Genomic DNA, 71,610 nt, shown 5'->3' with positions numbered 1-71,610 from the left:
ACATGCACGGAGCCAGTGTTTAATTCTACTCCTCCTGAAAAGGCATGTGAGGTTGTCTTAATGATTCACCGGCTCTGTATGTTTGCTTCCGTCTGCCTTCTCTTCTCCTCTCCCTTATCCTCCCTCTTCTCCTTTCTAACCTCTGTCAAGGATGATAGTGATGGGGCCCACACAGCAAAACTCAGCCTCAGCAAGCTCTTAGATTAAGCCTCTTAATATCCGCAACTGGATTTTTGAGGCTTTTAAATTCCTCCGAGACTTAAAGCGCCACTGCTCCCACCCACCCCCCCCCCCCCCCTTTTTTTTTTTTTTTTTAGGGTGGGGGTGGGGGGGGGTTGCTCTAAGCTACGCTCTTGTTATGTTACTTGCTGTCCCTCGATTCGCTTCCTCCTGAAACGCATTTCCACCTGCCTCCACACTTTCATATGGTAATTGGGGCATCGTTTGACACCTCTGCATTTTCATTGAGCTTCACGCCAAGTCACTGTGATCAGAGAACATTATACAACTGCTGCCTGAAGGGAAAAAAAATGGTGTTACCAAGAGGACTCTCCAAAGTTGGGATTAGAGAGGGAGAGAGAGAGAGAGAGAGAGAGAGCTGGAGTTAAAGTGCCGTCTCAGCTGAGGCTCAGCTGCCTTCTGCTGCCAGTCTGTGGGCCCCGAGGTGGACGACACTGCATCATTACTTCCAGTTAGGCGCGAGAGTCTCCTCCACTCAACAAACCACAGATGTACAAATATAATGAATGCACAAAGCCGCGGTCGGACGCAATTCTTCTGACACCGCCAGGGACAAGTTTCAGAGCTGTTGGTTATCCGGGCTGCAGCCGCACTACACTTCTCCCAGCGACACATCCTGACTCAGCAACTCTGCTGAATAAATGTATTTGTTTTAGATGTTATTGTAGATAAAGGAAGGTTTTTGAGGAAAGGTTTCCCGGCACGTAGTTCTAAGAAATGCAGACGTGCAGTTTGTACTCTTTCCAGCCGAGTTGCTCCTTAAGTTTGTTTGTTTTCAAGGGAGCTGTTCTCTCCTTCACCTACACCTTCATGGCTGATGAAAGAGGCTCATCCTCTGGGGCCGGGCTTCTAAATTATGAGTAACACAGCGGCTGTGGCTTCATCCATCACGACAACACCCTGATACATGGGCTGGCATTTGCATCTTCTTGCAAATATCTGCTTGAGTGTGTTTTACTTGAACGTGACAGACGCCACTATGAGCTGGAGTTGCACAGCAGTGACGTTTGCGGCTCCCCAGTGAGTCTGCACTTCAGTGTGGCGACTGTTACTGGCACCGGGTCAGGCAAAAATTCTGGCAGGCAGAGAGAGCCACTGGCTGACCGGAGGACAGTTTGTGTCTGTGCTGCAGCAAAAAGAACCTCAAATCCCAGGAAGTAAATAAAGCTGCGGACCAGATAGGAGCGAGAGGAGCAGAGGCGTCCTCTGAGCAAAGACAGAGTCGATTCCATTAGGGAAAAGTGTGTGTGAATGTGTGTGTGTGTCAGCGTGCATAAATCACAGTGCGACTGCAGTGTATAATTACCCTATTAATTTAATCTCTCTTTGGGGGATTTTCTTACTGTGTAAATCAAACAAATCGCTGCATGGTGCAGAAGAGTGACAGCGTGACCTGCAAACGTCTGTGTGTGTGTGTGTGTGTGTGCGTGAACAAATGCATGTTGGCGCTGCTTTGCGAGATGTCAAAGCCATGCGGCGGAGTCACAGCTCGTAAAATTAGATTCATTGCCATTATTTCAATTGCATAAATGTTGGGCAACATGAGAACGAGACGAGCAACGACGACCCCGCGAACGGGAGCCGGCGTTTTCACACGTCAAAGTCGCTCTTTAAGATCAAAGCACAAATGGAAAGCATGCAGTCTGGAGTTCAAATTGTGGGATTAAAACAAAACAAAACAAAAAAAATTTTTGGGGACATTTCAACCATCAGTGGGTTACAGATGAACCGATTTAAGAAAAACAAGGACTGAATCGTGCTGCATGCTATATGGCAGCATTTGCAAGATAAATATTGCCAAAGATACTGAAGTGGAATAAATTAGAATTCCACTAACTGCCAAGACATTTGGTCATTCGGACGGACTTCTTTCATGCAGGCAGGAGGAGCTGGATCCATGCAGACGTCTGTCAGACAGCCTGATGGACGGGGCAGCGTGAGGGATCTGGGAGGACTGGCTCAGTGATGTGGATGTTGTTTAAGCCTCTGACGTGCCAGGAATCCTTCCAGGCTCGCAGGGGTCACCGTCAGACCTCGTAAACAGCCTGCGGGACACAGGCAGAAAGCTCGGGGGCTTGTTTGAAACGAGTATGCGAGCCGTTCGACTTCTCTGCCGGCCGCTGTGACTGTCGTGCCCTTGGATAGGAATATCAGAAAATGGCGAATTTGCAGGTAAAGGCAGAAAAGAAGCGGTTAAAAAAAAAAGAAGGGCTGCAGTATGGAGCGAGTGAAGAGGGGGATGAGAGAGAAGGAGGGTTAAAACCAGAGGAGAGATCAAAGGCGAGAGCCACTGATTCTCCCATTTGCAATAATTCGCCAGCCTGCGCCCCCCTGATAAATCTGCTATTGGCCACTTTCCCGCCTCCACTTGGGAAATACATATATACACACTCACACACAAACAAATCTCCCCAATCCCATTTCTCCATGTGACACATTTAATTCCCCAACTTTATGCGCCTGTCGGTGTTTGGTTTGAACAAGTCGAGGGAACATATTGTAGGAAAACACTAGAAGAGTGCAAATAACAGACGGGGCCGGAGAGCAGGCTCGTACGGTCACTGCCTGGCTGGGGTTGGTTTGTTTTTGTTTTTTTTGCTTCTTCCTCTGGCCGGATTTATGACACAATGAATTTATGATGCCAGGGTAAATAAAAGCCTGCAATCTAATTGAGGCTTTTAAATAATCCATTATTTTAAAATCATAAATCAGATAAATGAAATAAAAAAAAATAATATCGCTTAGGGCTGCTGTTTTTTTTTAGGGGGGGGGGGCTGGTAAACTGTAAAAAAATAAATTCCATCAATATGTTTTTATCTTAATGCTCTTGCAGGTTTTGTTCGTACCAGTGAATGTTCAGAAAGAATTATATGAGTAAACACCATGGGGTGTTTTCCTTGCGTATATGCTTCAAAACAAAAAAACAAAAAAAAAAAGCCGTTTCCAGAATCTAGGCTAAGAGAATCTTTTCATGTCTTGAGATTATCTAACCGGCTGTGTCGGCTGAGCCACGCTGCGCTCAGTCTTCCTCCCCATGGGCGTTGGGTGCATTCAGGAGAGAACAATGGCAGCGGGGTCCCTGGCACCAGCCACGCCGGACCGGCACAGATGTGCCAGGGCTGTTGGCAGCGGAGGCAGGGGGAGAAGGAGGTGTTGCGGGAGAGGCTGCCAGCTTGGCTTTCTGGTGCTCTATAAAGCGGGCACCTGTCCCCCCCCCCCCCCCCCCTTCAGGACCACGCACTCCATTTACAGCCCATGTGTTTGATGTTGGAATATCACCAGCGCGAGCGTCGACGGTATTCAACACACTGGATCTGACTGAGATTAACATAATGTTACAACAGCTGAGAAATCCTTTCTTTTTTATTTTTATTTTTTTTAATTTCTCTGGCATCTCAAAGTTTAGTGTCAAAGCAAGGGGGCTTTAGTGATTAATATGGAGCGTTCATAATTTACTCCATCGACCCGGCGTGTGCGGGGCGTTGAGATTTCAGACTAACTGCTGGCTCTAAATCCCGAGAAAACCTGCCCTGGGCTTATGTATACATTATTGAGAGAACTGTGAGTCAGTGAGATGATTTAAAGAGACCGGGGTTGTACCGGGAGCTTCCTCAACACAACCCCAACGTAGCTTTCATCAAATCTGCTTTTTTCATTTCTCTTTTTTTTTTTTTCTTCTTCTTTCCTCCCGCCTATGCAGACGTCGCAGACTCTCAAACACCATTAGCAGCTCCTCAGTCCCAGTCTGACAGCTCGGAGGACGGCTGCTGCTTGTGCAATGACTAACTCAAACCGGAGCTGCCAGACGAGCTCGTGGCGAGTAAAACAGGGAAGGTGGTGACCTAAGACGACTACGATAATCAGACAAAAGCTGATAACGGTGCTGCGCGCAGCGGTTCCATGTATGGAGATCTTGCGGTTCCTCTCGCCGGCCTCCTTTTTCTCAGGCCATCTCTCTCTTGCCTCATCTCTCACTTTGATTCCACCTTGTCTCCCTCGTGATAAACCCAGTGTGAGTCCTGCGCTGCACACAGCTGGGCCCAGGTACAGAGGGATCGCCAGTTCATTTCAGGCGTGATGGAAGATGCAAGGGGGACATGGAGGATGAAGATTTTGACCTTTTTTTTTTTCTCCCCCCCTCCCCCATTCAGTATTTCCTTCCAGTCTCGGGCGCAACAGGACACAGTGGCTCTCGTTCACCTGACCAGAAGTGTAATCAACAGGATCTCAGCCGCCGGCCAAAAGCCACCCCCCCCCTTTACAAATCACACCAAGGTCAGCTGATTCTCACACACACACTCACACACCGACATCACATTCATTTACAGCGTTGGATTGGCACGAGTCACGTCCAGCAGGACCTTAACCCTGGATTTGTGTCGCCCGGCTGTATCCTGAGCCGTTTATCTGAAGGCTCACTCTGCAGACAGCGGCGTCAGCTGTGCGGCAGAAGTCCTTCCCTCCACGGAGCCTCCTCGGCCCCCCTGTGAGGGACGAGTCATGGCCCTCGGAGCGCCTGACTCGCATGCAGCGGCGTGGCTCCCATAGCACCGGAGGTCGCGGGGTGACGTTCCTCCACCATCATGTCAAGCATGTTAAACATGAGCGGACGTGGCCACAAGAGTGTGCTGCTGAGCTCCAAAGATTTTAATGTATTCACCAAAAAATAAAAAAACAAAATAAAAATAAAAATAAAAACAAAATATATATATATAAAAACAAAACACACAAGTTCCTATCAGCTCCATCATTTCTTATCATGATATGCTAATTTCCCCCCATCCTATGAAGATTAATTCATGTGCATAAGGTAGGATGTGCAGAGATAAAGATCTGTTTGGTTTGCTGCCTGGAACCGTGGCGTTCTGCTTCGCTTTAATGGGAGGATTACGCAGGGGGAAGCTGGAACCTGCTTCATTGCCACAAACAAGAGTTTGGATGCCCTGTTTGTGTCGGTGTTGGGTGTGTAAGGTGTGCATGTTCGTGTGTGTGTGTGTGTGTGTGTGAGAGTGTTAACTTGCTAAGTGAGGGTAAAAATATCCTTCAATAGCATAGTTCAGGTGAAATGATACAGTGGTTGTTGCTCAAGATGTCAGCTGAGAGCTTCAGTATCAGTCCGAACATGTCTGGGTCTTTCAGCCGAAACGTGGCCTGTGCAAGGCAGCGAGACATTTCACACACACACACACACACACACACACACGCACACAAATCAGCAAACCATACAGTCAGCAGCGTGCAGAATTAGAGGTTTGACTATATGTTTGGATTTGCAAATGGGGCGCAAGCTGCCTTTGTTCCCGAATTGTTTAGCGAGCGCCAGCGAGGCCCGACTGCACAGTGTTTGTGTCTGTGTACATTTTTTCTGCATTTGGTGTTAGGGGGTTGAACTCTCTGCTCTAATTGTAGGCCTCTTCGATTCTTGCCCAACCTACCAATTTGGAGAACAGCTATTTCACTTTTATATTGCGCTGTAAAGTCCTGGTAAAGTACAGGCTTCGGCATGTATGGCATTACGCTGAATGGCTGCAATTAGAAATAAAAAAAATGATCGTGGCAGCGAGACACAGGTCACACAAAGTTAAGGGCGACATGCGAGGGGGTCTCGTGTGCATAATTCACATTTTTTTTGTAAGCGAGAGTACAAACAATCACTGGTTGATTTCACCTCCCGTGTGCAAACAACAGAACTGGATACCTAATTTCAGAGCGGTTTGACGAGCAGATTCTATTCCAACTTATAACGTATAACAAATAACAGCAGACGCACAGGAGTGAGTTACAAAGCACACACTCATATAAGCCTACATCTCTCCCGAAGGGGAATATTGTGCTTAATGACAGAGTGGATGGGTCGGTAATGACACCCTTGTGAGATAATATGACAGTGGCAGGAGTTAAAAAGCCCCCCCCCCCACCAGAAAGATCCTACCTTGATCTCTCCTAAGTAGCTGAATCAAGGCTGGGAGGATTTAATTGCCAGTCTGTCTCCCCGGCAGACACAGAGGAGCTGGCTGGGGATTCCAGGGCAGACGGAGGGAGGAAAGATGTGCACTCGGGGAGGAGGTGCAATGCAAAAATAATGGGATGGAATGAGGTGAGGACAGCCTGAATTTGACACCCCGGCCTACAATCCCCTGGCTGTCAACCTATGGCTGAACGATACGCGGCGTCCAGAGCTGGCCAGGATACAGACGGCTGCCGGTGCACGTGCCACGAGCCGGAGAAGCAGATGAGCGGCCCTTTAATCCGTCAGATAAATCTCCTGCTGGCCCCCGCCGACTGAACTTTCGGAGGCCGTTTGTGTCTTGCGGGGCGGGAGACTGCGCGCCGCTATAATGCACAAACAAACACGCGCTTCCACATGCAGAAAGTAAATTGACATTTTCACAGTCAAGTCCTTTCGCTCAGAAACTCCTGGGTTTTCTGCCTCACATACATATATATATATATATAAAATATCCACCCCGGGGGCAGTAAAGGTGGGCCGATAAAATGACATCTCTTTATCACTTCCCACATGACTGATTCATCGCGAGTCTCTGGTTCCACCTTAAATCAATGACAGCACTTATAATGATGATGCTTTGGAGGAGTCATCCTGCGCCGGGCTTCATGTTTCAACCTGCAGCAGCCCATACAGGACAGGATTAATAGACTTAATGAAAATATGCCTGAATTGGCCAGAGACTCATTACATTCCAGTGTGATATTTATCTCCACAGCATCGAGGGTGATAAAGGCACACCACATAATTAAGTTTGAACTACAGCACACGGGGACACGAAAAGGTTTCTGCAGCGTAAGCTGCGGCCCGTGTGCATTTGCATTTATGTGTGTGTGTGTGTGTGTGTGTGTGGTGACGGTGAGCGTTTGTGCTGTTTTGAGGTCAATCGTGACAGACAAATAGCTGTCAGGGTTAACGGGGGGGGGGGGGGGGGACAGGCAGGGAGAGGAGAAGCTGGAGACGAGGCCCACCGCGATGCTACAGCGCTCACACAGAGAGAAGGTCACAACCAGCGCAGGAAGCAAACACAAATATAAGCAAACACAAACCCTCCCCCTGTGTGCCCCCCCCCCCCCCTTGTCAGGCCATCGGCTTACATTCGTTTGCTCCCTTCAACTCTCGGCACCAACGGCGTAACCTCTCCTTCTTTATTATTATCATAACTGGAGGGTAAAGAAACACGCAACTTAGCAGTCACTGCTTGTAAACTTCATAAAGTGCGGTTTCTTAAATGTGTGTGCAAACGATATACTTGGAATGTAAAATGTATATTTTCAATGCGATCAATATTATCCGTAACCTTGAGCTCAACAAGCACGACCAAAGAAACAATACGCTGTACATGATGAATCCACTGAATGGAGCCTGAAAATATAATATTTCAGTTCAAGTGGGAAACCACGCTGAGTTATGACACAGTGAAAGAAAAATGCTAATACAATTTGGGGCCCCTGAAATATTGCCTACTTATAAATAAATGAAGAGATTAAATGACATTGTATTGTGCCTTTTTTTAAGTTAAAATATTTTACACCGGTCAGGAGCGATTTCACCGGAAGAAACACAGCAAAGTTAATACATTATTGAAAAAGGTGTGAAAACCAGGCTCTTTGATTTATTCTTTCTTGGAGGGAAATGAGTTCTGCGGTATTGTTTAGTGGTATGAGAAGTTCCAGTGGACATTTTTCTTTCCTTTCTTTTGAGCAAAATCCCTCTGAAGAAATATTTGGTTGTACAAATAATTACGAGCAAAAAAACAGACTTTCAGAAAATAATGTAAACGATTTTCATGGAAATGATCTTTTCTTATTTTAAGTGCATTCAGAGGAATCATTAAGCTCAAGCAAGCAAAAGTCTGAGTCTGGATGTGGAAGAGGAGTTTTATCTTCCTGAGGTTGTTTTTTTTTTTGGCGATTTTCTGGTTCTTCTCTCAATTTTATAGGATTTAAAAGTGCCATGAGATCACAAAGTTGTAATTGTTACTATATGAATCAAACTGGTTTGGTTTAAATGGTAAAAACCAGCAGTTGCAGCAACCACACTGCAATACAACTTAAATAATTTGACTTCATTTTATTAAATGAAAATAATTAACTGAAAAGTGAAAATGCACTCAAAGATGTTTTTGTATTTTATATCTTGTTTCTTGTCAAAAACTTGATTTTTCACAGAAGATACAACCATCCAATGGGTCATATTTAAAGATTTTAGACCCTGGATATTAAAATAAAGACATAAACAAAAGGCCTGTTTAATTTCAAGATGAAGAGTTTACTTAAAACAAAGTCGAAATCTGTTAAAATATCAGCAGTTTCTGTCTTTTATCAAGATATTTTCAATATAAAACGTAACGAATATACTTGGTGGGATTTAGATTTTTGATCTTGTAGCCAAACCTTCCCATTTTTATATGTTTTAAACGTTATAAGTTCAATAAAGTAATGCAGTCGTCTGCAGTTTTCTGCCTTTATATATTTCCTGTTCGTTTTTTAGTGTCTTTTCTTCTCTCGCCACACCTGAACTGAAGCTGAATTCAGACACGTTCATGTTGAAACAGGAGAAAATAGTCCGGCAAAGAAAATGTCACAGAAACATGGAAGTGGTCTTTCAGTATAACTGACGTTCCCGAGGTCCCACTGCCGGACGTGAACCCGGTGACGTCCTGCAGACCTTCAGCAGAGGACCACACGCTTCTCCCCCCCGTCCTGTTTCACATTCTCTGCTGTCTGCTCTCTTTCTATCTCGCTCAGGTTTCAAGCTTTTTTTTTTTTTAAATGTATTTTCCTTTTGTAACGACTGCTCCTCCCTTGGCCGGAGGCCAGCCAGGTGAGTAAGACGATCACAGCCACTGTCCGCGGGAGACGTGACTGAATATCGCTCGCTGCGGGCCACGTCCCGACTCGGTGATGGAAGGGACATCAGGAATGCGATGGAAGGGGAACAAGGGCACCACTTTGTTGTTCCTGCTCAGAGAAAGTGAGTCTCTGTGATGACAGGGGAGCCGCTGCTGCGCCGCGAGAAAATCCCGTCCGGCGATGGCGACGGATGGACAAAAGCAGCGAAAACCAGCAAGGAGGACAACGGAGGACAAGGTGACATTCTTGGTCTGAAAAGGCAGCACACTCCACCCCCCCTTGTCCACCTGTCCTTTTCTGTCCATTGTTTCCCCTCCCTCCCTGCAGCCTGTTCAGACCCCCCCCCCCCCCCCCCCCCCCCCCCCCCACCAATCTCCTCCCAGCTTGGAGACGGCGGTCACACGCCCAGCTGGGACAATAGTCAGTGGCTTTATTCCCATGCGCCTCCCAGAGGACCGGAGCCCTCAGGTGTGGAACTCAATCACTCCACAACAAACAGGTGGATCAGCCCAAATACCCTTTGGAAAAGGGAGCGCCACAAAAGGCAGCAGATTCCGCCCGAGATTAGGCCCCTACACACCCCCGGGGGCCCGGGGAGCAGGGGGAGCCAAGGTGGTGTTCGTGGGATTTCATCAAATGTATGGCTGCCTGTCGCCACAACGTGCCCCCCCCCCCCCCCCCCCACAACTGTTTGCCAGTACATTTCATTGACTTCCACTCCCCCAAGGATTGTGGAGGGCAATATGCTATCAGCCTAATAGAGAGGAGGAGGAGGAGGAGGAGACTTCATGGGTTTGACAAGCACTGCTTTTATTTCAGCCCCTGCAGTGTGTTGTCTATGAATATGGAGTACCCCAACACACGAGCTTGTCCTCTAACACACTGCCGCCTGTCCATCCCTGGGCTATCCTACCACGGCCCAATTCGTTTAAGTGCTACTGGGATGGGTGGGGGTTGGGGGGGGGTCTCTCCTCCGTAATGTCATTTGTCAGTGGGGCGGCCACAACTGGCTGTTTAAATCAGTGGCCAACACCTTCCCTCCTTCGCGCCGCAGACAGCCGAGGAGGTATGCGTGCTTAGTAAATCAGGACAGGCCAAGCAGCATCTCTCAAGGTGACATCAAGATCGGAAAATTAAAAAAATTAAAAAACACAGGCTTCGACAATACGTTGTGATTCGCGAAATTCATCGCGTACTATAAGTGCTCCGCGAGGACGGCTCAGCTCACGAAGCCTCCTCGAATCAGGCTCATTCGTCAAAGCGGAGAGGAGCGTCCCCTTTCTGTTGTCTCATGTGTGGAAGTTAAGTCGAGAGCAAGCTTCATGCTCTCTCATTTTTTTTCATCCCGCCTCCCACACCTCTGGAGCCCAGCTGAGGCCCATTCAGCAGATTTTTTTTTCCATGATAGCGCGTGATGCATTATTCAGTGAGTTCTGGTTGATCTTGGCTGTAATAAATCTCTGGACTATGGACATGTGAGCCACGATCCAGCACACACACACACACACACACAACCACACACACACACACACACACACACACACACACACACACACACACACACACACACACACACACACACACACACACACACACACACACACACACACACACACACACACACACACACACAAGCGAGACGACGACAGAGGAGCTGAGCATCCATGAATCTCACCTCCGTGGAGAGATCTTAAACAAAGCGCACCGCGGATGAAAGGAGCGCTTGGCTTTTTGAAAATCTATCCAAAGCACAATGGTAATGAGTGTAATAAGGGTATCAGACACCGAGCATCGTGCAATGTGCTTGTTAAATGTGACGGCTGAATTACATCAGTGTCTCGCCCCTTGTGAGGCGAAACGCAACCCCGGCACTCAGCCTTCACGTTCCACCCTTGACGTTGGCATTTCGGGAGAACCTGGGCGACGGTGTGTTTACAACAGAGCACCACGACTCTTGTTTTACTCGGATTGTAAAAACAGCAAGGAAAATATATTAACAAAAGAACATTGAAAGAGAGTTCTGCTTCGCCGACTGGATCATCCAGTTCAGAAACGTCAGGGGGAGTCGAATGAACAGATTATGGAGTTACATTGCAGATCAAAGTGTTCTGGGCCTACAGACCAAAACTTACTTTAGCAACATTCATTTTTAACATTGTGAGAAGGTATTTGTACTTTGTAACTGTATTCAGGACGATTTTCCAGTTATCTGTACTTTGAGTATTTATTTTTGTTGCAAAGTTTTACTATCACTCCCTGCATTTGCTCATAAATCTCTTTACTTTTCCTCTTTAAACTGGTTGATTACTTGTTTGAATCCCTATCTGGAGGATTCAGGGTTTGCGTAAAATGATCAGCGCGTCTGACAGTAACAGTTATTACTGAAGTTAATCAATTTAAAAGTGGATAAGTTTGATCAGAAATGGTTGAACGTCAATACTGCTAGTATTGGAAGGCTACTTGTCTCTTTAGCAAATGCTTCAGTTTCAGACTGAACACAACAATACAAGTTTGATCTGATCTTTGCTAATGATCAAGCTGATGTAACTTTTTTAAACTGTTTTTGTTTTTTTTTTAAAGAAAATGTTTGGTTTTATACAAATATCTATATTTTTACCTTTATATTTGATTAAAGATTGTGATTGAGGATTTTTTTAAACTGATGAAACAATACATCCATGGGTTTTTGGGAAGCTGGTGTGCATAATTTAGATAAGCACCTTGTGTACTGAACAGTTCCTGACTGTAGCTTGACAAAGAAATGTGTGTGTGTGTGTGTGTGTGTGTTTGTGTGTATGCGCACAGTCATGGACGTTTTAATGGAGACTGTGAGCAGAGGTCACATGAAGAAGACTGATAAAGCGCGTTGGTACAGAGTGCTGACTCAACATAATTTTTTTGGATGGAGATGATTCGGGGACTGTGCACCCTGTGTTCCCCCCCAACCCCCCCCCCTTCCCTTCGCTCACATCCATCCCTGCATGTTCAACGGCGCCATTCGGTGACTCAGTGAGTCTGAAAATCGGAAGGAAATGAGGCTACGGGTCCAGGAGGGGGGGGGGGATGGCGGCCAAACAGAGTTGTTTGGAGAGAGAAGAGAGGAGAGGGGGGAGTTCAGTGCTGAGGCCGAGGTGCTGCTTGCTTTTGCATTGTTATTATGATTTATTTTTTAATGAGCAGCGCTGCCCTCCCCTCTGCCACACAAAGCCCTGATTGAATCTGGCGTTCCATTAGCATGCTAAAGAGGCCCGGCTTCATCTGAGCTGCTGACTGACAGTGGGTATCATCTCTATAATTGCTCCATATACTAGACCAAGAGCCAGCCAGAGAGAGAGAGAGAGAGAGAGAGAGAGAGAGAGAGAGAGAGAGAGAGAGAGAGAGAGAAACTGGAGCTGAAGGAGAGGAAGGGTTGAGGAAAGATAAGGCGGGAGGGATTAGGATTTAAAAGTGGGGGGATGCAGGAAAGAGGGGGCGAGTTTGATGAGAGAGCCTCGTGGATCAAGCGATATCTCCATACATCTCAATTTACCACGGCCGGAGCTTCCCGCAGAGAGCCGGGAATAGTCTGTTTGAATAAGTTTTCTTTTTTAAAGCTGCACAGCCCGTGACACTTATCAAAGCGTTGAGCGGCGCCTGTTGTTTCACCACAGAAATCCCCGGCACAGGTCTTGTGTTGCGCTCATTAATGTTTAAGTCTGAGCAAAATGCGTCCAGGGAGTCGTTGCCGCCGCTCACGCAAAAACGACCACGTGCCCCCTCGACGTGTTCGTGTGGCGGCGGCACGACATCTCGCCCTGAAAGCCCCCGACCTCCTCCCGACCTCCACACACAGTGCTTCACACCAAATCGTTCACGTCTTCGTCCTCATCCCCTGCATCACTGAGCACCTCCTCCTCCTCCTCCTCCTCCTCCTCCCCCTCCTCCTTTAATGCTCTGGCTATTCTCTTCCACTGTTCCCTATTCCGTCTTTTTCTCGGTATCTCTCTTTTGCTCTGCAGTAAATGGTAATTTGAACAAACTGTGTGGTGGAGGAACGCTGCAGAAAAGATGGTTATCCTAAGTCCACATGCCGTGCATTCAAAATTAATCTCTCTCTCCCCCCCTCTCTCTCTCTCTCTCGCTCTCTCTCTCTCTCTCTCTCTCTCTGACAGTGTGACATGCATACACTTCCACAGCATTCTGAGTCTTGAGTATTAATATTGGAAGACAGCCCAGTGAAATCGAGGTGTGTGTGTGTGTGTGTGTGTGTGTGTGTGTGTGTGTGTGTGTGTGTGTGTGTGTGTGTGTGTGTGTGTGTGTGTGTGTGTGTGTGTGTGTGTGTGTGTGTGTGTGTGTGTGTGTGTGTGTGTGCGTGCCTCACATGTGCAGCGCCAGCACATTTCCCGTCCTAAGAAGGAAGGTGACAACGAAAGATGTCAAGCATGCACAAAAAAGTCCGCTTATTCCAAATCTGCACGCCGTCATCAAAACAGAAACCCTCGGTTTTGTCAACATGCCACATGAGAGCTTAACTCATTGAAAGAAATGCGACAAATGGCTCCTTTTTGCCGTCACAATGAGTCGAATTGAACTGATAAGTTTCATCAGAACAGAAAGAAAAGAGCAGTCGTGTGTGTAATTGGAGTTAATGTGAAATTCCGTGGTGACAAAGTGTGTTTTGAAGTGTTTGTTGACATCAGGGATGTCAGGAGATGAACTTGAGTGGTAAAATAGTGCCGTCATAATATGGACATTTCATTTTAACCTCGATTATCCACACCCAAACACCAAAGCTTGATCAAAAGATGGACAAAAATGTTGTGATATTATTATTTGCTTGATTATTCTGAACGGAATAAGCACAAGAAGCTCCACACTGGAGTTGTATTGGACCGACACAGCATCACAGTATCATCGCTTATTATTTCAGAGGGTTGTATTTTTACCATAAAATTAACATGGCATTCATTTTGTATGAGCAAGCTTTTCAAAGGAGATATAATGTGGTGAACATTTTTTGAAAATGTTTGTATTACAGGGTGACAAACCTTAACTTTAACGTTTTCCTTTACTGTATGCGCTGTGCTAATCTATGCAAAACAGTTACTAAAGAAACACCAATTACAATCAAATTTAGTGAAATCTTCTGGTGTAAAAATACAGTGAAATGTCCAAAAAAAAGCTTCTCCTATAGCTGGTGAGTTACGTAAACTCACGCTGACAGCATTGATTTGAGGCTAATGCTCGTTTGTTATCTTTCATGGCAGCATCACCGACATCTCAGCATCAAGTTGTGTCCTATAATCTTAGAAAATGTGTTTATTTTTATCTAATTTCTACCATTTGTTTGCTCTTGTGGTCTGGTTCTGCTCATTTATATTTGACACCCCTGGTTTCGGAAATTTCCTCCCAAAACGTTAAAAACCAAGTCTTCAAACCACTTCATACCAACGAAGCACCGTTATTTCATTTAGATTTAAGCTTGGTGAGTCTTACCTTAACTCGCTTAATGTAATCATTTAAATGTCAGGTTTCGTGGCAGAAGTATTTAGACTTTCACACTCTAAAGCTAAAATCATGAGTTAGTCTTGGGGAAAAAAAGCAAGGAGGGAAAAATAAGCCTTCAAAATGGCTGTAATGGTGAATAAAATTCAAGGAAGAGGAGGCAATAATGTGTAAATCTTAACAACATACATTTAATCTCAATAAATAGAAAACATATTAGTTAAGTGACATTTTATCCTTCTTGAGCGTCATTAGTAGAGCAACATTACATATTTGATGTATGCTACGGTACTCATATAATCCGTCCAGTCATCCTCTTTAAGGCTTTATTTCACAGTGGGTTTCTGACTATAAGCAGCGCAACCTGGACGACACACCGGGGCCACAAATCACCCTCAAACACATGTTTTTAGACTTCATAAAGAAACTGCAGTACGACCCACTGCTCCGCTGTTGACTTCAGTAACAATTAGTAAAAACAAATCAATTACCCAGCAACACATAGGAAATGTTGTAATATATGCATCATCCTTTCATTCATCCGCCCCACAACTGACGTCACACGCTCCTGTGTGAGATTCTTCTCTTTTAGGAAACGGCGTATCAAAAAAAAAAAATGGATTCTATTAAAAGGAAAACTGTTTCCCATCCGGCTAATTTTATTTACCTTCGGCCAGAAAACCGGATCGATATAAATATTTGCTCTGCAGAATTAAGGAGGAACGCTGCAGCACATCCGGCTAATTTTATTTACCTTCGGCCAGAAAACCGGATCGATATAAATATTTGCTCTGCAGAATTAAGGAGGAACGCTGCAGCACGTTTTCTAAAAACAATGACCTTGGTTTCGAGGTTTACATGAAATGAACCAAGAACCACTAAAACCGTGCAAATATTTTCCACTAAAGACCCGGATGCACTTTTTATTCCACCTCCTCTCACTTTGCCTCATTTATAACCCCCAATTATGATCTTCTGAACTCTTACACGCCTTGCACAAGGGCACACAGTCACGCACGCGCGCACACACACACACACATGCATGCAGCACGGTCCTCTTGTGGCCTCGGGGCGCTCTGGGCTTCACTAACACGCCATGAAATCTCGAACACTCAACACATTTACATGCCATTACCACAGTGGCTGCTGCAAAAAAACCCGGTGCCTGTGTGTGATTGCAAAACAAAAGGAGTTTCAGCAGTAATTTTACAAATGCTGGACCTAAAAAAAAAAAAAATATATGATTGCGTGTAGGAAAAAAGTGAATTGCAGAGGTATTCCAGCCTGCTTGTCTGATTGTAATGATCTCCTCTGGTCTCCTGCGCGTTGCTCCAGGATTAGCATGGTAATCACGGAGTGTGTGTTGACACACACCGCTGGATTGATGTGTTTGTTTGATTGGTGCAGGGAAACACGGTGACTGACTACATTAGCCACTTGCTACTAATCTGGGAGTTAATGGCTTCGCCCAACGATGTCGTTTGCCCGCGCGCGATGTTTTATTCAAACGCCAGCCCGGGTCCGTTTGTAGGATGTTGAGATCTATCACTGTTACATTCCCTCACGCAAACACTGCATCCAAATCAATGCAGCCATGTCTGAAGAGGTAGTTTATCACCAACAATTATCCTCCAACAAATACCCTCTCGTCTCTCCCTCAAACCGAGCAAATGGAACAGGTCAGATTTTCAGATTCAATGAATGTTGATGCTGCCCCCCCCCCCCACCCCGAAGCTGCCGCTGACATATGTATACGTTTGTGCGTATCCTGGTAAATTCGTTGCGAGAAAACAACAACGGCACCAAGAAATAATCGTCTCTTTTCTCCGTCTAAGTCTCGGTTTTTACGTGTTGCGGTGGCTATTCTGAACGTGCCCAGGCTGTAATTGCAGATTTTGGCAAGATTCACGGTTTTGACCACTGCTTTATATAACTAAGGCATCAGAGGCATGATTTAGATCAGCCTTATAGCATTTAAACCTCCCTTTATGTCCCTATTTCGGGAATCTATGGCACGCAAAACTAAAGCCAGCAACCCTGGGCTCCACTCAGCTGCGCTTATGCGCCATGCAGCTATGGCTCGCAAACTTGTACATGCCAGTGTGTGTGTGTGTGTGTGTGTGTGTGTGTGTGGGAGGCCACTGACTGGCGATGCAGTTAGTGTGCGTTTGTGAGCTTGGCCGCTAAAAGGACGGACAGACGTGACGCTACAATGACGACGACAACAAACCATCATGCATCCCTTCCCGGCTTCTGCGTCCTTGCGTGCTGCACACCTCCCACCCTCCCTACTCTCATCTCCCTCCACGACGCGATCGGAGGCTCAGACTGCGGCAGAGCGGCGCAGTGAGACGGAAAATACAGTGATTGTTTCTGACGAAAATAGAGGGGCTCAGTGAGAGGGAGACGGAAAGAGAGGAGAGGCAAGACGGGCGAGAGAGAGAGAGAATTAGTGCGGAGCATTGCTGAGGTCACTGTGGATACGCAGACGCATGGAGACGGTAACGGCTCCACTGAGAACCCCCGATTTGTCTGTATCCTTCTGGAAGAAAATGTGGAGGAGAGAGAGAGAGAGAGGGAGAGAGAGAGAGACGGCCGTTCCACCAAGAGTCTCACCTTGTTCTGCACCATGCACACACAGCACCACCAGCTGTCATCCAGCGTTCGCTCTCTTTCCCCATCAGGCCCAGTGGGGACATGCATCATTCATGAGCGCACACTTATTTGGCTGCGTCATCTCCTCACATAACTGTCAATAACTTTTTCTGTCTCTTGACTTCACCTTTACTCTGACAGCAGGGCGCACGGACGCCGCACATCTGAAACTCGAAACACCACACTGTACCAGAGACACCGTGCAACGTGAGGGAAGTTGCATATGTAGGGCAACCAAAAAAAACAACAACAAAAAAAAAAACCAACCTGAATGAGCTTTAGTTTTAACAAATCAAAGCTAAAATTAAAGCCGACGGGGGTGAAAACGTTTAGATCTCGAGCAGCCGCACGTCAAGGGTTGGGTATGAAAGGGTAATTATCTAAGAACCGTCGTGTCCTGCCCCCAGCATCCTTTTTGTCCAGGCGTCCTCTTCCCTGAGTGCGTGGCAGCCTGCTGCGAGGCAGCCTGCTGTGAAGGTCACCCTCCCTGCAGCGATGGATTACACAGGCCCGCACCGTCAGGCAGAACACGATACTGCCCTTGAGGGGTGGTCTGAGGCTCCGGCTGGCTGAGACGAGCCCTATACAACCATTATTATTATTATTATTATTATTATTATTATTATTATTGTTCATGTCATGTCAAGTGATGTGGTGCAGGAGGAGCCGGAGGATGGATGAAGGCAGGGAACCCCCCCCCGGACAGGTCACAGTCCCTCACGCAGAGAGACGGCCAGTCAAGTACAATCACAATCATAACGGGCGATTCCAGAGCACCAGTCAACCTCAAACCAGTTGGACTGGTTTCTAAATAGTCCCGGAGCCACGATGTTCTTTAGCTTGGAGATCTCCAGCTGCACCGTGGCTCTCAGTACTGCAGCAATTCAACATTATAACAGGACATGAGACCGTAATTGTTAAAGGGAAGAATGGGAAACCCTTTGTTTAGTTAAAAATAGCTGATCATCTGGGAAAAACAGGTAATATATGAACTTGACCATGTTGATTTTTATCTTCTGAAGGTAATGTAATGTAATAAAGTATCATCAGGAGGTAAGATGTGGTATCAAACATAAGGCCCGTGGTCCAGAACCGGCCTACAAGAGGCTCAAGTCCAGCCCAGATTTCACAGAAACCATAGATGTTTGGACATTGAATAACATGTCAAGATGTTTGATTGGTTTAGCCACTGAAAGAAGTTCTTTCAATGCAACAAAAATGTGAAAAACATTGAGGCGATCAAAAAGTGATCAGCAGCTATAAAACGGTTTACAGATTCGAGCTCTCATATCGTTTTTGGAACAGAAGAAATGTTGCAATTGAAACCAGCATCTTGTTAATTGAACACGAGCGGCCAGAGAAAGAAAACATCCAATGTTGCATCAAACGTCTCTTTTAACTCGAACTAAAATCTCTAAACGCAAGTCCAAGAAAACTAAAAGGCCCCGGAAGAGACGCTTCCAGGCAGGTTTTCATCAGGTCATATCAAAAAGCCCGGGAAAAGCCATTAATCACCAACGCTCTCTAATGTGAATTCAAAGACATCAAAGGCACCGTTTGTCCTGCAGAATGGTGCAACGATGGTCAGAAGCCATTTGACAAGCGCTCTCTCAGGAACCGTGCCACCGTTTAGAGGTCGGAGAGACAAAAACACATTTTTCTACACACACACACACACACGCATACAGGACGGAGACACTTGGCAGCTCCTGTTGTCCTTCACTTCTCCCTGCTGTGACCTTAATTCATTTTGTCTTGAATATGATTGCCCACCAGGCGACTGATGCACCTCCGGGGAACAAGCTGACAGCGCGTGTGAGCCTTACATGCATGTGGGTTGTACAGTATGGGAAGGCGAAAGAGAGACAGCGAGGCCGTGTGTGATTCTCAGGTGAACTGCAGGTTTAAGTAGAAGAGACGTAAAGAGAGGGGAAGAAACCCGGGATGTGTGCGTTGGCTGTAGAGTCACCAATAAAAGCAAAAGAACACAAGCCGTCTCCCTGCAGGCTAATCCTCTAATGAAGATTTGTGGCCGTGGCTTGCCGGTGATTATTGGCCCGGCGCAGACACAAAATGCATCTTCGGTCGCTACTGTAAATACAATCTCTCACATTTACACAAGCCATCACGGGCACAAAATGAGAAAATTCGGGGAGGCGGACGCGAGCAGCTGCTGTTATATAGTGTATGCGGGCTGCTGACGGCTCTCCACCGGCACGCTGTAAAATTCCCGATGCCAAATTAACCACTACAAGCCCAAACACTAACCGCCACCGTTCACATGTGAAGAATGCCATGTCAAGTCGGTTCTCTTTGCACAGTTTTTCCCCTCTCTCCTTGGGCCACTTGTATCCACTCCTGACTATGGTGATTTTATGGAAATCCTCAATTTTCCATGTTTGTTGCAATTCATCGGCGTGATTTCCAGCCACATTAAGAGCCATTGCACAAGTGTGAGAGTTAGAGGGAGCCGTGTTGAACATGTCCACAGACTTGCGTTGGGGTTTCCACATACCAGACACACAAAGGCCGCTCCGCCGAAGGTGTGCCATTCATAAATAACAGGAGCCCCGCATACCGCGCCAAAACAAGACCACCAGCAACGAGCCCAACCTGCACAGCAACGTGGATGAATGACCTGAGCTACCTCATTACCCCTGCGTCCCTTACAGCCTTCTAATGCACACCTCTGGCACGTCCCCCTCCGCCCGCCCCCAGGCAGGGGCAGGGAGCAGTGGTGCAGGTCCTGGCAGAGCCTCTCCGCCCCCATCCCCTCTCCCTCTCTGTAACTGAGGGGTAGGGCGCCTCCTTCTTCAGGGGAGAACTTGTTTGGAGACAGGTGTGCATACCAGACGCCATGCGCTAAGCCCCGCGCCGCGCAGATCCAATAACTACCTGCTATGGCAAGGCGTCGCCGGCTCACGTCCAAGACTCAACCAAACCTATTTTTTCTCGGCTCCCCCCTTTGTTTTCTGCTCACTGTGGCTACAGTTGCTTCGGAAGTGTGCGAGGTTTCCACCGAGGGCGGGCCCAAGCTCAGACTCGCTCGCCCTGTAAGCGCCAGGCCTTCCCCTGTCGTCCCCGTCAGCCATTATACACACGCCATCAAAACACAGTGGGAGAGATTTGTTTGTGGGACGGCGTTCGGGGTGGAGGTTTAGACTATTTTGAGCCGTTCATGTAACATCCAGGATTAAAAGCTCGCTTAAGGCTCCTTGGAAGCGAAAGCTGGAACTATTCATTCAGTCGGCGCCGCCCCCGCAGGAAAGTTGTAGCATAAGGGAGGCTAGGTTGGGCAGGTGAGGTCACACAGAAAGGAAATGTCCTCGTGGCTATAGGGGAAGTTCAGGCAGAGCCGTGGGATGACATTCACCACGGCGTGTCAGATATAGAGCTCATATTTCCTCGGTGTGTGAGTCAGATGATATTGAGTGAATACAGCTCAATGCATGCTGTCGGAAGAGAGGATGGATTTCTCCCTTCAGCGCAGCTGTATCCCAGAAAGAAAAAAAAAAACCCAAAAAGCCAAACCAGCCCATATACATACTTGCTCCTTAAATCTTCATCCTCTATCAGTATCTACTCAATCCTTCCATTCTGCGGCTGCTTCCTCTTCCACCCCTTCAGCTTCCTCCTCACTCGCCGCTGCCCTTATGAATTGACCTTGCTGCAGCTCAAGGAGAATTGATTTCTCTTTTGGTCTTTGTGTGAAACCCTATCTCAACAGCACTCAGAGGAATTTCCTCTTCCCCCCACAGAGCTGGATGGAGCTAATTCTCTTTCATGAGGACACTTTTCACTCCATTTTATCTGTCTGCCTTCCTCTCGTCCTCTCCTACCCCCCCCCCTCCTCCTCCTCCTCCTCCTCCTCCTCATCCACTCCTCTGCTCTTCTGAGCACACAGAAATAGAGCAAGCATGATTAATGCAACATCTATCGCCGCCAAACGTTAGCTTTGCTCAACCTTTTTACGCTTGGCTGCTGTTTGGGAAATTGTTATTCATGTACCGCCCAACACTGTTATTGAATTTTCACATGAGTGTATCAATGAAACAACTTGACTTGTTGTGTTTTGCCGACGCTTCAGATGGAGAGCGACAATGCAAACGGCCGTCGCCAACATGAATTCTCTTCTCTGAAACTCAGAGTCTGCTCATATCAGTATGTTGCCCTGCTGCTGAAATGTTTAATCTGTATTCTGAACTGCTGTTGACAAGATCAAATTGGGCAGTTTTGTCAACCTGTGAAAATACCAATATGATATCGTAGTAAAGGAGTTTTCAGATTTTCATCATGCCAAATGATGAATTAAACTACTGGAGCTGGAGAACTCCTGAATGCCAGTCACAAAGTAAAATAAAGTCGATTGACGACCTAAACTCCAAGTATCGGTGCGTCGACAACATCCGGTAGTAGGTGACACGAGTTTACTTGACGAAGGGAACAGCGTCTCTTTGGAAACAACCGAGCGCTGCCGTGTGGAGAATCATCTGTGCCTCTTTCCACTTTGTGATCAGACTGACTGCTGAAGCATGCAGGACATTTTCCAGGCTTCATCTCCCAGGTGTCCCGTCGCCCCAGGATTCCCAGTAAGCAGTCAGCGTTGGTGAACGCACTCATTTGACACCATAATCACGCACAGGTGCATTTCTATGCTTCACGGAGCAGCAGCAGCAGCAGCAGCAGCAGCAGCAGCGGTGGAGTCTTGGTGTTGGCAGGTGGCTGCAGCGGTGTGGGCTGCACAAACAATGCATTTTATCAAAGCATGTGTTTAAAAGCTGCATCAGGTGGACACTGGGTTTTAGAGTAAAGATGACCGCATCCACCGCCACTTCCCAGTGTGCACACGACCAAGCGTGACACAAGTCGGGGGCGTCACTCTGATGTTTAGTTTTAGCGACTGGTCTTTGATAAAGGGCACTGCAGTGAGGCCAGAGGAGCAGACACCTCCACCTCCCTCTGCTCCGCAGTGCTACACATGCCGATGGATGACCACACACACACACGCACACACACATACATACACACACGCAGAGATGCACTCACAGACACAATGGGTTGCCTTCCCACCAGTCCAATAACAGGCCTATTCATTAGAGTCTCTTACAGACAGTATTGACAGCCTGCTGACACACAGTCACTCCACCATAAACAAATGGAGCAATAGAGAGAGGCAAGGCAGGGAGGAGAAGAAGGGAAGAGACCTGTTATAGTGGCTTTTTGACTGGGGGGGGGGTCTCCACGTCAGGACTTAAAGAAATGAGGGAGTCGAGTAAGAGAGCCGATGCTCTTTCTCTCACACTCATCCACACTCTCCTTCTAGATGAGAGTCTTTAATTAATCTCGGGTACTTGGTGATTCTTAAGCTACCATTGTATGATCATGGGAATAAGTATTTTCATTCAGTGTCTAGACCCATTGTGGGCGTGTTAAAAGGTGAGTGTAATGTTCACTGTGCACATCCCGCAATGCAATAGCTATGTCATTAAAGTGGCAGAGCGAGAGAGAGAGAGAGAGAGAGAGAGAGAGAGAGAGAGAGAGAGATCCCACCAAAAGGAATGTGAATGTTCTGCAAAACGTGACGCAATTTGAAGTTTTAAAATGTGTTGATCCCGAGAATATGGCTCTGCAGAATTATCAAGTTTCAGCGGCATTAAAGTGTTCTACTTACATCTTGGATATGCAAATAAGGCTGGGGGGGGGGGGGGGGTACTGTGCCATGCATATAAAATATCTGGCTCATTAAGGAATTATAATTACTATATCACTTTGACATAAACAAAGAGAGCAGAGCAGTCATGAAGAAAATGGGAGAGAAACTGCTGATCCGCTGAAAGACCGGCTCTCGGGTGTCGCTCTGCTCTGACCTCTGGAAGCAGGTGTGTGTGTGCGTGTGTGTGTGTGTGGGTGTGTGTGTACGTGTGTGTATGTGTGCAGACGGTTGTACAGAGGGGGTTTGGAGCGCGGGGTGAATGGAATGAGCAATAGCTATGCAGACAGGTCAGCGGAGAGACAGACTTTATGAAGACAGATGAGGCCGGAGCGGGGGACACGGACACAAAGACAAAGAGACAGATAGACTGCAGTGGCCCTCAGCTCACGAGGTCGGCCCTGATTCAAACAGACATGACAGATGAGACATTGAACAACACCCAAACCTGAACTGATCGTGACACGACATAACCCCACCCGTCTAAACTTGGAGAAAACAAAATAATAAGTCCATTTTTTTTTCCCTCCAGATATGCTTGTCAGATGATACCGTCGGTGACAGGAGACCGATGTTATGCAGTTCAAAGTGTATTCTATACCACGAGCTCCCTCCGGGCATGTGGGACCTGAAACGGTCTGAGCTTTCGTTTCTTTTTCATTTTTGGGGGGATTTTTCTTTTCTTTTTTTTTGCAACATTGCAGGTGAACACAATGACGCCACAGTCAATCGAGAAGCTCCACATCAACAGGAGCCCAGTGATCATGTTCTCCATTAGCTTTCCATTGTTCGCTTTCAGCTTCTCTCTGTTCTCTGTCCAAAGACACACAGTCACACTTCAACACACAACCACACACACACAGCAGCAGCAGCACCATACCAATAGGATGGTGCAGAGCCCATGTCAGGCAGACAGTGTTGCTGGCCGCCCGTGGCAGTGTATAAAGCACACAAATCCACGCCATTATCAGCGTCAGGACTGTCAACGCTATCGCAGCAGCCAAAGTCCCCTGCCAAGGCCGCTCAGTGCCTGCAAAGCTCCTTACTATAGAACTGTGAATACACCGTCAAGCACAGAGCAGCAGTGGTAAAGGTTGTTTGCTTCAAGGTCAAAGAAAACAAAGGGAAACACTTATGGCTATACAGACACAGCAGGGGGGGAGAGAGTTTGTGGTTAGCATACATTGAGTGCATGTGTATTTCAGAGATTTCTTTTTTTTTTTTCCCCAAGACCACATTTTTATATAAATGTTCATCTCCATTTGGAAGCGGTTTTGTTATCAGAGACGTGCAGATTTTCTTTTATCACGAGGTGAATCGCTGAAATTTGCTGATTACAGGTCGAGCTCCATCAGCTCCAAGAATTGTAAAGGTCATTACAATGACATTACCCTTTCCAGAGGAGGCAAAGCAAGAAATGTCAAATCACTCAGTAGCCACATCATCATGCAAAACAGAGCTGAACGTTAGCAGCTGGAGAAGCCTCAGTCTTGACACAGAAATAATGGAAGATACTTGTCTCATTGTCAACATGAAGGAGAAGCCCCGGTTTGCATTTTTGCCATTTGTGAGTAATTTAGCAAACTCGTAAAAAAATCCAAACAATACAGATTTTTAAGCTACAGTTTATGACCACTGTTTAAACACCATTTGGTTTGCTGTGAAAATAAACATTTTGAGTGTGTCTGTGTTTGCAGAGGCAAAAATGCACACAACAACTGAGGCTACATTCCATGTTTTATTACTTCTACTGCAACTTTAGAGCCCATTCGTTAAAATAAAGGCAGTGTAATAACTGTCCTGAACTCCAGCCACTGGGCACGTCTGCCGGCTGTTTGCTCGAAGAGGTAATGCTGGTGTTAACATGTCCTGGCCAAATATCATTTACGGGAGCTGCTACCACCTGCAACCCGATCAAGACAGTACTTGTCTCACAGTAACACGAGGCCAAAGCCAGATAATTCTACTTCTGACCAGCTGCAGGAACTTGAACATAGCCCATGAGGCCTACGCAGTAAACACACACACACACACACAAAGTAAATCCTCAAAGTAAGACAAAAATATTTATTACGAGCCGGGGAGAGAGATGAAGAAGTTCTTCATTTAATGCTCATACGGACAGATGGGAAGTTTACCGACTTGCTCGGAGCCTTTTCGCTCACAGGTATACATACTGCACAGTGCGCACACTTCAAGAGACGACATGACTCCCTATAATCATTAAAGATGTCTGCCCCGAAAAAAAGAAGGGAAAAAAAAAAAAAAACCCAAAAAAAACATGCCTGCCGGGAGGGCAGAGGAGCAGAGCTGCGCCTGAATCAGCCCAGGCATGCGTTAAAATAAAGTGGCCTCTCCGGCAAAGAGCACATAGCAACACACACACACACACACACACACACACACACACACAGACACAGACACACACACACACACACACACACACACACACACACACACACACACACACACACACACACACACACCCACAGTCACACACTGACACGGCCGTAAACACTCCAGAACACTTTCATTTGCTGACAGAATCTGCATTGCTAAATAAACACGTCGATATTCTTCCGGTGTAATTCTTCCTGGAGCGCCGCGGCGGACTTGTAGTGTGTGGCGAGCCCCCCCGTCTTCCTGTACTGTGTGGCGCACGCAGACCCACACAGGAGCCCCCTCTCTCGCAGACATGGCCACTATGAGACCAGCATACTAAAGAAGAAGGCACTGGCTGACTCAGAACACAGCAACGGGCCATAACTGGAAGCTGCACGGTCCCACGGGCCCCAGTGTGTCTTTTAAAACGGCGTTCCCTTGACCCCGCTCGCTGGCGCTTTGGAAGGGGGCGCCGTGAAGGCAGATGAGCAAGGCTGGATTCCGTCAGTGAGATGAAAGTGTTTTTTTTTGTCACTTCGTCTCTTGTGGCAGAACACGAGGATGATGGAGCGTGGTCATGTGACCAAACAGTAATGATACAGTCCCGCTCCCAAAACACTTTGACCTTCCCCTGTCATCACTCACACCTGCCACATTAATGCCTCACTATTATCGTAATTACAAGCGCCAACCACGATTTACAGGCTCGGTATTGACAGATGTCTGCGCGGAGTGGGGAACCGAGCCGGTGCACAATGTCAACCGAGAGCCGGCGGCGGCCAAGTCTGAGGAGGGATTAGTGATACAACATCATGACTGACCTCTTCAGAAGCACATGCACCAAAAAAAAAAAAAAGAAAGAAGAAGAAGAAGAAGAAGAAGCAACAAACTCACCCAGAATCATCCTGTGCGTTGCCTGTGGTGTCCCTGGGTGGAAAAGTGCTCCCTCGCTGGCCCCCCACCCCCCCCACCCCCCACCGTCTCTCCTGATCTCGCCAAGGGGACAATGGCTCCAAAACGTTTTGGCTTTTTTTCAGAGTTCCTCTCCACTCTCCAGAAAGAGGCAACTCAGAGAGGCAGCGCTGGATGTGAGGAGGGACTGCTGCTGCTGCTGCACATGCCGTCTCCTGCACTCACCCTCTCCAGGTGAAAAACTGAGTGTGTGAGAGAGAGGGAGAGAGAGAGAGAGGGGAGGTGTGTGTGTGAGGAAGAGGAGGAGGGGGGGGTTCCAGTGTTTCTGCAGTGGTGGCTCAGGTAAGCCTGGGGACAGTTTAGAGATGGTGAGTATCAGAGGGGAGAAAGAGAGAAGAGAGAGAGAGAGAGAGGTAGGAGGGGAGGGGGGAGCTAAAGTGTGATGGCCAATCACAGGAGGAGACTACACAGCCAAGATCTTCTTCTCCACAGCAGGCGGGAGAAATTGCTGTGGTCTCCAACAAACAGCTGACAAGCCGGTGCCTCTCGACTGCATCGATTCACGAGGAGCTTCAGACGGAAGGTCGTCACTGTGCTGCAAAGTCGCTTCTGCTTTGGTTTGTTTCTGGAAAATACACACTCCCTCTCTCTCTCTCTCTCTCTCTCCCCCTCTCTGCTTCTTGTTTTTGGGGTTGGGTATAACCTAAAGGCACCTTACATGCCTCTGCTCTGATTGGTGGCAGCCTCGGCCAATAGGAACAGCGGCAGAGACTTGTCATCATGCAGAGTGGTGGTCATGAAGGAGAGACAGCGCTTGACTGAAAATGCCGTCTCTCTCTCTTTCTCTCTCTCTCTCCTTCTCTCGCTCTAAATACCATTTCTCCCTTTCATTTTCCACATTCTCCACACCCATCGCCCTCCATAACCGAGAGCACGATTTGCCACATCTGTTTAGTGTACTTGTTGTTTATTACACTCTCTCCTCTGTCCTTTGACTCCATGTGTATGAGGACCTGTTAGAGGACTAACCCTTCATCTGTGTCGCTCTTCTTTTTTTTCTCCCTCCCCTTAACTTGCCCAAGCAGGGTTACGCATCTTACCAACCTCTGTGTTTTTGTCTTTGGGGAGGGGGGGGGGGGGGGGGGGGGTTGCAAAAAAAAAAGAGAAAGATACTGGAATTCACACCAGGGGAAGGCATTCCAAAAAAACCAAAACTGAGATGGAATAGTAGGCGACAGCGCGGAGGAAGCATGAGAAGGAGTGGGGGGGGGGGGGAGTGGGCAGATTAAACTAAACACAAACTGACAGAGCGATGAGGACGACGTGGACTGACAAGAAGAGACGACCAGAAGGAAGGAGCACGGAGACAAAGAGCCGGACGCAGGAGATCTGCAGCACGGGGGAACAAAACACAGCCACTAATTGAAGAGGAGCTTCACAGCCAGCTTCTCGTTGGTCCACTTCCTCCACACCGAGAAGACACTCAAAACAATCTCTCTCTCTCTCTCGCTCTTCTCAGAGACGAATCACAGGATAGCTACAGAAACGTTTTGAAAAAAATCACACAACCGCGATGTCACTGAGAAGCTCGGCGCTTTAAGAGGAGGCTTAACGAATCTGACAAAAATTAATCCCCCGGGGCGGGCAGTGCTTGCAAACAGACAGACGTGAACACGTGAGCCGCAGAGAACGCCGCCTGATGTTCATGGTTTCTCCTGTTGTCCTAACCCGCCCCCCCCCCCCCCCCCCCAGCCCCCCCCATCCTCCCATCCACCCCTCTCTATCTCTACCCCCGCCACCCTTCTCACGCTCTCAGGCTGAGGCTGTGAGTCACAGGGTGTTGGAGTGAATACTAAGGAGGCTGGCTGACACCTCCGATACCTCACAGCACCGCAGCTCCACCGCATGCGTCTTAAAGCGGATGTATGTAAACACTGGCAGACTTTAGGGCCGCAAACACAAAACAGCTTCTCTCCCCCACACACACACACTGTAAATTAAGGTCAAGCGCGCCCGACTTAAAAAAAAAAAAACCCGCCGGTGTTGTTGCACATCCGGCTGCACTCGACAACAAACAAACAAACAAGCGATTTTGTATGTGGAAACCTGCCGCGCAAGCAGATAACTGCAGTAACATACAGGGGTGAGACTGATGGGGAACCAAGAAGGGACCAAACGGACCGGGTTAAAAGAGGAATATGAGCGCATGGGTTTCTCAGCTCAACCGTACAAACACACACAAGCGTCTGCAGGAAATGGACCGAGCGCCAAGAATATTAGTTTTTTTGAAGACGATCCGGCTCGCTGCCGGAGCTCCAGTTATTATCAATACGGCTGTGTGTGCAGGACGCTCACTGGCTATCTGTGTGTGTTTGTGTCAGCAAAAGAGCCGAGATAGGGTTTCCTCATTAGTTGTGTTGGTATCAATAATTCAGAGTCAGTCCTTGTTGGCGTTCAATGGTCCGAGTGCTAATGTGCTGTCGGGCCAACAGGGGGGGGGGCCCGGGCCCCAGCGCCACTTTAATGGATGTCACGATGAGAGGGTGAAATAAGAGCGTGGGGATCCAGTGTCATCCAGAGGCGGGGAGGAGGGAGAGGCAGAGGGGACAGGGGGAAGGTGAATTCCCTCAGGGGGGGGGAGGACAGATGGCATTAAGGGTCAGGTATGTGGACGAAGAAGTGACGGAAAGAAATGGTTCTAAACGGAACACCTGTGGATGTGACGGCACCGTGGCACGTGCACGACGCGGCCGCCACGGACCAATACAGCCGAATGAGAGTCGGCACTTCAGTGCATTACGAACTGTTAAAGCAATGAGTTAAAGTAATCGGCTTTTAACGCCCTTTGAATATGATCATTATATATTTATTGCTCGGAATTGTCTGTACAGCTCAGTCAATACGGCGCCATCTGTCAGCCTCATTAAGATTATTTGGTTTTGAGCTCATTCATCTCCAACTTCTTAACTTTCGGGCAGCTGCTGGAGAACAGAATAGTAAATATAACATACATTATCTCCGGACTCTTAAAAAGACATTTATAAAATCAAATGATACATCTGAAGGTGGTTGTAGCTACAGCTTTAACCAGGAAGAAAAAAAAAAAAGTAAAATTCACTCGGTGACTTCCAGATTTGAACACAAAACATTAAACCCACCAGCGGAACAGGAAGTGGGGTTCAGGTTTTAGCGGCTTTTGCAGAGTTTGCATGTTCTTTTGGTTTCTCGGTGTCCCACGGGTATAAACTGTGTGTTTGCTGTGTGATGGATGAGCTCCCCGTCCGGGGGGGCATCCTGGATTCGGCTCCAGCTCCCCTCGACCTTCAGATCTATAAAGCTGCAGTGATTGATCGGGATTGTTTCCCCTCACAATTGATCATTCATTCATTCATTATTCATGTTTGCACATTAGGCAAACCTCTCTATTTTTTGATGCATTTAAATCAGTTGTCTAAAAAATAAAAAAAAATAAAAAAAAACATGTTATGATTAGTAAAAACTAACAAATTGTTTAAAACTGCATCTACTGATCAATTGAATGAGTGTGGCTGGAGGATGCTCAAGATGTGATAATGTAGTGAATAACACAACAATAACCAAAAGGTTTGTTTTTCATTTCTTACAGGTTTCCGATTTGTTTAATGGATTTTTATTTCCACGTGTATTATCCATTGTCTTCTATTTTGTTGTCACTTTCAGCAGATGGTGGTGAGTTTATAGAAGTTAACCCATCACCCATCACAAGTTGTTGTTGTTTTTTAGCTTACGAAGGCATTTTGTTTACCCACAGTCACCGCACACACTGAGAATGTGACTTAAACCTCGTTTTAAATCCCACATATCCAACTCATCCATCAGATTAAACTGAGCAGAGTCCTGACATTGTGGCTTAAAAGAAAACAGTTAATACCTGAATGGATGAGTAACATTTGAAAACCACTTATTCCCAAGTAAGCTGGGATCCCACAGTGCACTGGGGCAGAGCAGGAACGATGACGATATTTAATCTGTGCTGCCCTCTGTCGGTGGTACACCGTCAACGCAGGACTAATGCAGACAGACTCCAGACATCAGCAGAGTTCCATCCTGTAAAATGATCCCGTGTAAAGTGAGAGGGTGATATGTTACCAGAGCCGTGTCAACACACAGAGGGGTAAATAAGGGGACCCGACCGACAGGAAGCACAGCTGGTTGCAGTATTGATGGCCAACCGAACTGAAACTGATCCAGCGGGCTGAAGCAGAACGCTATTTATACAGCGTGTGTGGACAAAGAGGCAAATATCCCTCGGTTTTACCTGCAAAGTACAGCGGGTCAAATGTGCAAGAGAGAGAGAGAGAGATTTAAGGCATGTGGAAGAAAGCGCATCAAACTCAATGGTTGAAATAATGCTGGGATCTCCGTCCCCGCGGGGGGAGGGGGGGGGGGGGGGGGAAACGCACAGTAAATTCTGCACCGGCTGAAAATTTGTCATGCAGCCCCGTAACTCACTTCCTCACAAACAGCTCAAGAAGAGCGTGGTGTCAAAAAGCCACTTCCGAGTGATCATAAATTCTCACTCATGTTTCACGGGCCTTGGGGCTTTGTGACTTTCCAGAATTGTTCAGTTGTGGCCCGTTCTCCTCCTCCTCCTCCTCCTCCTCCTCCTCCTCCTCCTCCGGTGTTTTTACTCCCTCGGCGAGGCGGAAAAATGTCCGTCGACACCGAGGTCATACTTCCGCGCCGTGGGCGTCTTCTGCCACTGCGGTGGTGAATTTAGAGGCCGTCCACGAGGGTCAGAGGTCAGCCGGTCGGCCACGCCACAGGCGTCAGCATACCGTGCAAAGCTAGGAAATACATATATATATATATATATATATATATATATATATATATATATATACGTTATCTCCACTGCAATTTCACTCCCCCGATACGAATAACCGACTGACATGCTTTCTGTGAAATATAAACAACAACATAAGTCCTCTGCTTTCCCCTTCCGAGCCCCCAGGACGACATACGAGAGACGATCCTCTCACTAAATATAGACGATCGATTGGGTGTGGACGTGTGCAGGAAACGCAGTTCAGCATGTTTCTTATATTCATGTTTTTTTGTTTTGTTTTTACGCTAAACAAGTAAATAATGCAGGATGTTCTGTTTGGATGGTTGGAAATAAGAGTGGGAGTTTTAAGAAACGACAGTGTGAACTGAGCAAAAACAAACAAACAAAAAAAAGTCAAAAAGTCCAAATATGTCATTCCGGAGCTTTATGAAGCAAAAATAAAAGATTTTTTTTTTTATTTAACTCTCAAAATTGTGTTTTCTTTTTTATTTAAGGAGAACGCTTGATGTTGTAACTCTTCATTTAACTTAACAAATATCAATTCAATCGTTTGCTTTATCTTGAATTTCCCCGATTCTGATCATCTCGTAAGTTTTGGCGTTCCTCACCTTGTTTGAGCGCCAAGCCTTTAATACGCCTCGCAAAGATTTAGTCGTTTTTTTTTTTTTATCTGTCATTAAACACTTTACTATGTGTTCCATTGCATTTCTCTACGCAAGGATATCAAACCGTTTAAAACCGTTCGCGGATGAATTGTGTCAATAAAGTGTCACAGACACGGACGAAGAGGGAAGAGCTGGAGGGTGTGTGTGTGTGTGTGTGTGTGTGTGTGTGTGTGTGTGTGTGTGTGTGTGTGTGCACAGGTGGGTGTGGCTGCGCGGTGAATCCACACCGCCGGCCCTCGGAGATGGAGAATGTCGATGTTGACCGTCACACTCGCACGTCCCTGTCATCTGGACCCCAGCGCCAGAGGACAGGCCGTCTTCTCTCATCCGGCTGATCTCAGATCAGAACCTTTGTCCTCCCATCTTCTGCCGTTCTCCTCCGAATCGACGCCAGGGCGGCGTTTCCCCGACTCCCATTTCAATTTAACAAGTTGTTGCGGTAAAGGACTTTCAGTTAAAGCAAAATTGTACATTTGATCAAACGTACGTACGTGTGTTTAAGACAACAATAAACAAAAAGTAGCAAAAGAAGCATCAAGAGAGCAAAGAACAAACACAAGAAAACTTCACACAGACAGAACTGGGTTCTATTTCTAAAATGAAGCCACAGTGACACACCAGCAGTAGAGGGTTACGAGTTAGAACTTACCTGTGCTCCACATTTACCGCCTCTTTTCCCGCTACTTCAACTTATTTGAGTCCACTCTTCCACCCTAATGAAGCACAACAGCAGAAAGGGGTGTTAAATCCTCCGGCTTCGAGCTCGACTGGTGAAAGCAAAATTGATAAATCAAAAAAAATGTTAAAAAAAGAAATCCAAGTGCCAGGACGGTAAACGTCTACAGTAGCAATGGAAAGATCAGGGCTGCACACACGTTGGCACTCTCACCTCCCCTCCGGCCTCCCGACATCCAGTCTCCTCCCTCTCTCGTCCTCTCTCTCTCTCTCTCTCTCTCTCTCTCTCTCTCTCTCTCTCAGCCTCGTGTGAAAACAAAAAAAGGCCGAGCAGGATATTCCACCAGCTCATCTCGGCACACCTTAATAAGCCAGGAGAAAGAGGACGGAGCTGCCGAGGCCCGGAGACGGAGAAAGTGAGTCAACACGAAGGTGAAGGCGCGAGGAGGCGAGAAAGAATGACAGCGAAGATCCGCCAAATAAAAAGAAAAAAAAAAAAAAAAAAGATTTGAGATGCAACACGTTGAGTCGACTGACGCCTGCAAGCAATGTTGGAAAAAGTGGAGAGAAACTGCGAAAAGGCCTGAACGTACGGGGGGAATTCTAAGTGACAACAGTAACACACACGTGCAGAAATTCAGAGGTGAATGCGACTCGGCCGTCATACAGGAGGATTAACTGCTCGCACCTCCGGTCCAGGTCCAGGTCCAGGTCCAGGCCCAGGTCCAGGTCCAGGTCCAGGTCCAGGTCGCTGCAGGAATGAAGCCCCGGCACCCATATTAGAGTCAAACAGTTTAAAAAAAAAAAAAAAAACCTCAGTGGGGAAAAGGCACGGCAGTTTGACCTCGTCAGCACATTTCAGCTCCCGTGAAGCTGCAGGGTCGAGTTACTGAGACACACTGAAGCAGTCGAGGTCACAAACCATTAAACTCGACTTCCGGCTTCCTCACTATTGTGTCTCGTTTACATTTGACGTGACACTTTTTTTTTTTCGCAACGTGAAATATTAATTGAATCATTCATTAGACTCTTAAGCTTAAAAGAAAATATCACCGTCGTCCTCAGTTTCTTCAATAATCGTGAACCAGATTGGACTGAAATGTTATTAAGAACATGTGAGTTTTATGAGTTTATTAAATTCGTAAATTTACTGTTCTGTATGAAACCAGAACTGATATATCAGATTTTGCAATTTGGCATCAGGGGGACAAAAAATTTGACAAATGGTAATTTGTCACGTGCACACAGTGCTCTCACTGCAAACTAAATGTGTAAATGCTTTAAGACAAAATAAGAACTTCAAAATCAGGTAAATGTGGACGTTGTTAAACATGGATTCACTTAAAGTTACTCGGTTTAACTTATGGTTTCACGAGCTTTTGAAAGCCGCAGCGTAATTGACTTTCCAAGCTTTGGGTTTCCTCGTGGTAACATGAGCATGTATTTTTAAAGTCACAGCTTTTATTTTGGTGCTCTTCTAATGGCACAGGAAGTGTGGACCTGTACTAAAAAAAAAAACCTCTGAAAATTCATGTGAAGGAAGAGAAATGCTGTTTATTTCATAATTATCCATCTTCTGAATGTTTATTTTATCTTTTCAATATTCTATTTTACTTCATATTACTTGAATCTTGTTTGCCTTTAAACTGTTTTTACTCTGTTGATGTTTCACCTTTACGTCCAACTATTCCACAAGTTGCTCAGTGGTATTTTCATTAGAACTCTCTTTTCATGACTCAATTTGCCTGTTTTATTTCACCTTTTTATTAGACCGTTTACCTTTCAATGGTCAGCAAACTGATAGCGTTTCAAATCGAATGTTCAATCCAAGTCAAGTCTGATTGATGGATTTGTTCATTAAAAAATAATTGTGAGCCGTGTCCCACAGAGCAGACATAAATCAACTTTTGACTGCAATTGAGGTCCTTTTTGAGCTTTTTATGAATTACGATATAATAAAACTATCAGATTCAGGTGTATTGGAGCAGATATAACAAATCTAAAATCAAATATTGAATATCTAAAACATGCAGCACAGGGCTGGATGCCACTGTTGACTTTTGTCTTTTTAATCTTTCATTCATTGCGGATTAGACAGTGTGGGTACATCTCATAATACAGTAGCAATCAACCAAAGCTATTAAAAAAATACTTTCTTTACCATGTTGTACATATCCAGGAAAATCCCAAAATAAACACACAGGTTTTAAACGAAATTTGAAGTAATCTGCTAATTGAAAATAGTATTATATATGATTGTCCTTCATAAGAGAGGAGGAACTCTGTACAGAAAAGAAACATAATTCACATCCAAACACACAAGCCTTCATGAAGAATATGAGAGATATGCTACTGGATGGATGGATGGATGGATGGATGGATGGATGGATGGATGGATGGATGGATGGATATCTAAAATGCTATAACTCTGTTTAACCACTAAGTAGCGCCAAAGCTGAAGTGTTGTATTAAAATATCCTGGCCAAACATCTAATATCCAACAGTTTTTCATTCTAATCTGTAACAAGCTATGTAAAGTGGAAAACAGCTGGAATTCTGAAAAGAAACTTGAAGTTATTTTCTGTGGATTAATGCATAAAAACTGAGAAAAATAAGTTCAGAAACTCAATAAAAATAAGGTAAAGAAGAAATCTGATAGTAAATAACTATTATTTAAAGGTAGTATGTATTTCCAATATCTATAAAACGCAATAAGGGAAAAATAAGTTTAAAATAAGAAATGTAAGTTTCATTACAGGCCAATCACTTTTTTCAATATCTCTGTTTCCTGTTAATGGGAAATTAAGTTTTACAATTAAATTGTGTTGTCTGGCAGAGCGAAAGGGTCTTTGAGTGTCCAGAAAAGCACTATATAAAACCAATACATTATTATTATTATTATTGATCCCCTGGCGTGTTTTTCACGCACGTGGCCACAAAGCAGCTGCGCAATCGGTTTATATTCCGGTTCTTTTCACCGCATTACGTCACTAAACAGTCCGATCGAGGGTCAATCTTCAGCCCAGCCTGCCTCTGCTTTACCTGATTGGATCTCTCTGATCATCTTCATCGATCTCTCCTGCCCACCGTCAGAGCACGTGCACGCGACGTCACTGGAACCTCCGGAAACGCGCGAGGCGATTGCATCCACGCGCAATTGCGCACGTATTCCTGCGCGCCGGAGTTTTTTGGGGTTTTTTATTTTTGTTGTGAGGCCATGGCGACTTTCGACTTACTTAAAAGAAGATTTAAGTCATTTGACAACATGTACAACTTCGAGCTGCGCGAGCAAAGCTTCGTGGACTGGCCGTTCAGGGAGCAGTGCAACTGCACACCTGAGAAGGTAAGACGCTCCTGATTGGTCCAAACTTTGTACCACATTTCACCACAATCCCTCTGGTCTGATCGAGGGTTGTTTTATTTTTTTTTTATTTGTGAGTCACTTTAAATGGAGACTGGATCTAATAAACATACATCAACTTTAATTTAAAAAAAAAAAACCCAAGTAATTCTGTGTATCTGACGTGAGCCTTATCACGAGACAGGCGCACCTCCGGGGCTGCCACGGTTTATGATTTACAGTTCAGCAGCTGCCAGGTTCAGTTTCGTCACGCTCCCATCCCAACTCCAGTCTGATCATGATGGATGGGCTGCTGACAGTCCACCAGTTAAGTAACACCCGAGGCCATATTACCAGCTATGAACCCCCCTCTAGGAACCAAAAACAAGACCGTCCTCCAACTTTAAACCATTGAGTCGTGAACAAATTAAAATGACTTGATGTGGCGCTTCTGTTTTCATTTGTAATTTCCTCCAACCCTGACGTGTGCCTCGTCCTCACAGATGGCCACGGCCGGGTTTGTCCACTGCCCCAGTGACAACGAGCCAGACGTGGCCTGCTGCTTCTTCTGTCTGATCGAGCTGGAAGGCTGGGAGCCGGACGACGACCCCTGGTAAGAGACGGATGTCTTCTGTTTCCTCTCCCACCCACGACCAGAAGGGCAGATTCACGTGGTCTCGCTTGGTTTCTTTGCAAACTGAAGTGAATTTTGGAACGATTCCTCGTATTGGACTCAAATTTCACAGCCACATCAAGACAATAACAATATGAGTTTACCCCCGTCTGGAAGTATTAAAAGCTTTCTGATCGAACAAGATTCGGGGAAACACTCGTACATTTATTTTTAGCAGGCCGGAATATTTCAAAATCTTCCTCTATAAAGCTTTCGAACCGTCTCCTGCCTACAAGCATCTCAGATTTATGGGCATAACATGAAACATCCAGTTCACTGAAGTTCACTGAATCTTCCCCGAGTCACAAGAAATGAGGTGAAGCAGCTTTTAGTTCCTACCCTCCTCACCTGTGGAACAAACTTCCTGCCGACACACCTTTTAGAATCACAGCTTAAAACATTATTATTTGATCAGGCTTTCCTTTTTACACTTGAAAATGTACCTATTTTACTGTCTTTATTTTAATTAAGCTATACGTTTCTTATTCACTTTGTTTTAATGTATTCCTTTGTAAATTGCCTCGTGTCTGAATACTGCCCTGGAAACACACTTGTTGTGAACAAATGTGTGGTCTGGCCAGGTTTGAGCATGAGAAACGCTCCCCCAACTGTGGCTTCTTAAACATGAAGACAGACTTCCGGTCGCTCACTGTGGCTCAGTTTTTTAACATGGAACGAGAGAGGCTGAAGGTCTACCAAGTACGTATCCTGTTCGATACATGCAAGCGTTTGCAGGAGTACTTTTTATCCTTATTTTGTTTTGTTTTTCTGCAGAGAAAAGTTTGTCATCAGAAGATGGCCTACATGCGAGACGGCATCGACCAAACGTTAGTGAGCCTCAAGTCACAGCTGGACTCTATTTGAGGCTCTTTTAAAAAAATCCTAATTCCATTTTTATTGTTTTCACATCTTGACAGAGCGACATTTTCTTTTCTTTCTTTCTTTCTTTCTTTATTTTTCTTAAAAAAAAACAAAGTTTAGTGGACTATGACATGTTTTGTGTTGCAGTTCCGTCCTTTGGCCACTAGATGGTGCCTTTGCACCGGAGCTGTAGTTTCCCACCCCCCTTCACGTCACAGGCGCACTTTGTGGAATTCCCACTTATTCTCCGTCAAAACCTGCTCGTTTGCCAAATGAAATGAAAGCCCACATTCAGCAGGATTACAATGTGCGCTATATTCCCCTCTTTTCAAACCAAATACTTACCATTTTCCAGAACGTGCCACCACCTCTACCAGCCCTTTTCAGACCTTGACCCTGGACAGATGGCCTGAAGCCCCTCCTTTTCACCGCCAACTGTTGCCCCAGTAACATCTGTTACATATAGAGGGACAGTGTGCACTGACAGAGGGCCTGCCAGGACACTTGTCTCAAGAAATCTCAAGAAATACTGCAGGGTGATGCAGCCGAGGAAAATCTGCTAATGCAACAAGCGCCGGTTTAGTCACACTCTAATAATGAGCTTTTTATCCAAAGAACAACGTTTTTTAATCACTTTGTGTTTGCAGAAGTTGGCGTGAAGTCTGCAAATTTGAGTTTATTTGCTGTGGATCAGGGGAGTCAAGCATGAGGCTGCGATCCGGGAAACATCCAAGCATATTTAAAAAAAAATAAATAAATACAAAATTCCAATAAAATCATTGAGTTTAACAATTTGTAACGATGAATGTGTTTTGTTTTTTTTAAACATTCAAAAGGCTGCAAAATGCAAAAACTACCAGTTCTCACTGAATTTTGTTCCAGAAAGTATCATTAAAATTAGCTTCATGTTGAGTTTGTAGTCATATTTTGCAAAAAAACAGACTTTTTCAAAACTTCTCGACGCCACGACAAAGAAAAACCTTATTAAAATTTCAAGGTCATTAATGTTTTACCAGTCTCGGGATGATATTGGTCCGAATGTGGCTTTTGAACTAAAATGAGTGACATCGCAGATATAGACAAACGAGGTGTGTGTGTGTGTTTCTGTGTGTGTGTGTGTTTCTGATGGGAGGGTTGGCTGGGTGGATGGAGTGCAGGATTAAAAAGATGCCATCTCTTCCCCAACCTTCCTCTGTTCTGGATTAATGTCTAATGTAACACTCTGGCCACTGAGCCCAGATCAACTGCTTAATTCTCCTTTATCCGCTCACTGCAGAGCAAATTGAAGAGGGAATATTTTTAGACCAAAAAAAAAAATTAAAATACCACAAGGTGATGTAACATTTCTAATGAAACTGTAATGCCTTTGAATTTCAGGACTTTTACACAGAACATTGAATATATCCGGCATCACTAATGATTTCCTTTCAAAGGCAACAGATGTCGTTTTATTCAAAATAGTTTGTGGGTGAAAAAAAGGAGAAAAACAAATAAAATATAAGCCACTTCCTGATGAGAATATTGTTCTTCATCAGGTAAGTGGTGATTCATAAATACGCGGGTCGTAGGGAAACCGTGCACAGTAATTGCTAATGTAACTGTAAGCAGGGCTTATGCCCACATCTCGCGTCAATCCACTTATTTGTGTGTCTGATCCAGGAAATGAACAAAGGGATCGGCACGGTGCCACTTCTGTCACCGATGTGATGAGTTTATCCGTGGGAATGAGGGGAAAAACTGTCCTCATCTTACTGGATCATAGCTGAGGTAAAACCCCGGCCTTATGCTCTCCACCCCCCCCCCCCCCCTCATCCCTCCCGTTTTCTGTCGTCGTCACCATAAACCAGAATAATAAACGAATCAAGTGATTAAAATAACAGGAGTCAGTGTAACCGCTGCCGCATGTGGATTCGGTTCTTTTCAGGTCTAATTAATAGACAGTGACAAACGGGGGGGTCGGTGGGGGGGGGGGACCAGTGACCTCGGCTGCAGTTTACTAATTAATGAGTCCCTGCTAAACAAACTGTAAACACTGAGTGTAGCAGATGGACAAACGGACAGATGTTACCAACAGAAACTTTACAACCTGAGCTTTTTCCGTCAGGCCCCCATCTGTTGCTCTCGTCGCCGGTCCCTCCCTCCACCCTCCTCCAAAGCCTCTCCTCTCGCCTCGTCAGCATCCAGCATCTCCCCCCCCCTTCCTCCTCGTGAATGAGTGACATCAGCATTTATCCCCTCAGACAACCTCATTTAACCCCTTCATCATCGCGGGCCGAACGGAGCCTCCAGTCGGAGCGACCGAGACTCTTCGGCTTCGGTTGAGGTCGAAGTGAGACGAAGTTGCGTTGCCGCGGTTTCTGGGCCTCAGTTTGCGTGGCGACGGTTCACACGCGCGCCATCACAAAGGAGAGGTACACAATCCTCCTCGTTGCTTCCACTCTTTCGAGCTCCTGCTCCCTTCAGACGCCGTGGCCCTCCTGCCTTGGCTGTTTTTTTGTTGGGTTTTTTTTGTGCACTATTGGAAAAAGGACCTCCATCTGTCCCCACACTCAGCCCATTGTGGCGTCCCTATAAGCCCAGCAACTTCCACAAAGCGGTGGGCGTGCAGAGGAGGAGGAGGGTGAAGGGGGGTAAGTTAGGAGGGAGGGGGGGCGGTAAACACGACAGCATCCAGATCCCATTAGAAGCTCTTTAACTCCGACACCCACAACTCTGGGTGTGGAGGGTCCGGCCCTCGTCCTCGCGCACAACAATGTCACCCTCTGCATTCATTTCCAGAGGTAATGAACCTCCGAGTTGCCCTCTTTCCTCCCCTGCCATTTAAAAAGGTATACATTTCAAATCTCTCCGGCTTCCATGGTCGACGCGACGACTTTGCTTGAGCTGTTTCCGGAGACGGCCGGCGCGTTTGGACAGTCGCCATCGGCTCTGGACCAACTTGTCAGGAAATAAAGTTTCCTTCATCATCACGCCTTCCGTCCGTCGCGCCGGCCACCTTCATCTCCGTTGTTCTTAACCAGCCGCCGCCGCCTCCCCACAACGCCATCCTTCAATTACTGTTTTTTTTTTTTTATTTTATTTTAACCACGTCTTCTTCTTCCCTCCGTCGTCTCAGTCTTTCTTCTACCAGCTGCTCCTGTTCAGGAGTCCAGGGTGTCTTAGGATTGGGGCACAGCGACTCTCAACCTGGGCACCCAGATCCCCGAACACCCCACAGCGGTGGTGTGTGTGTGTGTGTGTGCTGAGGCCCAACAGGAGAGGGGGGGGGGGGGGTCACAGTGTTGGCCCCAGCTTAAAGGCAGTGGGATTATCGGCACACAGACACTGATTAAAGCCTTCCCAACCTCCTATGGCCCCATTAATACAATCTTAATCACAATGCTTTATCCCTCCATCTCCCTCCTATGGATCAGGACCTTTTCATTTTTGTGTGAGCCACTCTTGTTTGGCCAGTGGATTAAGTGTGCAGTACATAGAAACTAAAATAAAGTCAAATGAGGAGGGAAAAGAGAGGAAAGAGTCACACTGGTCAATATAAGCCTCCGCTAAAAGCAAACGCACCTCGGAGTTGTGACTTTTTTTTATTAACGGCAACATTTAAGTGCTGATATATCAACCTGAACTACGGAAAGGTTTGGGGATCGAATTCACGAGTGAAAGTTTCTGACTTTACTGGACGTTGAGCCGCAGGTTGTGATCATAAAGACAAGGGACACTTGAAGTTCTTGCATCATTTGAACCGTTTGTCTTCTGGGAATATCTCTTCATCTGTCCCGCGAGCGCCGGATCAAACAGCAAAACGCCGATCTTCCAGAGATCCCGGAGTGGATATACTGCAACTCCTCATCATATCCCAATCTCTGAGACTCCCTTTGTGCGTCGTAATCTTGTATCCACAGTCAATTTAGAGGGATTATATGACTCACTGGTGCTTTTTTTTTTTTTTTGGCCTCGAGAGGAAAATTCACATTTGCTGCTCTCCTCCCACTCCAACTTTTTTTTTTTACTTTTTTAAACGGCAACCAAACAGCAAAGACACAAAGAGGCTCCGTCCGAACTCTGCCAGCAGTTTCTCACAGGCCGAGCGTCTGGCCGTGTGAAGCTATGTGTCGTTCCCGTGCCGGGGCTGAACACTCAAGAGCAAAGAGGACAAACTCTGAATGAGGGACGAGGACCTCGCTCACCTCCGGTGCCCTTTACCCCCCCCCCCCCCCCCCCCCCCCACCCCCCCCCCCCCCTTCTTTTTCCAACTACACACTATTTCCCCTCTTCTCTCTCCCTCATGCTCTCACTCTCTTCTTTCTCCCTCTCTTTTTTTTACCCCCCCCCCCCCACTCAAATTGGCCCAGCTGTCCATCAGCCCCCCCGCGGTTCCCCCAGCTGTCTGCCCTCCCCGAACGAGAAGCTCAACAACAATACGGGTCGCAGGTCAAGAGAAAGAACAGGCTGCGTTCACAATAGACCAGTGGCGCCCACTAAGACAATTGTTCCCTTTTTTTTTTTCTTTTTCTTTTTCTTCTCTCTCTCTCCAGCCTCTCGCCACTGTGGCCGGGACTGGAAAAGACAAACCTTTTGGAGAGGGAGCTGAAGAGGGAGGGGGAAGTCAAGACGACAAGCTCCAAGTGCACCTTGTCCTCCTCACAATTGGAGGATAAACACACTCGTGCGCGCCCTCACAACTGCGCCGTCGCATTTCGCCACCCTCCTCTTTGTCTCGGTGGCAAAAAGCCAGCATGTCCTTTAACGCAGTTATAAAGTCAAAACAGTCGCCGTGTCGTCAGCTGAGTGATATAAACGTGTTGCGCTCACTGCTGGCGTTGGGGTGAGCCGAGCGTTTGCGTTAAATGCAAATGGACTTTGTTGAAAAACAGAAGTTTGCACCTTTTTTTTTTAAACTGCATTTTATTTGATATATTCTCGCGTTGAATAGAACATTTAGTTCGCCTCCGCGTGGTTTGGCGCTGAACGTGAAGCTCCGGGCCTTTAAACGCGTTCAGTATTTTGATAAATGACGTGGAAATGAAGTTTTTTTGCCCTGCGGCGTTTTTGGCATGAGCTGGATGGGAAAGTGGGACAATGTGGGAGAGAAAGTGAACGACTGTGACTCAGAAAAGGCCCCGTGACACATTCACCTGTTCCCCGGAGCACTTTTCCCAGGGTCCACAAGGGCCTCCCACGTGACCCGATGGAAACCCCAGAGCAAGCCCCCGGATGACATCATGACAACACACACACACACACACACACACACACACACACACACACACACACACACTAGAAGTGTTTGGGTTTTTTTTTAATAAAACAATCTGATTAGAAATGTGATAATAGAAATGGAAACAACTGAAATGTGTTTCTTTACTTATTTAAAAACCTGCAATTAAATCCTGTCAGATTACAATTAGTGGGGGCAAAAATAAAACCTGCTGAAATAGTTTGAGCTGCTTTATCTCGTATCCATTACATCATCTTGAGTTTTCTCAATACTTCAGTTTTAACATTGTTGAAAAGGAATTAAATCAGTGTTCTGAATTGTATATTGTACGTGCACTCAGGGAAGATGGCTAATTATTCAACTATATTTGAAAAAAAGGACATTTTAAAGTGAATCAACACCTAAATGATGATTATCATGATGGGATGAAGCCAAACACGTTTTACTCATAAAAACATCAAAAGACACACGGGACACATTATTACTATGGAAATAGCTTATAATATAAGAATATTTATTCAATTAAGTGCGAAACAATGAAATATTAACAGTACAGACAACAAATAACCAAAAGTACCTGAAAGACCTCAAATAAATAAATTAAATACAGAAGAGTGGCCAGTGTCTGGCAACGAACCAAAGAGACAGTGAAACAAAATCTGTGCTGAGAAAAAATATAAAACGGACAAGACATTATCAAAATAAATATTAAATACCGATATAAATAGATGCATTGTTTTTTAATGAGGATGGCATTGGCTGTAGGCTTCAGTGCACAATTTAAGCTGGATGACTTTTCCCTCGCTTTTGTTCGGTGGATATTTTCTTTCTCAATTCTGATGTTTAAATTAAAAAAACAAACAAAACAAAAAAAAACCCTGAAGTATTTCAATAATGCTTCAACATGAAAATCTGATTTGGTATACTAACTCTGCTCTTTAACAACTGAAGGGCGACACGTTGAGAGAGACTTATAATCGACATAACTAATAACAGAAAATAATAAATAAAAGGACGACGCGGGTTCATGTTGGAAATCAGGTAGATTGAGTTGACGTGAGGAGTCTTTCCCTCTCCGGGCGTTTCAGCGTACCAGGGCACTTAAAACGCGAACCGTTCAGTCTGTACGGTCGGCGCCGCGGCCGTCGTGTCTGCGTGAGTTTTCACCGGGGCTCCTGCCTCTCGGGACAGTTTCCACTCGCCGGCCCGCTCACGGTCACATGGCGCCCATGTGAGACGCGACCAGGTGAGACGGGGCGAAGGAGTCGAAGGCCACGTCCAGAGGCAGCTCGTACCGGGAAGTCTGGAAGAGTGGGTGCGCCTGAGGGCCCACCTGTAGGCCGCCGGCCGTGGGCGTCGGGTAGTGGTGGGACGAGAGGTAGTGGGCGTGGTGGCCCGGGTGCGACGTGAAGTTTCTCTCCGCCTCGTGGGGGGAGGGTTCCTGCTTCAGGGCAAAGCTGCCGCTGATGCTCAGCGGTGGGGTGAGCGGCCCGTCGTACGGCGGCGTCCCGCCGCTGCACTCGTTGGGGGAGGGGTTGTCGTACGCGGGCCCCTTGAAGCCCTTCATGTGGAGGAGGTGGGACGCCTCCATGGAGCCGTACGGGGGGCTGGGAAGACCCGGGGACGGGTAGCTGAGGGGATGGCCGGCCGCCACGCCGCCCGCTCCCCCCGGGCCGCCGCATTTCTCCTCCATCTTGTTCAGGATGGCCGGACTGGGCCCCAGCTGCAGGCAGCCGGCCACCAGGTTGCTGGTGGGTTGAGACAGGCCTTTGCACAGCATCTCCATGAAGCCGTGGCTCTCCGGGGACTGGCCGCTCTCCAGCACCTCCGACAGGGCCCAGATGTAGTTGCGCGCCAGCCGCAAGGTCTCGATCTTCGACAGCTTCTGCGTCTTGGAGTAGCAGGGCATCACCCTGCGCAGGTTGTCCAGGGCGTCGTTCAGCCCGTGCATGCGGGAGCGCTCTCTGGCGTTGGCCTTCATCCGCCGCGCGCGAAACCTCTCCTGCCTGGCTTTGGTCATCTTCTTCTTCTTAGGGCCCCTCCGTTTCGGCGCCTGCTCTCCGTTTGGTCCCACCTCTTCCTCGTCGTTCTCGTCCTCCTCCTCCTCCTCCATGTCCTCCATGTCCTCGCTGCCCAGCTCTGTGCAGGAGTGAGCGCGGCCTCCCGCGGCCAGGCCGAGTCGCCCCCTCATGTCCGGGCTCTCGTCTCCATCCTGTGAGCTTCCGTCCTCCTCCTCCTCCTCCTCCTCCTCCTCCAGCCAGGCCAGAGAGCTCACCAGATCCGTCATATCTCCAGTCTTTGCAAATGGCTTGGTCATCATTTTTATTTTAAGCTGAAGAACAACAACAAAAAAACAACTGGTCATTATCTCAATATTTTACTGCTGAAGTTCTCTAGACATTAATTCACGTTTCATCTCCTTCAATCGGACACCATAATAGCTGCACAGAGTTTGAAATTAAAAGTAACACTTGTGCCAGAGAACACATGAGGAGCGTCTTGATTTCAGCACCGCGGTGTGGACAGCTCCCAATCAACGTTGTATCAAGACGACTTGTCATGTTCTAAAAAAAAAAATGTGTTGGATTGTGATATTCTCATTATCTATATACTATATTAACGAAAGGTGGATGTTACACCAAAAAAAAGGGGGGTTGAACAGTTCCCTGCTGTTCAGGCTGTGGTCGTTTCAGAGACGCTGTCAATCTGGGACACGACGGGATTTAGTCAGCATATAAAGCTCAAAGATTAAATAGGGAACATACAAGTCAACAAATGTGGACAAACCCCGGCATATTCATAATGCAGTTGATTTCTCTTGCACGCCACAATGTTTGCATATAGGCTATATTTAGGTTTAGTGAGTTAAATGTAGACAAATTGTTTCTTAAAATTATTCTCAAGCGAAATAATTGTTATTTCAATTATCTTTTGTTATCAAATCCGTTAAAAAAGAAGAAAGCTGCCCTAATTACCCACTGCGCACTTATGCGTAAAAGTGGAACGGATTACTGGCATTTATGAATTCATAACTTGGGGCAAGCAATGCTTCAATATGTATTCTGTGGATGATTAGAAAAAAAACTGTAGAAGGCATTCACTAGAAAAACATTTTGTCACTATATAAATATATAATAGATTCTATCCAAACAGCCTGCATGTCAAAAAAAAACAAAAAACAATACATCTATACTCTGCAATGCTTGAATAAATACGCATGAAAACAAATATTATAACTGAAAACTCACCTGTTTTGACAGAGAACTGACTTTGTGCAAAAGAAAAAGAGAATCACGTCCAGAGAAGCGTTCGTTTCTCCGCGCATCTGTCGGTTTCCCAAACTCCTCCGCGCCTTCAGAGTGCCATGTGCGCACCGGGAACTTTCGTCACCAAATGGCACAACCAGCCGGATTTTTTTTTGCCTATAGCCGGGGAGGCCCCTCCCTCTGCCGCCCCACCCACCATCAACTCAGCCAAACGCGCGCGTGTCGGGCCCGTGACCACAGGTTTCACCCGGTGCATGCGTGCGGAGCACGGAGAGCGCGCGCTTGTGCGCAGAGAAGCTTCTAATTTATTCGTAAATGTGGACGCGATCTGACAGTGGCCGTCCTCGGACAACTCATGCACGGTGTTTAAACGCATCGCATCCACCACTCACACAAAGTTCAACTGTACAGATATTCACTGCTTCTTTCATCCACGGTTTTCTGGCACTTTTGCGCTTGTCTTTCACCCATCAGTCAATGTTGGACAAGCAAACTATAATGTCAGTCATCTCCCTCACCCTCAAGTCGACTTCACCTTTAGTACATTTGTGATTTGAGCTGTTCTGTGATCCAGCTGCGTTGTTATAACATCTTGTCAACTTCGACTATATTTCCTAGCATTAAGGCTGGGAGGCCACTGTTTGAGTTTTTCATGTTGATTGGAGTTCTTTAAATTAAAACAAAAAACAAAAAAAAAATCAATAGAATTGAATTGACTTGTCTCAGATTTCGGTGCATCTGTGCCACAGGTCGCAGTCTGAGTTAATATATTTTTACATTTTCACAGTCTGTGTGACGTATACAGTAACACATCTCTTCCCTGTCGGATTAATCGAAAATTCCTCTATTCTGCAGCGCTTTTGTGTGTGTTAACTACATCAATCGATTGTCGTGGCCTGGCTCTTCATTATTCGCTTGGATTATGAAATTTTCCACTTAATTAAACTCAGTGTAGGCCTTGTCTTTGCTGAGTTAAGAGACGCTCTTCCATGTATGCGCATTTCGCCTAAGTGATTTTGACAGCTTGGTGTGCAAAGAGCAGGTGTGTGCGTCGTTGCTCAGTCATTCAATTGTCTTCTTCGGTTTTTTTGGCGTCACCCTACATGCAAAGACTATCCGATTATTGAATCGATCAATACACTGATGAAGACGCAGGTACTTTATGGCCAGTTTAAGCCCGCCATGCCAATTGAATTACAGGTCTTAAAAGGATTTCGATATTTGTAAAAGTCAATGCTCTATCGTCTGTCTTGACGTTTTTGCCAAATAAAAGTCTTTTTCATGTTTATTATTTGCTTTTTGTTTGGTTCATTGTAATATTTCCTTAATCAGTTAATATGTCAGAATCGGTTTTTTTTTTATACTTCCAGAAAGTCTTCTTTTCTTGGAAGAATATTCGTGCGTCCATATTGATCGGGGTTTTTTTTGCGCAGTTTTGACAACAAATGCCACAACATAATAAACGAGCGCCGTCCTCGTGCGTGGCGAGCTGCAGCACAGCGGGGGTCTTTTGTCACCGCAGACCATTGACAGCGGAGGTCTCGCGAGTCGCACGTGCCCCCGCATTGATCCCATTGTGCGCGCGATTGCGCACAGCTGTGCTCGCGACTGAACTTTGCCAACTCCTCAGTGGGCTCTTGTTTTTTGTTTTTTTGTTTTTTGTTTTTTTTTCAGTTTACACTATATTTGCACGTCTGGGATGCAACATACACTCACGTGACTAATCGCCAACATTGCGTAAAAACAGGCACTTATCTGACGATTTATTAGACACAGCTTAACAGATGGCTGAGTGGAGGAGGCGTTGGGGGGGGGGTGGGCGTTGGGGGGGTGGGAGTGATGGGGTGTGTGGGGTGGGGGGCATCTGTTGCTTGGATGCTCAAGCGTCACTCGCTTCGGCCCCCAGAATGATGCCCTGAGCTGAAACAGTTTGAATCCACCTCAAGTAAGGAGTCTAATCAGTCCTGGTCAGAGCAGCGACCAGCAGAAGACGCAGTGGACACGGAGGAGGAAGAAGAGGGAGCCCTTTGTGTGCTTTGTGTCTGCGTGGGAGCGTGTGATTAATACCACGCGGGGCCCAAAGGTCCCCAGGTACACGCACTTCTACCCCACGAACGCATACACTCCCCGCTCCGTCCCCGGAGTGTGAGCACGGCCTCTCCACACCTGCAGCCTGCGTGGGGAATTGAAGCCTTTCAGTCTCCCACAATCCCCCCAAGGTTTCCCAAATGACTGACTGACGACCGGGAGGGGAATTCTCCTGCTCCCATTTACGCGGTAACATAGAAAGCCAACCTTCCGTGAGAGGTCACGGCGAGCACATCTGATCTGAGCCAACTTCTGTCGAGTTTGCAAGATTTTCACATGCGTATAAACATTTTTTTTTTTTAAACGAACGCGCTGTTCTCCACGAGCGGTTTGTGTTAATGCACCGACGGGGATGAACGCATGGTGCCCGTTTACACGACGACGTTGCTCGAAGCCACTGAAGCTATTTGAAAACCTTTTTTTAAATAAAAAGAAGAAGAAGCTCTGAATCCATCGCAGTGTAAACGGATGAAAACGCAACATTTTGAAAACGCTGGAAACGTCGGAAATGTTGTTACTGCGCATGACGGTGGGATATAGTTCCTCTTCTGCACATGCTCAGTACACTATAAACAATGTGTCGGGACTCCCAGTCCTCATATTCTCCAGGGACTTGGTGATTTTATTTTGACAGTCCCCGTAACGACAATCCAACTTTGTCCGTACGAACGTCCGTCTTCTCTTATTGTTAATGTTCAAAGCGAATTGTTCTCCGCTGCATGTGTGTCTGGTTTCATTACAAAAACAACTCAACAGCACCCACTAGTGGACCGACAGGAAAACTACATCAGTGATTCTGCCATTGCAGTATAAACAGACATCATTTTCAGAATGTTGTAAACGTGAGACCTTTTTTTTTTTTTTTTATGAAAATGTAAAAATGATGCGTTTTCACTTCATTTTTTCATTTCAAACATCGCTGCGTAAACAAGGTTGTACATAGAAGAGTAGAATTGGACATGAGCTATCAAAGTGCTGATGTTGCCATTATTGCGGGTAACCCCTTCCCTGAATAAAAAAAGCAAAAAGCAAAATAAAACACTGCCACAAGTGAGTTGTCTCACGCTCGCGTCCCCGGGGACCCGGAGTGGAATGGGAGGGATTGGTGCACTGTGCTGACAGATGGGTCCTTGTTCCTGTCTTTTTCTTCATCTCTATCTCTCCCTCTCCCTCTTTTGCTAAAACACAGACACACTCACGCACTCCGAGACTGCACCAACACAATAGGAATTAAATCTCCACACACATGCTCCCTGGCCCGTTCCTGAAAGCTGAGCCCCTTGTAGTGATCATAAAAGATGGAGGGAGCGTGGATTTGTGTGGCGTGCTGAGAGGGGTGGGGGGGGGGGGGGGGGGTTGATGTGGTACAGGGGGATGAGAACATGTGTAATTGTGCCAATCTAAAGCAAAAACTTTGTAAACTTTTATTTTTTTTATGTTAAATCTGCAGAACATCAAGTTTGGTTTTTTTTTAGAAAGTTGTAGGAACTATTTCATGTGCATTAGTGTTTTCCAGGTATTTAGCTGTGTGTCCAAGCATCGGATAAGAAGGGGGTTTTTTTTCTTCCAATTTTCTGTTGATTAAAGCCGAGTGTGATCACACAGCTGACTTTCCTGAGTCCTAGAAGGACAGAAATACTAAAAGAGGAATATGGATTTCCACCCCTTGGCTAAATCCTCTAGTATAAGTTGAGTTTTCCTCTGTTTTTTTGTGGTTGTTGTTTTGAATCATTTATATAAGACAATTATCTCTGTGTGCTGTTGTAGGAATGTAATCCCACATTTAACTTCAGCTCATTTGCTTTTCTTTTTCCTGGAAAAAAAGAAAGGTATGTCATGCCCGTGAAACTATAATATCAACAATTTAGAGCCTCTTGTGTCACAAAGTGAATTTGGACAAGACCTGGCAGCATTTCATCTGAGCAATATGAGCAGATTGTTTGCAGCTTATTCCTCTTCCTTTAGGCTAATGGATTTGGAAAACATTCCAGTTGAGCCGAAACGTGGCTACAGAATGGGAATCAGGCCTGAGGGCAATTCTCACTAAGTGGAGAGAGAGCCATCAAACAAAGGTGCCTGTGGTTTCATATTCAGGATACTTTACAACCTCCGTCCCAGGACATCAACAGTGTTTTTGGGTGTGCTGTGAGAGGGGGCAGGAGAGAGAGAGAGAGAGAGAGAGAGAGGGGGGGGGGGGGGGTCCATCTGCCGTGCTGCTGGTCCTCGGGGAGATGGGCATATCCCAGGGGTGTTTTGGAGAGAGAGGGTCTGAAAGGATTACACCCAACCACTAATCAACGACGGTAATCTGTGGGCCCCAATGCAAAATCCCCTCCGATCCAAACAACAATATTGGATAGACGGTGGAACCTCGGGTTTTAAAAAAAAAAGAAGATCCCAAAAACTGTGCTGCAAAAGCGGACAAACACAAGAGCAAATACAGGTGATTTTTTGGGGGGATTTTTTTAATTGGCAGACTCAAACATGAAGGTGTGACTGGCAAAGAGCCATGGCGTCTCTGTGATCAGGTGCACGTGTCCCACAAGTGGCCCAGTCTGAATCCCAGTGTGACCATTATGCAAATCCAGCAACTAGACAAGCCTGCAACATAAATTTGTCAAATGGATAAATCCACTTTTCCAATCAGATCTGAAGACAGTCCGTTTTTGTTTTGTTTTTTTTTTTCAATTTGCAACTTTTTGATTTTGATTATTCAAAATATCCTATATTCTTAGACTTCTATAGACGTATAGCCTGGTACTACATTATAAGTTCTTTTATTTTTAATAGTATTTATCAATGAAAAAATATAATACGTGTGAATGTCTTTGAACGTGAACTTCTAACAGCAGACTTTAGTGCTGTACTACGGCGAGTCTTTCTAAGTATTTGTCCCCGAGTCTTATCCGAATACTTTGTCACAGCAGGACGCCACACAAGGTGCAGCTGCTGAGCTGTTATCCTGGCAAGTCTCTCCATCCGGTGAAAGAAGAGCAGGGAATCAAGTTGCCCCTTTTTTTTCTTTTCTTTCTTTTTTTTTTTTTTTGGTCCCCTGTCAAGATGGTTTTGATGTCTGGGTGGGGTCTGGGTCTGGTGGTGATCGGTTTAAAGCTCCACGGGGCTATAGAAGAAACTCCTTAATGATGGTGCCAGTCCTCCAGGGCATAGGGAACGGGAGCATCCTGGCCTGCACCTCCTCTACCTCCTGCAGAATACCCACTGGCAAGGCAGCCTCTAAGCTCTCTATCCCCAAAGCCTCATTGTTCAGCGGGCTCGGCACTGTCAATATTAAGCCGGGCTAATGTGATCTAGAGGCAGCTGGAGCAGCCCCAATTATTACCATGACACAGCCAAGCGAGGGGTGTAATATCATTAAAAATAAATCAGGTGGTCCGGAGATTTGTTGTAGCAGGGGGGGACTTTGAATGACATTAGGTGGGAGAACTGCCATAATTTCATTAGTCAGTTGGGGCACCTCGCAGGATCTGTTGAAACATTTCCTTTAAGTTGAAGTAATTGAATTTGCTTTCACAACACTCCACACAAAGGGAAAGATTTGGGAACCGACGCTGGTAATTTTGACAATTAAGTGTGGCCCATAATGATTTCAGGGATATGAATTTTTCGGACATGTGCGCAGACACCTGGATGACATAATAGGATATTATTTTAATTTTCTAAATACAGCTTATGGGTTGCTGTAGATAATCTGGGAAACGGCATATAGGCTATTCCTGAAGTTATTATTAGCCCCTTGCCTGGATTATTGTTGGAAACGATGAGGAAAACGTGAGGCCCTGGTAATCTTCTTAAACTGTTTGACACGGAGTTGTCTGCTCGGCAGACTCATCAGCAATCAGCTGGCCAGTGAATAGGCTGCAGGCCAACAGAATCCATTTACAAGTCAATATAAAGTGAGTAGAAATATGACAAATCTCAACATATGCGTGCCTATACATCAAAACACTCATTAATTACTTTCAGTATTTCTTGGATTATGATTTTGTGGCTGTTTTTTTTGTTTGTTTTTTTTCCTTGACAGTTTGCATATTCGATCCGTTGTTGGAGAGGCAGAAGTGCCGTTGGCCCCCCCAGCACGGGTCTTACCGTTGCCTTTGTCTTGACGCACACGACGCACAAACGGTGATTTCAAGGCCCATTGAGCGCGCGACGGATTGTGCCCAAAATCTGCTGACTGGTGGGGAGCGATGATTATTGGATGAGCGGGTGGAGTGACGTCACTGGTTGTAAATCTGTTCTCGGTTATGCACACGATGGAGTCATGTGAAATATGAGAGAGTTGCAGCCGGTGGAAGGATGGATGGATGGATGGATGAATGAATGGATGGATGGATGGATGAATGGGCGCACGCACACTGACATGTATGACACACACACTGTGATAAAGTTTATAATCACTCGCTCCAAAACTTTTTTTGAGAGAGAGAGAGAGAGAAATGGAGAGAGAGAGAGAGAAAGGGAAAGAGAGAGAGAGAGAGAGAGAGCTTCAGTTCGTTTGCCACTTCTTCTTTTCCTCCTGTTGTGTGATGGCGCCCTCTAGCGTTATCCTTTGGTTATAATTCTGCTTGGCTCCACACGCTTGAGTCGATGAACTTAACCTACAGATGTTACCACACACACACACACACACACACACACACACACACACACACACACACACACACACACACACACACACACACACACGCACACACACACAAGACGAAATGCCGTATAATTTGAAATATTACTGCAAGAGGTATTACCTGCAAATAAATCAAACATCAATGATTGTGGTGTTTGATTTGTTGCACCTGGATTGAAATGTGATATTTGACACGTTGCAGGCTAAACAAAGAAAGAACACAAACAGTCAATAATTCAAATCTCACAATGCAAAGTTTTCTTATGGTGAAATATTATTTATTGAACCTCCTATTAGAACACCATTACAAGATGTTCTAATATGAAGGCTAAATACCTTCTCTAAAATATAGTACATTTTTTTTTTTAAATTAGTTTGTGCAGTTTATGAGGAAGTTCCAACGAAAAGAAGATCAGCTTTGAAAGAACCACATTCCAGATCATTTTTAGACGGAAAGGAAATTGTGGGAGCAGCGCAGACAAAACAAAACAAAAAAACAATCATTAAAGATTATCGCAGGTTGTTCGAACTTTCTGGATGAAGGATGCAGTGAAAGGAGGAGGTGGAGGCGGGTGGTGTGACGGTGCAGGAGGCAGCGGAGCTGGAGGCAGGTGATCCACAGTGGCATCCCTGAAAGAAGCAGCCAAAACCAGTAAAAACTTCACAACATTCGGTGCATTGTTCACGCTCTATAATGTGTGCGGGTTCGACCAGTGACGTCAGTGTCTGACGCAAAAACAATTCAGAATCTCGTCACACAGCAGGAACACACGTCTGTGGCTGACGTTTAAATCATCAGTCAGACCACTTCTATGTCTGTTTCTCCTTAATTTCACTGTCTAGTTTCAACCCACATGATATTTGTTCATAGGCCTTGCTCATGCAACTCCCTGAGCATCATCATCATCATCACCTCCCTCCTCCTCCTCCTCCTCCTCCTCCTCCAAACAACTGGCACACTTCACTTCAAAGCGTGTGTATTCTCCTCCCAGCAGTCATTCTGGTAGCTCTCAGAAACATCTGACAGTCCGGACGTTCAAATGGCTCCTAAAAGAGAACCGTCCATTAAGAAGCCGACTTCGCCGGCGAGCCAGCCCAGAGCCGGTCCTCCTCCTCCTCATCCTCCTCCTCCCGGCCCCCCTGCAGCTCCCGCTACTCCGAAACAAGCTCCGGAGCAGAAGCCAAGGATGCCGCGTCTTTTGGATTCACCATTTGATCCCAGTACTTTGGAGGTGAGAGGGTTAACCAGAGGGCGTTATAGGTTGGAAAGAAAGGGCTACTGTGTACAGTATATCTATGTCTGTACGCATGCAGATACACTGTGTAGTCTTTTAGTCTTATTACTTCTTGTAACAAGAACTACAGTCCTAAAAACATCCCTGGTTGTGATACCCAATTAGTACATGGCGGTTGGGTTTTCTATGTACATATTTGAGAAGCTAATTATGCAGCTCAAGTTGTTAAAATCGATTGAGAGTGAATCTAAGTAAAGAAATGGGTCGCTGCAATTACCAGTGGCCGTCAGTCAGTCTTTGGCCTCCTTAGAGACACAGAGGCTGCTTCCTGCGGCAGTCTGTGCTATTTCTTCTCAGGAAGGTGACGACGACAACCTCCTGAAGACCAAGGCAGCACAGAGACTTGGAGGGGGGGGGGAGCTTTTTTATTAAAATGAGGTTTCAATACTTAAAGTGAATAACAAATTGATAAAACGACAAAAAAGTGAGAGATTTTGTTTGTCTTATTTTAATCTTGTGTCTTATTTTAAATATGCAAATGTATTCTCAACACTGTGATATCCGACTTTAGAGTTTGTAACATGTGATCTGTTGGTTGGTTTCTCAGCGTTGCTGCCATCCGCATGTGCTTTATGTGTTGCTCTGCATGAACTGCATGTCCTCATGGAGTGAGAATGGCCCATTTAGCTCGGGACGATATGTGGGCCATGCTGAAACACCCGCTTCGTGCACAGTGGGACCACGGACATGTCAGAAAGGACGAGTCTCTGGATAAGCTGCGAAGAGATGCAAAAATCAGTGACAGAACTCACATCTGCATCTTTGATCTAAACCCAAAAGTGAAGTCACTTGGGACAAAATCACAAAACCACATAGGAACAAATGTCTTTTTAGAGATATTGGGAAACAAACCCACAACCAGAGAACAGAAGAACCCATTGACTTAGTGATTAGGTGGATAAATAGCATGAAAATGGAAATGCAAAGAAGTTCAACTGTTGGTTGCGTCGCATCTGTCCCAACCTTATTTCTTGAGATGTGCCTCTGTCATCAAACTCAAAATTAAAAAAAGATAATTTAGGATATACATTTTTTTTATTTGTTCATTTATTTTAAAAGGCTTTCAACCTCTGACAAGTTGTCTTCCGTCTTCTGTGAATTATAAAAGTGCCGCTGCAAATCGCCCCAGCCTGTATTCATTACATTTTCACTATTAATGAATTATTCAATATTTATATACCACCTTTCATACAATAAATAATATCACTTAAACAGAAAACAAAACATAAATATACTAATCTTACCAAACATTGCACAGTCGTGCGCAGAGCAGCCAAAGTAATAACGGGACATAAACTTGATTTGAAGCAGAAATTATCAAACAAATGTAGACAGGACGTTTTATTAGCCTGTCGTCCATGAGGTGGAGCGCACGCGCCGTACCTTGAGCTTTGTTTCTATATATGGAGGTTCAGCGTGCAGGCGCGTCGTGACGTGACGTCACGACGCAGGGCCCGCGGACTGTTCACGCGCCCCGCTCTTCGAGCCGTCACATTCTTCTGTTCGCCGTCGCCCCGGACACACCTCAGCCGACACAACCATGGTGGGTTTTATCGTCTTTTTCCACTTAAAAAAAAAAACAAAAAATCATTGCAGCCGCCAGGATACAATTAGAGCAACGCGTCAGTGTGTCGAGAAAAAAGGTTTATCGTCATTAAAGACGATTTAGAAGAAGCTCGAGGACGTGAGCTCGTTTGTTCGCCCGTAAGGCGGAAGTGCAACTTTTGATAAGCTAGCGCGAGCGGGACGTTAAAGTTAATATAAACACGATTAGACAAATAACAGTGCCAAAGTAGCTCCGTGTGTGTAGTGTATACACACTGCTGTGTGTAGTGAAGCAGGCGGTGAGCTATTTAACCGGCGAATAAAACGTTTAAAGTGGTAGATTTGAACAGGCGTTAGCTTCTTCCTGGCAGTAAAACGAGCAGATTTTCATGCAGCCTAATTTCTCTCTGAACAGTCTGAGTTCTCGGATGATCAAGTCATGGGTGAGTTTTGATTTTTTTTCCACTTCACCTCCTCTCTTTTGTTGGGCATGTCTTCATACCTGCTTGTTTCTGTTCCTGTTCGCTCACCTTCCCACCTCTGGTTTTTTTTTTTAGCTTTTCCTCCTCTTTTTGTTTTTAATCTCCGCAACTATTTCATGTCTTTTCCTTTCTACTTGCAACTGCTTGTCCTCTCCAGATTGAATTTAACCTGGATCAGATTCACGGTGAGTTACAGAAGAAAAGCGACACGCCTTGCAGATATCTCGGGGTGTTTTTAGGGTGTGAGCCGCATGTTGGTATTTGCAACCCGAGATTTGTTGTAAACGTGAAGAATGGCCACTTTTCCATGTTGCTGATATGTAAATTGTTCGTATTTTTTATTAATTTTTTTAATCCCAGCGTTGACTAGTGTTACTGTCATGTTGACGTGTGTTCTCTTAAACCTCGTTCTGTTTGATTGTAAGTGCTCCAGGTGTTGTCAGATTGTCATGAGCTTTGCCTCGTTATCTCTGAAACGACTCATCTGCACTGTGCCCATGTTTGGTGCTGGACAACTTGCTGGATGGTTGTTTCTTTTTGTCTGCTTTTTGTGTGTGTGTATGTGTGTATAATCACCACTGACATAATAGGCCATAGCTTCTCTCTCCTCCTCCTTTCCTCCACTCCTCTAATACCAAATATGGAGTTTGGAAAAGTGCTCTGAAGCCAGAAGGGAAGAGGCACATTCCTCAGGACAGGGGGGGAAAAACTCCACAACAGCTCCTGAGCATGTTTGGCTCGTCGCACAATGTTAGGAACCACCTTCTGTCCGGATGTTTTGTAATCTGACCCCGTGTCCGTTTGATTGCAACACAGCTTTTTGAGTTTTTTTCTGCAGAAACAGAATCGTCTCGCTCGCCGTTTCTTGATAACACTGAACTTTGAGAGCAGCAGAAATTAATAGGACTGTGATCGCTATTGGCTGTACAAAAGCCTGGGGCATCATACCGGGTGACCGGCTGCTTAACGCGGTGTGAAATATTGATGCGTGGTGTCGGATGAAGCATCTCCAGTCACACGTGAAGACCCTCCTGCAAGATGCATCTCAACCAGTTCTGATAAAACTACAACTAAATACATTGCCCACTGCAGACACTATAAACCTCTGATGCTTTTTTTTTTTTTTTTTTTTACTTCTGCATTAGAGGCGATGCTGGATTGTTTTAAATAGGAAATTGAAGCTGAGAATTGCCCAACAACTATTATTCAGCAGTTGTTTTCAACGCTCGTGTTGTAGCTTTTATTTGATGCAACTCTTGTATGATATCGCATGTGCTAAATAAAAAAAAAGTCCAAAGAATTTTGTAAATGTTTTATAAGCACATATAGACTAAATTTGGATAAAACACACTTTTTTAAAAATTTGCTTGATACATATTTTATGAAAGTGCATCTCAGGTTGAGGGGATCAAAAAGACAAAGCCTCGGCGTACGTCACTTTTCTACTCATAGAATCCGTTGCCTTCATTCTAGTCATGTTTGCTGTATTTGGCATTTGATTTTTTTTTATCATGCGACTCGATACTGTGTCAAAGTTCTGGTCCAGTTTTGAGGAAAAGTTAAGTGTCTGCTTCATTAATAATGTGATTGCGACGTCAGTAAGCAGCCTGCAAAGCACCTGCGTTCATTATCTCGTCTTTATAAACCATTAAGTATGATATTTTATTTGTTGCAATGCATAATTGTGTATCATCAGTCTCATCTGTAGGTATTCTGCTTTCTGTCCCGCCTTTGTCTTTAAGCAGATAAATAGTGGTTTTTACTGGCATGTCAAACTAATCTGTTTGTCTTTAATGTGTGCTGCCTTTATTTGCTTTACCTTTTCCGTCTTTGTTTCTCGTCTCTGCGTCAGTCCCCCGTACGTCTGATCTGGTCTTTGTGTGTCTTGCAGAGTTTAAGGAGGCGTTCCTGCTGTTCGACAGAGCAGGAAGTGGAACGATCACCCAAAGTGTCTGTGGGGACGTGATGCGCGCCCTGGGACAGAACCCCACCAACGGAGAGGTGCTCAAAGTCCTGGGAAACCCCAAGGCCGAGGGTGAGAGACGGGGAAGACGGGTGTTTTTTTTTTTTTTGAAGGAAAACATCGGGGCCGAGTTCAGAAATCAAATGGCCAGATTCTCTTTGATGTTTTCGCAGACATGAACATCAAAACGCTAGACTTCGAGCAGTTCCTCCCCATGTTCCAGGCCATCACGAAGAATAAAGACCAGGGCTCCATGGAAGACTTCGTGGAGGGGCTGCGCGTCTTCGACAAGGAGGGCAACGGCACAGTAATGGGAGCCGAGCTCCGTCACGTCCTCACCACGCTGGGCAAGTTACATTTTCCACTTTTGCTCCTTCCAGTTACTCTTTAAGCAGTCGTGGTTTCCCCCCCCGTTGTTGTCCTCGAAGTCACGGTGGTTCATGTTGCATTTTCAGGTGAGAAAATGTCAGAGGAGGAAGTGGAGACACTCTTGGCGGGACACGAAGATGCAAACGGATTGATCAATTACGAAGGTAATGTCCAAGACGTATTTAGCTGAAGGTCATAAACGTGATGATGTCAGAGCTGCGATGAATCAAAAGCTTTTAAAAGGAGTCAGAAGCTCTAAACAGCCAAACGTGTGAACCGTTCTACCGATCAAAGAGGATTCTTTCTTCAATGACGCACGTGATTGTGTGTTTTCCAGAAGAACTTCACCTTTCTGGGTTTTGTTGGTGATTTCTGTCCAGTGTCGTCGTAATTGCTTCTCTTTGTCTGAAAGAAAAATGTTGTTTGTGTGTGTGTTTCTCTCTTTAGAGCTGAAGGTTGAAAGCTTTTTGAGACATTTCGCCCCTCGTGTACTTTGGTCCATTGTAATCGCTTTTTATACTCCGGCTCTAAAGAGAGAATCAACCTCTGTGTGGCTCCAGTGCTCGTATTCACAAAGCATCCTGAGGCTAAAAGGAGCTCTTAGTGACGTCACTCTTAAAAAAAAAAAAAAAAAAAAAAGAAGAAGAATCTTAGGATTCCTCGAAATTTAAGATTTTTCTTAAAATGTTCCCTTACTAAGATAAAAGTAATTCACAAAGCATCTTAGCCCTAAGAGCGACCCTAAAGTGGAAAACCATTAAAAGCAATGAGTAGTAAATCAATATAATAATCAGCATGTGAACCAGGTAAGTTCGATCATTTTTAAGAGTCTCCCTCCCTCCATTACCAGGACCACACCCCCTTTTTTTTTTTTCCTGTCTTCCTTTCTCCACCTACCAATCACATCGTCGACCACACCTCCTCACAGAAACCTCCTGAATCACTTTTAAGGCTAAGATGCTCTGCGATGAGCTTCCAGGCCACGTTAGGATGTCAGAGACGCTCGGTGAAGTCGGGCACTGGTCCTGGCGGGTAAATAAACCTCCTCAGGTCCTCTTCTACTGTGATCTGCTGACGGTGTGTTAACTCTTCTTCTTCCACAGTCTTTGTCCGCCACGTCATGCAATCCTGAGGGCCGGTACGGGCACTGTGTATACTGTGGGCTGTGACCTCCAGGCTTTCCTGCTTTTCTTTTCTTTTTCTTGTTCTTTTTTTTTAGCCCGTAAATATCCCACACCCAGTTAAAGATGGCCGAACGCCAGTCGTTTTAGTTTGATTTGACCTGCAGCTGTGTGGGAAAGCCTGGTGGTCTCCCTCCTGCTGTTGTGTTTATCTCTGTCCTGCAGCCCTCTGCCCCCCCCCCCCCCCCCCCCATCCCCTCCTGGCTGCAGCATGACCCTCTGCATGTGTCAGTGACACCCCCCCCCCCCCCCCTCCCCGTTTAACCGGGGATATAGCCAACAAACTGTGAAGAGGCTGGTCGTATTCATTTGAAGCCCCGTCGCTGTTTATGAAGGCGTTTGAACTGGGCGGCTGATTTTGCAGAAGCTTTTTTGTTGTTGTTGTTGTTGTTGTTGTTTTTTAAATATAAATCATCTCTTGCATGTAAAACGGCGTGGTTAAAATAGACTGCTGCTTATTTGAAGACCGTTCATCTCTCGTGTAGCACCCGGCTTCGAAGCAACGGCCCAGTCGGTCTTCCTACTAACCACGGAGCTGCAACAAGTCGCTCTTCTGCCGATGATTTCCTCCCGTCAACCGACGGGGGGGTGGGGGGGGGGGGGCGCTCTGTTCTCTCTGCTGCTCGGCTGGAGGAAAGCAAACAGCGAGGATGGCTTCGCTAACCGGCTTCTTTAGGGGGAGTCAGCGAGGGCCAATTGCTTTGGCTTCGTGCTGTCTTTTAAACTTTTGGGGAGGGGGAGGGGGGGGGGGGGGGGTCTGCCTCCAGACGCAGCAGCAGGATGCTGGGTCTGCAGCAGGTCAGGATCTGGACGATAACACTCACACTTCTTCCTTTCTTTTCTTTTACAGAGCTGGTCAGGATGGTTATGAGCGGCTGAAGAAGAAGAAGAACATCCTTTCTTTTTTCTTCTCCCCCTCCCCCCCCAATTCATCTTTTTACATCCCCCCCCCCCCCTTCAGCCTCTTCCATCGATTATTCTCCACGTTTAATTTAAAAAGTGCCTTTACATTCCCTAATAAGAGACCACACACGATCCTGGCTGCTACTTCCAGGTTTATTCACGTTTGATCAGCTTGTATTCTTTTACGTTTTACCAACATTTATGAACACAAATTGATATTACTGTAACCCGCTAAAGCGGAGTGTGGCAACGCCGTACTAGAGTGAGGAAAAACATTTCAGAATTCGATCCATGTTTATATTTTCATCCATGGTTTGTTTGGGGGTTTTTGTTTTGTGCCACATTTAAATAAAAGGTTTTTACCTCAAATGTTGTGAGTGGGTCTATCTACTAGCAGTGCCGTTTCTTGCCACTGGAGGACAGTGTTGTCTTAAATCACCTTAATATCCTTTTAGTTTCAAAATATAAATAGAGTTTTTTTTAAATAGATTATTTACTGGGTTAAAGTCTGACTGCGTTCCAAGTCGATAAGATTTAATGTGTCTTGTTGGCGGCAAATGTACATAAATGTGAAGGACTGATTCGGAATCCGAATTTGTTTCCTTTTCTGCCGCGTTGTGATTTTTCAGAGATGCGAGAGCGTGACAAAGCACTGAGGTATGAGCGGTAGAAGGCTGTTCGGTGGCGTCCTGACCTTTTCTTCATTTTCCTCACAAGCAGCCACAACTATTTCCCCTCATTAGAGACGTGTGTGTGTGTGTGGGGGGGAGGGGGGGTGCTCAGTTCAGGAGGGTGTCATAGTCCACTGCTGAATAGGTTGTCCACTAATTACTTGGTGGTGTGTGTGTGTGTGTGTGTGTGGTTCGATGGAAGTCAAGGCTATTGATTATTTTAATCCTCCTATTTGTGAGTCTGTGATCCTCGTGGCTCTGCATTCGACAGGGGAATCACTAATGGGCCTCAGCCCGGCCCGACTCAGACCTCTCCCCGTCCAATTAACTTTCAGCTGGAATCTGCCAGCAGTGAGAGAGCCGGGGGCTGGGCCCGGGCGCCGCCGCCGCCGCCGCTACATCCTCCTCTTTCTGCTCGGGGAGCAACAGATTCACCAAATCCTCAACGTCTGGGATGTCATCACCCCTCCACTACTAATTAGGCGCTTTCCTCTTTTGCCACGAAATCTGAGAGGCGTTCAAGATTCGCCCTCTTTAACGGGGAGACGTCTCTGTGCTCCACGAGCAGTTGGGAGTGGACACGCGTTCAACCTCTGCCCTTTGTATGAATTGGTGAAATTAAGCATGTACAAAGCCGCCCGTCGCTTCAAGAAGACTGTCTGACGTGTGGAATAACTGGTTTTGCGTATACTCGTGCCGATTGTTTCCTTTTCGAGGATTAAGAAAAGGAAACGGCCTTTCTATTTGGCTTTAAGGCTCATGCAGAATAAATTTAGAGATGTTCATTTACAAGGCAGAGATATTCAGATTTTTATTTTAACCGACACAAAAACAAGCCAGAATTCTCTCTCCTCAATTTTCTCCGCTGCTTTTCTCTCTCCGGATAAACGTGAAATGTTCTGATTAAAGCTGAAAAGGAATATCTGACATCACATTGAGCCATTTGAGAATAATGTTGGTTTTTTTTCTTATCTGTGTTAAAAAATAATTATACTTTTATGCCGTGTGTGTATCTTAAAATCCCGAGAAACTCATCTAATCATTTAGGGGTAAAATTTCACCAATTCCCAGGATGCATTTTTGTTTTTTTTTACTTCCATTTGCAACAAATGATCCTGGTTCAGCCTGTAATAAATAACGTTATCGAGCAGTGGACCGGTTTAGCTTGTTTGTGCAATTGGTTCCTGTATTGCTGCATTTAAAATGTATACATTGCCTGGATTTCGTTGATCCTGTGTGTATTATAAGCCGCGGTCAATGTGGCTGTATTAATGTTTGTGTCTTAGTGTCTTGGGACGTATTGGAAATCCATGCCGCAGCGGCTGTAGTCTGCCTCCGCTGCTTCGATCTCAGCGGTGAGTCCACAAAGCCGAGCCGAATCGCCAATTCTCCAAAGTCAGAACGTTGGCCTCGAATAAAACCTAACAAGGGTCTCGGTGTGTTTGTGTGTGTGTGTGTGTGTGTTTTTTTTTTATATGGCCATTAGGTGCACAACATGCCTCTATCCAGCCCCGACGGTCACCGTGCCAACGCGACACACCACAACACAGGACAAGGAAACAGTAGGTATAGATATTTTTAATAGCGACCGTCTGTTCGGCAAACCAAACCAGAAGGCTCCTCCCGAAGTCGCCGCGTTTTACATGTGATGGTACGTTCAACAGGGCCTCTCAGAAAAATAAAGATCTAAACAGATATGGCAGTGTCGTTCTAGTAACGTGTCTGTAATGTACAAGATTAAATGTGGGCGGAACACACAGGAAACTCATTTATTTTGTACATCTGTATATCCTCTGTCTCACACACACACGCACACACACAAACAAACACACAATAATGCACTTGGCAATCAAACACCATTGCACACGAGCGGCATTCATGAAATGCACTGTGATATGTTTCAACGTATTCAGTTAGACTTTGCGAGGGGAGACGTCCCGCGTCGTGACGGGAGACGGGGAGTCAAGCAGCTGCTCACTGGGGGGGTGGGGTGGGGCGGCGGCGGCCTTCTGGTCCGGGCGTGAGGCTAAATCACTACAGGAGGTGGGTTTGGTTTCAATTCATGTGACTCACTTTGAAGCGTGGGTGAACGTATTCTACAACGGCAAGCTGCAAGACGTCGGCGGGCCGGCGGGGTCGGAGGTCACCGGCAATGGCGGGCGGCAGGGAGGGAGGGAACGTGTAAATGAACGCCGCTGAGATGATGACCGCGGGCTGAATTAGTGGCGCCCTCAAACACCGTTATTGCAGTAAAACAGTGGTGAGAGTTCGTAATAGTCAAGCTGTCTCATTAAATACACAACACGTATTATTATTATTTTAGATCATCCGGAGCCGCGGCGAGGAGCCGCTATCGGCACGTATGCTGTACATATGCCTAACGCGACGTCTGCACACACACGCACGCTGCTGCTGCTGCTGCTGCCAGGAAATGCTCGCGAGGGATTGGCTCAGTTTCACGCGCTTTAACTTAATTCCACTTTGATGTTCACTCAAGCCGCTCGCGGTCTGCGGTAAATCTCACCACGCCTGTGTGCAGGTATATGCAAGTGTGTGCTTACTCGCATGCATCTGTGTGCATATTTTTTGTTATTTTTGCGTGTTTGTGCATTAATTTTGTGTCCGTGTGTGTGTGTGTGTGTGGGGGGGGGGGGGGGGGATGTTTTCCCGACGCCCTCCTCGGCCTGCGGGTTGAGGAGTTTGGATTCAATCAGGGTAGATGAGGAAGCCAGAGAAGGTGCTGTACTTGTTCGTGTTTCCTCCGTGGACCTTCCCCCCGTCCAGCTGCACGCACACCTCGTCGCCCACGTCCAGATGCAGGATCACACTGTTGGAGGCGTAGTCGTAGTTCTGATCGGCATCCTGAGCGATGGCGCTCGCTCTTACCTATCGCCAGCAGAGGACAAAAACACAATCAGAACATGGAAAAACAATGTCGTTAGGGTTGGGGTTTTTTTTTTTTTTTTTTTTTTGCACCATCAGATGAAAGGTGAGATCACCCCGCCGGGTCATCAGGTCGGAGCTCCTGCTCCTTCTCTTATTGATTATTGGAGCCAGAGATTGGAGGACGGACGTCTGATGGCGAGGTGACGATAGGAGGTCCCCCGCCGGGGACAACAGGTCGTCTCAGTGGAAACTACAAACGCCATCGCTTGTCCACATCAGCTTATTGACCTGTTGCTTATGACGGCGCCGCGGTTCAATATGCATGATATCGAGTGGCGATGCCCGAGCGAGACAGATTCACATTTGCATGCCGCGTGTGAGTGTAGCCGTATTGACCCGGCAGTAGTGGATCTTTGCTTGTTTGTTAACACATTTAATTGGGTTTGCTCAGTGTGGACTTAAATACGCTTCCCCAAATTATGCTAAAGTTGAAGATAAAATATATTGGACCTGCAGGATATCGATATAATTTGTTTGGGGTTTGTTTTTTTGTAGTGTTTGTTTTTAAAAACCGTAGACATGTAGGGATCCTAAAGGAAATTGCATAATGATTCTCATTTTTTTTTTTAAGAATCCTGTACTATAAAGCAAGAGCGAAAGTCAGAATGTTAAAAACTAAAATAAGAACAATTACAAATCTATCAAAAACAGAAAAAAAGACAAATGTGTCTGAGATAAAATATAAATGATGAATGATATAAAAAAAATAAAAAAAATACACAATTTGCAAATGTATAAAAAAACCACGTCAGTCCTAAATAACCTCCTAAGTGGAAGGTGTCAGTAATTCTGGTGCAGCAGCACCAATCATCAGACATATGTCAGCCATCAGTGGCCGGGTGTCTGGTTCGGTGTCCATCCATGGTGCGAGCACTCAATCTATGTCAGCGGCGAGACGAGCCACGCGCCATCGCCATGACAGCCGCAGAATATGATCTGCAACTCAACTACCACCATGTCATTCCCGTCACTGGGGACCCGTTCTCCCCAATGAGCAGCCATCAATGTGAAGACAGTCGATCGCTGAGCAACCGAGCCTGAATTACTGTAACCCCCCCCCCCCCCAAAAAAAAATCCCCCCCCCCACCCCCTCCTCCTGCATCAATCCGTTCTGCCCTTGTCTGAGCACACCGCTCGCCATCTATCAAGGCCGGATTCGTTTTGGGAACAATATCTGAAGGTGCACAGAAATGAGATGCAGGCCGTGATTCTGCATCCGACAGACAGCAGCCCGGTAGTGAAGAGCGTCTCTCTCTCTCTCTCTCTCTCTCTCTCGCTCTCTCTCTCCCTGAACCAGATTGATTAAGAGGACAGAGGCGTGAGCCTCCTGGGAGTTCAGCTCTACGGCCAGTGTGACCACAGCTTCCGTGACCAGTTCCATCCCGGTTTAGATTCTGCAGGATAACGTGAGCAATAATTGTAGTTTTTTTTTTTTTTTCAGATTGTCGTTACCCTGCAGCTCCAATGTGTGATCTGTTAGTTTATTCTGGATGATCATCATGTCGTGCATCTATTAAGACTAAACCCACTAAAATCAGAATCAAGTGATTACATATTACAGCTTTTCACTCCAGCCGTCGTCTTACTATTCTTCATTGCGATATCGACAAACGAGAGCACGGTTTTTACTTTTGATTTGAACATTGACACTTTTTTGAAATTTGTAAAATCATCAAGACATGCCTTTTTAATGCAAACCTCTAGAACATGAAAAAATTCTAAATGATTTAAATTCTCAATGAATGTCTTAAAGCTTTTCTCAAACTTCACACACCACGAGTCTAACATATGAAAACAAATGTGTTCTTTTCACAAATGGTGTGTTTAGTCACCGTTTAACTAACTATTTATATAAAGTGTTCTATTGTTCCCAATTACAATAAAAAATACCCCCAATTTGCCTCTTTCTTAAACCCTCAAAAGACCAACTGGCAAACACCAAAACATTGTCATCCGTAAAGGTTATATTGTTTCTGCTTGACGTGATCCTTGACAGCCAATATCCCATTTGCATCGTCGGCTTCTACTGACAGTGATGCTGCTGCTGTGACTTCCTATTGACATCAGGGATATGTCATCGTCCTCATTATTTTTGGCCAAACAGCATAATAAGAAGAATATGTGGGAGGATTCGCCCCCCCCCCCCCCCCCCCCCCCCCTGGGCTTCTCCGAATCCACCCGCCTCTGCAGAAGTGTCCTTTAATTTTAAACAAGAGGATGATGCTCATCATTTAGCGTCCTGTGATACCAGAATTGATGCTTCAGGTGATTTTCCTGTGCTTGAAGAATTGACATAAGCCATCTATTAATGTAGACACCAGACGAGGGTGGGGTGGGGGTGGGGTGGGGGGGGGATTAGGACGGGAGGAGATGGATACGGCTGGAGGACACAGACTGATCCCCGTGAACCAGGCGGCACACGGGCGCAGATCCCGGAGTTGGAAGGGCTGTGGGTGGTGGTGGTGGCGGGGGGGGGGGGGCCCCGGGGCTCGCCTGTGGCTGTCTGTGTCTCCGACTAGCCCTTTCATTATAGGGCCTCCAGGAAACACGCCTGGGAGCAGAGGGCCACAGGCGAAGAGGAAGGAGGCAGGAGGGGTGAGGAGCAGCTGCCGTGTGATTTTCCTTATACGAGCCGAGGCGCAAGACCGACAGGGAGAGGCAAAATAAGAAAGGAGGGTCAGCGGTGCAGGGTGGGGGGGGGGTGGGGGGGAGATAAACAAGAGCCGAAGAGAGGAGGAAAGGGGGGCTTTAGAGTAACGGACTGATCAAGCGAGGCTATTTTGTGGGACCAGGGAGATGTGGGGGTATATAAAGTCTTGTTTTTTATCTGTGGCGCTTTGCTCCACTGGCAATAAAAGTGACAGGATTCATTCACTGTGATATACTGACCTCTTAGAGTGGAGACAATAGAAAAAGCCGCTGTTAAACTTACCTAAGGGACTCCGGCACATGGCGGGAGGGTTGGCGAGGGGCCGTGTTGTGGAAATAGAATATTTATTGAATAGGTTTTCCCCTCCCCTCCGGGAGCCCGGGGGGGGGGATTACCAGGCGACATGCGACTTGAGCAGCGAACCGTGCTTCAGATTGCCATTACCTGCCATTCAGCATTACAGGTCTGTGGCCTATACCTGTGCGCAGCGGGAGAGGGCTTATCTTAATGATTGTGTTTCGTTGGCGGCACACATTCGTATTTCATTTAGAGTCCGCGTGAACTCACAAGACAAAATCTGCCTCGTCTGCGAAGGCCAAATTTAGCCGTGTTGCGAAGTTTTTTTTTTTGTCTGTCTGAAGCTAACTAATTATATTCCACCTGTAGCACGTCGACGTCTCCTCACTGAGGAGGGCGATACAGGTACCGGCCATTACAGTAAAGTGATGACATTTTAACACCACTGTGTGAAATAAGTCGACCTTTAACGGAGCAATTAAAAAAAAAGGTGGTATGACAGGTGAAAAAACAAGGGAGGAATTCAAGGAACAGGAGTGTGATGCCTTCAGCACTCACACTAATTAAAGGGAAGCGAGGGACTGCATGGTTCAGTCTATAATGCATGATTATTTAGTAGAGATATAAAGAACAAATGACAGTCAGTATGTGAAAAAGTTCACATGCCAGTACAATTGGGGGGGGGGGATAGAAGAAAGTGTGATGTGTCACCATCCTTCAGAGCATGAACAGCATGCCAGCATTAGCATAAGCTGCCTAATGATATTTGCAACAGAGATTGAATATTAAGTGGTTTACAACTCATGTATCATGGACGATCAATCAGGTGTAGAGTGATTAAACAGCAAAAGCAGCAAGGAGAAAGAAAAAAAAACAAAAAACCAACAACAACATTTATAACTATTTATTTTGCGCGAGACTAAATCAGCAGTAAATCTTTCGAGAGTCACGACGGCCTCGCGCGCATCCATCACCTCCACGAGCCGCCGTGCAAAAATTTGCACAAACTACGTCGTGGCCGTGCAAACAAAACGTGGCGAACGGCGTCGATCAAAACCGTCACGTCACACGTCGGTTTCCAATTCCAGGTGAATTGCAGACATTTGAAGCAGCCTGAGTGTGACACCCCCCTCCCCCTCCCCCCCAACACCCCCCACCCCCCCGTCACAAATCCCCTCCCGGCTCTCTCTATGTCATGCTGCAATGATTTGTGGAAGTTAAGATTGAGGTGTGTGAGCAGGTAGGATTTACAGGGCGGTTGGTGGATTTCGCCAGCGTAATGGGAGGATCCCACGGAGGCGTCGCGGTGCCCCCCCCCCGACAATACGTCCTTTCTCCCGAGACGTTGGCGCCGCTCACCCCCCTGGTCACGTGGCCACGAGTGCGGCGCGGCAGCCAACGGCGGCTTGCCAGTTTTGTGAGCATCATTAACAAAGACACAGATCCCATTATTCTCAGAAGAAATCCCTGTGTATTCAAACCTCACCAATTTTCCTGCTTTTTCTGAATGCTTCCCTAACGAGCACCTGCAGTTGCCCGGACGGCGTGCGGCGTGCGCAGGCTATACAAAGACCGTTTGTCTTTTTCTTTCCCGCTCGGCTCGTCCTTGATCACTCTGTCAGGCCGAGATGTGTTGAGTGGGTGTCCATTGGTCATCATGCCTGATCTCTTCCCGGCCTTCGACCACCAGCCTCCCCGATGCCTCGTCTACCAGCCCACTGTCTCCACGCCTCCATTAAGTCATCCATCTTCCTCTGCTCCACACCCCTGATCTGACCGTCGGCTCACTTGTCTTGTTTTTCGTTCGACGTCTCAAAAAAAAAAAAAAGTCCCTGTTCTCTCGCTCTTTTCCACACGTTCTCTCTCAAACTGCATCTGCCCGAGACACACGAGCTCGCAGGACGTTAAAGTCACGACAAGTGCAAAATGCGAGGATGGAGGCGCATTTGTGGGGTTTTTGGCACCTACGGCGGTGGTGAAGCAGCTTGTTTCAGTCTATAGGCAGAAACGCAAGCTGTCAAGACGCGCCGCCCAATTTGTAAACCCCAGCCACCAAGCTGCCCTCCGGCGGAGCCCCCGCCTGCCTGAGGGCTTCAAGACCTCCAAACATGATCAGATATTCAGCAGAATTTCATTTACACTCCATTTCCAACCCAGCGGCTGCCGTGTTTGGGCAGCGCCGGCGAGGTGAGGCGCTCTGTTTAACAGGACTGTTTGAAGAGGCCACATGACGGGTGTCAGCTGGACCTAGGTGAGGTTAAATAATTGAGTTGAGTGAAAAGATAATTAATGGAGAATCAATGAACAAGCTGAGGAAAAGGGGGTTTAGAAGAGGAAAGTATAGCGGTGTGTTCGGGGGACCTAATCTAAGGTGTATAAATTATTAAGCGGGCTAAGATGACTGGAATGACAATACAGCGAGTGACGCAGGCCGTCTTACAACACACCTTCACCCGTGTGGTCTCCGGCATGGACCATGACACAGTGAATTTCTTTAAACCTTGAAGCGTCACATATCAAAAACGGTGTAAATATAACCTTCTTTGGTGGACCCGTGCTGCGTTCATGAAGCCATGTGTTTGAACAGTCCTCGGCACGTCGAGAGAGTCAGAGCTGACCACAGGGTATTTGCATTTGGAGTCCTTGATGAATGAATGAATGAATGAATGAATGAATGAATGAATGAATGAATGTAAAAGGCAACTTGAAGACGGGTTCCTGAATTTGGAGTCCTCTGTTGAGATCTCTGTGATTTATCCCACGTCCCCCCCAACCCCCACCCCAACAACCCCCCCCCCCCCCCCCCCCCCACATCAGCCTCTGTGTCTTTAATTAGTGTCTGGGGAATGAGAGAGTGGATGAGTGGACTGTCAATTTCACATTCATTATTTATTTCTCTGAGGTGTAAACTGACTGGTCCACATTCTGACAGACATTTCTCCTGTGCTCTTTTGCACTTCTGCTTAGGCGATAATCAAGCTCCGTGTATGATACTTACTAATTAGACTGTTCCTTTTGGCGGCGCCGCCACTGCCGCCGCCGCCGCCGCCTGCATTCTGCCACTTGTCATTTAGCCGGAGCACATGTGGGAATGCAGATGTATACGCGGCAGCAGTTTTAGACCGTACAGTATGAAATTCCCCTTAATGAAGGGAAAGATTGCAGTTTCATTCTTCGGCTGTCATGTTGCCACCTGCTAAGTGGGATGTGCTCTGAATCTGAAGAGCCCAATGCTACGGAGGTGAATACGACTCAGGGTGGTCGGGCCGGTGTGTGTGCGTGTGTGTGCGTGCGTGTGTGTGTGTGTGTGCACAAAAATATGCATACACAACCTCTACTATATACACACTGATGCATGTGAATGGGCTCTGGAATCACTCTCTCTCTCTCTCTCTTTCTCACACACACACACACAGAGTGATACTGACCAGTCCATTCTTCTTCAGGTCGGCCCACATGCTGGTCCCGTCGCCACCTCTCATTAGAACATGGTAGGTGAAGAAGTAGATGCCCGGCAGCGGGCAGGTGAACTTGCCAGTGCTGGGCTCATAGTAGTTGCCCACATTGGTCACCACATCGTCAAACTTCAGCACCTCGCTGCCCTCGTGCTGCTTGCGTAGCCCTGCGTAGAAAGCAATTTTGGGAGTGTAGAGCGAGGGGGAGTAGCCACCAGGGCCCGGGCCCGGAGGCCCCTGCGGCCCCGGTTTGCCCGGCTCCCCGGGGGGCCCGCGTGCTCCCTGGGGGCCCGGAATCCCCGGCGGGCCCCGGAGCCCGGCCTTCATCTTCTTGCCGGAGTAATCCTGCGGCGGCGGAGACGCGGCCGTCAGCTCCTGGCCCGGCTGGGACGTGGCGTACGGGTCGCATACCATCCTGCAGCTCCCGAGCATTTCGTAATGGCTCCCCGCGTTCCCGGCGTGGCCCCCTTTGGTCGTGTGCACCAGCAGGGGGATGGCGACCAACAGTATCAAGACCATGGCCACACCGACCGCGGCTCCTATGACCCGTTTCCTGCGGCTGAGCCGCGAGGCGGCCAGCGTCAGGAAGTCCTCCTCCCCCTTGGCGGGAATAGTGCCGGCCAGGGTGAAGCCTCTCACAGAACCAGGACCGGTGTGAGGAGGACGTGGGGGGTGTGGGGGGAGGGGGGGGAGTGGAGGTCACGTAGTACCACAGAGGAGACAAAATGGCAGACGGCCAGGAAAGAAACAAACACAAGAAGAAGAAGAAGGAAAAAAAAGATCCAAGAGAAATGGTAGGAATGTCCAAGAAACAAAAACAAAAACAAAAAAATCCCCAAGATTTTCAAAAGTGGAGGTGGTTACAGAGAAAAATTAAAAACTTTACACTTCAGTTCCTTTGGGGGGGGGGGGGGGGCAAAAATCTGGACTTCTCAGATTTGTGGTGACACATCACAAGAACACATTATTTAATTCGTTGGAGTCTGGTTTTGCAGTTTCCTGACATCCACCGTCGTCGTGCTGCTCTGCTCAGTTTCCAGCATCAAACAAAAACCAGAACTGGCACCCAGACGGTTTATTGTGAAAGCAGAGCTTATTAAAAGTATGCTGAAGTGAGAGCTGGTGCCAAAATCAGCTCAGCGAAGAGGGAGCCCAGGTACTGTTTAGTTTGTTTCTTTGGATGGAGAATAATTTACAGTTTGTTTGTTTGGGTTTTGGGGTTTGTTTGTTTGTTTTTCCAGAAGGAAAATGGTTCACGCCCCCTCCTGAAAATGCTCAGGGGGTCACTTCATGAGGATGTCTCACTCGGTGCCATGGTCGCAACCAGCAAAAGTTCATTAGTGATCTTTTCG

The 71,610-nt window shown here is 46.4% G+C and overlaps 4 protein-coding genes across 7 annotated transcripts; 2 read left to right on the top strand and 2 right to left on the bottom strand.

Annotated features, from left to right (window-relative positions):
* Positions 1-35,630: 35,630 nt before the first annotated feature.
* birc5b (baculoviral IAP repeat containing 5b) lies at positions 35,631-37,290 on the top strand (the record flags this gene model as incomplete). Its single annotated transcript, XM_080496976.1, has 4 exons — positions 35,631-35,756; positions 36,257-36,366; positions 37,008-37,125; positions 37,201-37,290. 4 exons carry the CDS (start codon positions 35,631-35,633, stop codon positions 37,288-37,290), a joined length of 444 nt encoding a protein of 147 aa, XP_080353102.1.
* Positions 37,291-43,718: 6,428 nt separating this feature from the next.
* On the bottom strand, positions 43,719-47,995 carry neurod4 (neuronal differentiation 4; the record flags this gene model as incomplete). Its single annotated transcript, XM_080496135.1, has 2 exons — positions 47,885-47,995; positions 43,719-44,834 (listed from the first exon to the last, which is right to left on the bottom strand). The coding sequence occupies exon 2, from the start codon at positions 44,820-44,822 to the stop codon at positions 43,719-43,721; it is 1,104 nt and encodes a 367-aa protein (XP_080352261.1). The 5' UTR covers positions 44,823-44,834; positions 47,885-47,995.
* Positions 47,996-53,541: 5,546 nt separating this feature from the next.
* Positions 53,542-60,608, top strand: LOC308130397 (myosin light polypeptide 6; the record flags this gene model as incomplete). Of its 4 annotated transcripts, XM_080496757.1 has the most annotated exons (8): positions 55,307-55,339; positions 55,757-55,784; positions 55,981-56,008; positions 57,715-57,858; positions 57,960-58,133; positions 58,242-58,319; positions 59,259-59,293; positions 60,187-60,608. In XM_080496757.1, the coding sequence occupies 6 exons, from the start codon at positions 55,770-55,772 to the stop codon at positions 59,285-59,287; spliced, it is 468 nt and encodes a 155-aa protein (XP_080352883.1). In that variant the 3' UTR covers positions 59,288-59,293; positions 60,187-60,608. The 4 variants fall into 4 exon arrangements, with proteins under 4 accessions (XP_080352882.1, XP_080352881.1, XP_080352884.1 ...); XM_080496758.1 differs by lacking the exon at positions 55,981-56,008 and having other exon boundaries at positions 55,265-55,339; XM_080496756.1 differs by lacking the exons at positions 55,307-55,339; positions 55,757-55,784; positions 59,259-59,293 and adding an exon at positions 53,542-53,733.
* Positions 60,609-63,616: 3,008 nt separating this feature from the next.
* c1ql4a (complement component 1, q subcomponent-like 4) lies at positions 63,617-70,780 on the bottom strand (the record flags this gene model as incomplete). Its single annotated transcript, XM_080496427.1, has 2 exons — positions 70,232-70,780; positions 63,617-63,796 (listed from the first exon to the last, which is right to left on the bottom strand). Exons 1-2 carry the CDS (start codon positions 70,775-70,777, stop codon positions 63,617-63,619), a joined length of 726 nt encoding a protein of 241 aa, XP_080352553.1. The 5' UTR covers positions 70,778-70,780.
* Between the last annotated feature and the right edge of the window lie 830 nt (positions 70,781-71,610).

Source organism: Blennius ocellaris, assembly GCF_963422515.1.
Source record: "Blennius ocellaris genome assembly, chromosome: 5".
Lineage (NCBI taxonomy): Eukaryota > Metazoa > Chordata > Actinopteri > Blenniiformes > Blenniidae > Blennius > Blennius ocellaris.
The sequence above is the reverse complement of the archived record's forward strand: the minus strand, read 5'-3'. Positions and strand labels throughout refer to the sequence as shown.